Raw genomic sequence first — 69,896 nt, forward strand, 5'->3', positions numbered from 1 at the left:
GTCAAGGCAGTGCAGGGAAAACAGGTTCCTCTGGAATGGACTGACACATCTGGGGGACTCCTGGAATGGTGGCACGACCCTGGAGTTCCTCTCGCCTTTCCTGTGGAGAGCGCCTCCTCTTGAGATGCGACGGGAACGCCGGGAATTCTTTCCCTACGAAACAGGAAAGGATCCCTCATCTCGAGCTAGGAGGCGGAAACGGGGCTCCCCTAGATGTCTGCGGGACCCCACGTGCTTCCTCTCGAGTGGAGACGGGTATGTCGGGGAACTTCTTGAGTTGCAGCAAGGGTGTGAAGGACCCTTTGGAAGTTCCAGTGGTTAGACGTGATTAGCCTCGAGAAGCCTCAGCGGAAATGGGCCTCATCTCGCCTGGAGGGCAAAACCTCCTGGATTTTCTCGAGTTGCGGCAGGTGCTCTCGACTTACGACGGGGACCTCGGGGACCCGTTCTGGTGGCCTCAGGAAAGGCCAGTCCCCATGCGAGTTCCTCGGGGGCCTCTCGGGATTCCTTTCCCGTTGATGCCGGTGCCTAAGACCTTGTGTGGCTCGGGGCCGGAACCTGAGGCTTCCTCTCCAGTGCTGACATGGATCTTGGGGTACTTCTGGAGTCTCCCCAGGGGAGTCAGTCCTCGTCTCGAATGCGGGCATGCACTTGCGCTTTCCTCCAGGGCGGTAGGAGCAGTGTCACGCAGTCCGCCGCGTGGATCAAAGGATCTATGGTTTTCCCTCGAGTCTTTCCCACGAGGCTTTCCCACGAGGCTTTCAAACAGGGCTGTCCCACGTGCACACGTGGTGGGAGTCGATCCTCGGCTTGAACGTCAAGGCAGTGCAGTGAAAACAGGTTCCTCTGGAATGGACTGACACATCTGGGGGACTCTTGGAATGGTGGCACGACCCTGGAGTTCCTCTCCCCTTTCCTATGGAGAGCGCCTCCTCTTGAGATGCGACGGGAACGCCGGGAATTCTTTAACTACCAAACAGGGAAAGGATCCCTCATCTCGAGCTAGGAGGCGGAAACGGGGCTCCCCTGGATGTGTGCGGGAACCCACGTGCTTCCTCTCGAGTGCAGACGGGTATATCGGGGAACTTCTTGAGTTGCAGCAAGGGTGTGAAGGACCCTTTGGAAGTTCCAGTGGTTAGATGTGATTAGCCTCGAGAAGCCTCAGCGGAAATGGGCCTCATCTCGCCTGGAGGGCAAAACCTCCTGGATTTTCTCGAGTTGCGGCAGGTGCTCTCGACTTACGACGAGGACCTCAGGGACCCGCTCTGTTGGCCTCACGAAAGGCCAGTCCCCATGCGAGTTCCTCGGGGGCCTCTCGGCATTCCTCTCCCGTCGATGCCGGGGCCTAAGACCTTGTGTGGACTCGGGGCCGGAACCTGAGGATTCCTCTCCAGTGCTGACATGGATCTTGGGGTACTTCTGGAGTCTCCCCAGGGGAGTCAGTCCTCGTCTCGAATGCGGGCATGCACTTTTGCTTTCCTCCAGATCGGTAGCAGCAGTGTCACGCAGTCCGCCGCCTGGATCAAAGGATCTATGGTTTTCCCTCGAGTCTTTCCCACGAGGCTTTCCCACGAGGCTTTCCCACAGGGCTGTCCCACGTGCACACGTGGTGGGAGTCGATCCTCGGCTTGAACGTCAAGGCAGTGCAGGGAAAACAGGTTCCTCTGGAATGGACTGACACATCTGGGGGACTCTTGGAATGGTGGCACGACCCTGGAGTTCATCTCCCCTTTCCTGTGGAGAGCGCCTCCTCTTGAGATGCGACGGGAACGCCGGGAATTCTTTCCCTACGAAACAGGGAAAGGATACCTCATCTCGAGCTAGGAGGCGGAAACGGGGCTCCCCTGGATGTGTGCGGGACCCTCGTGCTTCCTCTCGAGTGGAGACGGGTATGTCGGGGAACTTCTTGAGTTGCAGCAAGGGTGAGAAGGACCCTTTGGATGTTCCAGTGGTTAGATGTGTTTAGCCTCGAGAAGCCTCAGCGGAAATGGGCCTCATCTCGCCTGGAGGGCAAAACCTCCTGGATTTTCTCGAGTTGCGGCAGGTGCTCTCGACTTACGACGGGGACCTCAGGGACCCGCTCTGGTGCCCTCAGGAAAGGCCAGTCCCCATGCGAGTTCCTCGGGGGCCTCTCGGGATTCCTCTCCCGTCGATGCCGGGGCCTAAGACCTTGTGTGGAGTCGGGGCCGGAATATGAGGATTCCTCTCCAGTGCTGACAAGGATCTTGGGGTACTTCTGGAGTCTCCTCAGGGGAGTCAGTCCTCGTCTCGAATGCCGGCATGCACTTGCGCTTTCCTCCAGAGCGGTAGCAGCAGTGTTAATCAGTCCGCCGCGTGGATCAATGGATCTATGGTTTTCCCTCGAGTCTTTCCCACGAGGCTTTCCCACGAGGCTTTCCCACAGGGCTGTCCCACGTGCACACGTGGTGGGAGTCGATCCTCGGCTTGAACGTCAAGGCAGTGCAGGGAAAACAGCTTCCTCTGAAATGGACTGACATATCTGGGGCCTCTTGGAATGGTGGCACGACCCTGGAGTTCCTCTCGCCTTTCCTGTGGAGAGCGCCTCCTCTTGAGATGCGACGGAAACACCGAGAATTCTTTCCCTAAGAAACAGGGAAAGGATCCCTCATCTCGAGCTAAGAGGCGGAAATGGGGCTCCCCTGGATGTGTGCGGGACCCCACGTGCTTCCTCTCGGTTGGAGATGGGTATGTCGGGGAACTTCTTGAGTTGCACCAAGGGTGTGAAGGACCCTTTGGAAGTTCCAGTGGTTAGATGTGATTAGCCTCGAGAAGCCTCAGCGGAAATGGGCCTCATCTCGCCTGGAGGGCAAAACCTCCTGGATTTATTCGAGTTGCGGCAGGTGCTCTCGACTTACGACGGGGACCTCATGGACCCGCTCTGGTGGCCTCAGGAAAGGCCAGTCCCCATGCGAGTTCCTCGGGGGCCTCTCGGGATTCCTCTCCCGTCGATGCCGGGGCCTAAGACCTTGTGTGGAGTCGGGGCCGGAACCTGAGGATTCCTCTCCAGTGCTGACATGGATCTTGGGGTACTTCTGGAGTATCCCCAGGGGAGTCAGTCCTCGTCTCGAATGCGGGCATGCACTTGCGCATTCCTCCAGAGCGGTAGCAGCAGTGTCACGCAGTCCGCCGCGTGGATCAATGGATCTATGGTTTTCCCTCGAGTCTTTCCCACGAGGCTTTCCCACGAGGCTTTCCCACAGGGCTGTCCCACGTGCACACGTGGTGGGAGTCGATCCTCGGCTTGAACGTCAAGGCAGTGCAGGGAAAACAGCTTCCTCTGTAATGAACTGACACATCTGGGGGTCTCTTGGAATGGTGGCACGACCCTGGAGTTCCTCTCGCCTTTCCTGTGGAGAGCACCTCCTCTTGAGATGCGACGGGAACGCCGGGAATTCTTTCCCTACGAAACAGGGAAAGGATCCCTCATCTCGAGCTAGGAGGCGGAAACGGGGCACCCCTGGATGTGTGCGGGACCCCACGTGCTTCCTCTCGAGTGGAGACGGGTATGTGGGGAACTTCTTGAGTTGAGGCAAGGGTGTGAAGGACACTTTGGAAGTTCCAGTGGTTAGATGTGATTAGCCTCGAGAAGCCTCAGCGGAAATGGGCCTCATCTCGCCTGGAGGGCAAAACCTCCTGGATTTTCTCGAGTTGCGGCAGGTGCTCTCGACTTACGACGGAAACCTCAGGGACCCGACCTGGTGGCCTCAGGAAAGGCCAGTCCCCATGCGAGTTCCTCGGGGGCCTCTCGGGATTCCTCTCCCGTCGATGCCGGGGCCTAAGACCTTGAGTGGAATCGGGGCCGGAACATGAGGATTCCTCTCCAGTGCTGACATGGATCTTGGGGTACTTCTGGAGTCTCCCCAGGGGAGTCAGTCCTCGTCTCGAATGCGGGCATGCACTTGCGCTTTCCTCCAGGGCGGTAGCAGCAGTGTCACGCAGTCCGCCGCGTGGATCAAAGGATCTATGGTTTTCCCTCGAGTCTTTCCCACGAGGCTTTCCCACGAGGCTTTCCCACAGGGCTGTCCCACGTGCACACGTGGTGGGAGTCGATCCTCGGCTTGAACGACAAGGCAGTGCAGGGAAAAGAGGTTCCTCTGGAATGGACTGACACATCTGGGGGACTCTTGGAATGGTGGCACGACCCTGGAGTTCCTCTCGCCTTTCCTGTGGAGAGCGCCTCCTCTTGAGATGCGACGGGAACGCCGGGAATTCTTTCCCTACGAAACAGGGAAAGGATCCCTCATCTCGAGCTAGGAGGCGGAAACGGGGCTCCCCTGGATGTGTGCGGGACCCCACGTGCTTCCTCTCGAGTGGAGACGGGTATGTCGGGGAACTTCTTGAGTTTCAGCAAGGGTGTGAAGGACCCTTTGGAAGTTCCAGTGGTTAGACGTGATTAGCCTCGAGAAGCCTCAGCGGAAATGGGCCTCATCTCGACTGGAGGGCAAAACCTCCTGGATTTTCTCGAGTTGCGGCTGGTGCTCTCGACTTACGACGGGGACCTCATGGACCCGCTCTGGTGGCCTCAGGAAAGGCCAGTCCCCATGCGAGTTCCTCGGGGGCCTCTCGGGATTCCTCTCCCGTCGATGCCGGGGCCTAAGACCTTGTGTGGAGTCGGGGCCGGAACCTGAGGATTCCTCTCCAGTGCTGACATGGATCTTGGGGTACTTCTGGAGTATCCCCAGGGGAGTCAGTCCTCGTCTCGAATGCGGGCATGCACTTGCGCATTCCTCCAGAGCGGTAGCAGCAGTGTCACGCAGTCCGCCGCGTGGATCAACGGATCTATGGTTTTCCCTCGAGTCTTTCCCACGAGGCTTTCCCACGAGGCTTTCCCACAGGGCTGTCCCACGTGCACACGTGGTGGGAGTCGATCCTCGGCTTGAACGTCAAGGCAGTGCAGGGAAAACAGCTTCCTCTGTAATGGACTGACACATCTGGCGGTCTCTTGGAATGGTGGCACGACCCTTGAGTTCCTCTCGCCTTTCCTGTGGAGAGCGCCGCCTCTTGAGATGCGACGGGAACGCCGGGAATTCTTTCCCTACGAAACAGGGAAAGGATCCCTCATCTCGAGCTAGGAGGCGGAAACGGGGCTCCCCTGGATGTGTGCGGGACCCCACGTGCTTCCTCTCGAGTGGAGACGGGTATGTCGGGAACTTCTTGAGTTGCAGCAAGGGTGTGAAGGACCCTTTGGAAATTCCAGTGGTTAGATGTGATTAGCCTCGAGAAGCCTCAGCGGAAATGGGCCTCATCTCGCCTGGAGGGCAAAACCTCCTGGATTTTCTCGAGTTGCGGCAGGTGCTCTCGACTTACGACGGGGACCTCAGGGACCCGCTCTGGTGGCCTCAGGAAAGGTCAGTCCCCATGCGAGTTCCTCGCGGGCGTCTCGGGATTCCTCTCCCGTCGATGCCGGGGCCTAAGACCTTGTGTGGAGTCGGGGCCGGAACCTGAGGATTCCTCTCCAGTGCTGACATGGATCTTGGGGTTCTTCTGGAGTCTCCCCAGGGGAGTCAGTCCTCGTCTCGAATGCGGGCATGCACTTGCGCTTTCCTCCAGAGCGCTAGCAGCAGTGTCACGCAGTCCGCCGCGTGGATCAAAGGATCTATGGTTTTGCCTCGAGTCTTTCCCACGAGGCTTTCCCACGAGGCTTTCCCACAGGGCTGTCCCACGTGCACACGTGGTGGGAGTCGATCCTCGGCTTGAACGTCAAGGCAGTGCAGGGAAAACAGGTTCCTCTGGAATGGACTGACACATCTGGGGGACTCTTGGAATGGTGGCAAGACCCTGGAGTTCATCTCCCCTTTCCTGTGGAGAGCGCCTCCTCTTGAGATGCGACGGGAATGCCGGGAATTCTTTCCCTACGAAACAGGGAAAGGATACCTCATCTCGAGCTAGGAGGCGGAAACGGGGCTCCCCTGGATGTGTGCGGGACCCTCGGGCTTCATCTCGAGTGGAGACGGTATGTCGGGGAACTTCTTGAGTTGCAGCAAGGGTGTGAAGGACCCTTGGGAAGTTCCAGTGGTTAGATGTGATTAGCCTCGAGAAGCCTCAGCGGAAATGGGCCTCATCTCGCCTGCAGGGCAAAACCTCCTGGATTTTCTCGAGTTGCGGCAGGTGCTCTCCACTTATGACGGGGACCTCAGGGACCCGCTCTGGTGGCCTCAGGAATGGCCAGTCCCCATGCGAGTTCCTCGGGGGCCTCCCGGGATTCCTCTCCCGTCGATGCCGGGGCCTAAGACCTTGTGTGGAGTCGGGGCCGGAACCTGAGGATTCCTCTCCAGTGCTGACATGGATCTTGGGGTACTTCTGGAGTCTCCCCAGGGGAGTCAGTCCTCGTCTCGAATGCGGGCATGCACTTGCGCTTTCCTCCAGAGCGGTAGCAGCAGTGTCACGCAGTCCGTCGCGCGGATCAAAGGATCTATGGTTTTCCCTCGAGTTTTTCCAACGAGGCTTTCCCACGAGGCTTTCCCACAGGGCTGTCCCACGTGCACACGTGGTGGGAGTCGATCCTCGGCTTGAACGCCAAGGCAGTGCAGGGAAAACAGGTTCCTCTGGAATGGACTGACACATCTGGGGGTCTCTTGGAATGGTGCCACGACCTTGGAGTTCCTCTCGCCTTTCCTGTGGAGAGCGCCTCCTCTTGAGATGCGACGGGAACGCCGGGAATTCTTTCCCTACGAAACAGGGAAAGGATCCCTCATCTCGAGCTAGGAGGCGGAAACGGGGCTCCCCTGGATGTGTGCGGGACCCCACGTGCTTCCTCTCGAGTGGAGACGGGTATGACGGGAACTTCTTGAGTTGCAGCAAGGGTGTGAAGGACCCTTTGGAAATTCCAGTGGTTAGATGTGATTAGCCTCGAGAAGCCTCAGCGGAAATGGGCCTCATCTCACCTGGAGGGCAAAACCTCCTGGATTTTCTCGAGTTGTGGCAGGTGCTCTCGACTTACGACCGGGACCTCAGGGACCCGCTCTGGTGGCCTCAGGAAAGGCCAGTCCCCATGCGAGTTCCTCGGGGGCCTCTCGGGATTCCTCTCCTGTCGATGCCGGGGCCTAAGACCTTATGTGGACTCGGGGCCGGAACCTGAGGATTCCTCTCCAGTGCTGACATGGATCTTGGGGTTCTTCTGGAGTCTCCCCAGGGGAGTCAGTCCTCGTCTCGAATGCGGGCAGGCACTTACGCTTTCCTCCAGGGCGGTAGGAGCAGTGTCACGCAGTCCGCCGCGTGGATCAAAGGATCTATGGTTTTCCCTCGAGTCTTTCCCACGAGGCTTTCCCACGAGGCTTTCCCACAGGGCTGTCCCACGTGCACACGTGGTGGGAGTCGATCCTCAGCTTGAACGTCAAGGCAGTGCAGGGAAAACAGGTTCCTCTGGAATGGACTGACACATCTGGGGGACTCTTGGAATGGTGGCACGACCCTGGATTTCCTCTCGCCTTTCCTGTGGAGAGCGCCTCCTCTTGAGATGCGACGGGAACGCCGGGAATTCTTTCCCTACGAAACAGGGAAAGGATCCTTCATCTCGAGCAAGGAGGCGGAAACGGGGCTCCCCTGGATGTGTGCCGGACCCCACGTGCTTCCTCTCGAGTGGAGACGGGAATGTCGGGGAACTTCTTGAGTTGCAGCAAGGGTGTGAAGGACCCTTTGGAAGTTCCAGTGGTTAGACGTGATTAGCCTCGAGAAGCCTCAGCGGAAATGGGCCTCATCTCGCCTGGAGGGCAAAACCTCCTGGATTTTCTCGAGTTGCGGCAGGTGCTCTCGACTTACGACGGGGACCTCAGGGACCCGCTCTGGTGGCCTCAGGAAAGGCCAGTCCCCATGCGAGTTCCTCGGGGGCCTCTCGGGATTCCTCTCCCGTCGATGCCGGTGCCTAAGACCTTGTGTGGAGTCGGGGCCGGAACCTGAGGATTCCTCTCCAGTGCTGACATGGATCTTGGGGTACTTCTGGAGTCTCCCCAGGGGAGTCAGTCCTCGTCTCGAATGCGGGCATGCACTTTTGCTTTCCTCCAGAGCGGTAGCAGCAGTGTCACGCAGTCCGCCGCGCGGATCAAAGGATCTATGGTTTTCCCTCGAGTCTTTCCCACGAGGCTTTCCCACGAGGCTTTCCCACAGGGCTGTCCCACGTGCACACGTGGTGGGAGTCGATCCTCGGCTTGAACGTCAAGGCAGTGCAGGGAAAACAGGTTCCTCTGGAATGGACTGACACATCTGGGGGACTCTTGGAATGGTGCCACGACCTTGGAGTTCCTCTCCTCTTTCCTGTGGAGAGCGCCTCCTCTTGAGATGCGACGGGAACGCCGGGAATTCTTTCCCTACGAAACAGGGAAAGGATCCCTCATCTCGAGCTAGGAGGCGGAAACGGGGCTCCCCTGGATGTGTGCGGGACCCCACGTGCTTCCTCTCGAGTGGAGACGGGTATGTGGGGAACTTCTTGAGTTGAGGCAAGGGTGTGAAGGACACTTTGGAAGTTCCAGTGGTTAGATGTGATTAGCCTCGAGAAGCCTCAGCGGAAATGGGCCTCATCTCGCCTGGAGGGCAAAACCTCCTGGATTTTCTCGAGTTGCGGCAGGTGCTCTCGACTTACGACGGAAACCTCAGGGACCCGACCTGGTGGCCTCAGGAAAGGCCAGTCCCCATGCGAGTTCCTCGGGGGCCTCTCGGGATTCCTCTCCCGTCGATGCCGGGGCCTAAGACCTTGAGTGGAATCGGGGCCGGAACATGAGGATTCCTCTCCAGTGCTGACATGGATCTTGGGGTACTTCTGGAGTCTCCCCAGGGGAGTCAGTCCTCGTCTCGAATGCGGGCATGCACTTGGGCTTTCCTCCAGAGCGGTAGCAGCAGTGTCACGCGGTCCGCCGCGTGGATCAAAGGATCTATGGTTTTCCCTCGAGTCTTTCCAACGAGGCTTTCCCACGAGGCTTTCAAACAGGGCTGTCCCACGTGCACACGTGGTGGGAGTCGATCCTCGGCTTGAACGTCAAGGCAGTGCAGTGAAAACAGGTTCCTCTGGAATGGACTGACACATCTGGGGGCTCTTGGAATGGTGGCACGACCCTGGAGTTCCTCTCCCCTTTCCTATGGAGAGCGCCTCCTCTTGAGATGCGACGGGAACGCCGGGAATTCTTTCCCTACGAAACAGGGAAAGGATCCCTCATCTCGAGCTAGGAGGCGGAAACGGGGCTCCCCTGGATGTGTGCGGGAACCCACGTGCTTCCTCTCGAGTGCAGACGGGTATATCAGGGAACTTCTTGAGTTGCAGCAAGGGTGTGAAGGACCCTTTGGAAGTTCCAGTGGTTAGATGTGATTAGCCTCGAGAAGCCTCAGCGGAAATGGGCCTCATCTCGCCTGGAGGGCAAAACCTCCTGGATTTTCTCGAGTTGCGGCAGGTGCTCTCGACTTACGACGGGGACCTCAGGGACCCGCTCTGTTGGCCTCAGGAAAGGCCAGTCCCCATGCGAGTTCCTCGGGGGCCTCTCGGGATTCCTCTCCCGTCGATGCCGGGGCCTAAGACCTTGTGTGGAGTCGGGGCCGGAACCTGAGGATTCCTCTCCAGTGCTGACATGGATCTTGGGGTACTTCTGGAGTCTCCCCAGGGGAGTCAGTCCTCGTCTCGAATGCGGGCATGCACTTTTGCTTTCCTCCAGAGCGGTAGCAGCAGTGTCACGCAGTCCGCCGCGTGGATCAAAGGATCTATGGTTTTCCCTCGAGTCTTTCCCACGAGGCTTTCCCACGAGGCTTTCCCAAAGGGCTGTCCCACGTGCACACGTGGTGGGAGTCGATCCTCGGCTTGAACGTCAAGGCAGTGCAGGGAAAACAGGTTCCTCTGGAATGGACTGACACATCTGGGGGACTCTTGGAATGGTGGCACGACCCTGGAGTTCATCTCCCCTTTCCTGTGGAGAGCGCCTCCTCTTGAGATGCGACGGGAACGCCGGGAATTCTTTCCCTACGAAACAGGGAAAGGATACCTCATCTCGAGCTAGGAGGCGGAAACGGGGCTCCCCTGGATGTGTGCGGGACCCTCGGGCTTCATCTCGAGTGCAGACGGGTATGTCGGGGAACTTCTTGAGTTGCAGCAAGGGTGTGAAGGACCCTTGGGAAGTTCCAGTGGTTAGATGTGATTAGCCTCGAGAAGCCTCAGCGGAAATGGGCCTCATCTCGCCTGCAGGGCAAAACCTCCTGGATTTTCTCGAGTTGCGGCAGGTGCTCTCCACTTATGACGGGGACCTCAGGGACCCGCTCTGGTGGCCTCAGGAATGGCCAGTCCCCATGCGAGTTCCTCGGGGGCCTCTCGGGATTCCTCTCCCGTCGATGCCGGGGCCTAAGACCTTGTGTGGAGTCGGGGCCGGAACCTGAGGATTCCTCTCCAGTGCTGACATGGATCTTGGGGTACTTCTGGAGTCTCCCCAGGGGAGTCAGTCCTCGTCTCGAATGCGGGCATGCACTTGCGCTTTCCTCCAGAGCGGTAGCAGCAGTGTCACGCAGTCCGCCGCGCGTATCAAAGGATCTATGGTTTTCCCTCGAGTTTTTCCAACGAGGCTTTCCCACGAGGCTTTCCCACAGGGCTGTCCCACGTGCACACGTGGTGGGAGTCGATCCTCGGCTTGAACGCCAAGGCAGTGCAGGGAAAACAGGTTCCTCTGGAATGGACTGACACATCTGGGGGTCTCTTGGAATGGTGCCACGACCTTGGAGTTCCTCTCGCCTTTCCTGTGGAGAGCGCCTCCTCTGTGAGATGCGACGGGAACGCCGGGAATTCTTTCCCTACGAAACAGGGAAAGGATCCCTCATCTCGAGCTAGGAGGCGGAAACGGGGCTCCCCTGGATGTGTGCGGGACCCCACGTGCTTCCTCTCGAGTGGAGACGGGTATGACGGGAACTTCTTGAGTTGCAGCAAGGGTGTGAAGGACCCTTTGGAAATTCCAGTGGTTAGATGTGATTAGCCTCGAGAAGCCTCAGCGGAAATGGGCCTCATCTCACCTGGAGGGCAAAACCTCCTGGATTTTCTCGAGTTGCGGCAGGTGCTCTCGACTTACGACCGGGACCTCAGGGACCCGCTCTGGTGGCCTCAGGAAAGGCCAGTCCCCATGCGAGTTCCTCGGGGGCCTCTCGGGATTCCTCTCCTGTCGATGCCGGGGCCTAAGACCTTATGTGGACTCGGGGCCGGAACCTGAGGATTCCTCTCCAGTGCTGACATGGATCTTGGGGTTCTTCTGGAGTCTCCCCAGGGGAGTCAGTCCTCGTCTCGAATGCGGGCAGGCACTTACGCTTTCCTCCAGGGCGGTAGGAGCAGTGTCACGCAGTCCGCCGCGTGGATCAAAGGATCTATGGTTTTCCCTCGAGTCTTTCCCACGAGGCTTTCCCACGAGGCTTTCCCACAGGGCTGTCCCACGTGCACACGTGGTGGGAGTCGATCCTCAGCTTGAACGTCAAGGCAGTGCAGGGAAAACAGGTTCCTCTGGAATGGACTGACACATCTGGGGGACTCTTGGAATGGTGGCACGACCCTGGATTTCCTCTCGCCTTTCCTGTGGAGAGCGCCTCCTCTTGAGATGCGACGGGAACGCCGGGAATTCTTTCCCTACGAAACAGGGAAAGGATCCTTCATCTCGAGCAAGGAGGCGGAAACGGGGCTCCCCTGGATGTGTGCCGGACCCCACGTGCTTCCTCTCGAGTGGAGACGGGAATGTCGGGGAACTTCTTGAGTTGCAGCAAGGGTGTGAAGGACCCTTTGGAAGTTCCAGTGGTTAGACGTGATTAGCCTCGAGAAGCCTCAGAGGAAATGGACCTCATCTCGCCTGGAGGGCAAAACCTCCTGGATTTTCTCGAGTTGCGGCAGGTGCTCTCGACTTACGACGGGGACCTCAGGGACCCGCTCTGGTGGCCTCAGGAAAGGCCAGTCCCCATGCGAGTTCCTCGGGGGCCTCTCGGGATTCCTCTCCCGTCGATGCCGGGGCCTAAGACCTTGCGTGGAGTCCGGGCCGGAACATGAGGATTCCTCTCCAGTGCTGACAAGGATCTTGGGGTACTTCTGGAGTCTCCCCAGGGGAGTCAGTCCTCGTCTCGAATGCGGGCATGCACTTCCGCTTTCCTCCAGAGCGGTAGCAGCAGTGTCAATCAGTCCGCCGCGTGGATCAAAGGATCTATGGTTTTGCCTCGAGTCTTTCCCACGAGGCTTTCCCACGAGGCTTTCCCACAGGGCTGTCCCACGTGCACACGTGGTGGGAGTCGATCCTCGGCTTGAACGTCAAGGCAGTGCAGGGAAAACAGCTTCCTCTGTAATGAACTGACACATCTGGGGGTCTCTTGGAATGGTGGCACGACCCTGGAGTTCCTCTCGCCTTTCCTGTGGAGAGCACCTCCTCTTGAGATGCGACGGGAACGCCGGGAATTCTTTCCCTACGAAACAGGGAAAGGATCCCTCATCTCGAGCTAGGAGGCGGAAACGGGGCACCCCTGGATGTGTGCGGGACCCCACGTGCTTCCTCTCGAGTGGAGACGGGTATGTGGGGAACTTCTTGAGTTGAGGCAAGGGTGTGAAGGACACTTTGGAAGTTCCAGTGGTTAGATGTGATTAGCCTCGAGAAGCCTCAGCGGAAATGGGCCTCATCTCGCCTGGAGGGCAAAACCTCCTGGATTTTCTCGAGTTGCGGCAGGTGCTCTCGACTTACGACGGAAACCTCAGGGACCCGACCTGGTGGCCTCAGGAAAGGCCAGTCCCCATGCGAGTTCCTCGGGGGCCTCTCGGGATTCCTCTCCCGTCGATGCCGGGGCCTAAGACCTTGTGTGGAGTCGGGGCCGGAACCTGAGGATTCCTCTCCAGTGCTGACATGGATCTTGGGGTACTTCTGGAGTCTCCCCAGGGGAGTCAGTCCTCGTCTCGAATGCGGGCATGCACTTGCGTTTTCCTCCAGAGCGGTAGCAGCAGTGTCACGCAGTCCGCCGCGTGGATCAAAGGATCTATGGTTTTCCCTCGACTCTTTCCCACGAGGCTTTCCCACGAGGCTTTCCCACAGGGCTGTCCCACGTGCACACGTGGTGGGAGTCGATCCTCGGCTTGAACGTCAAGGCAGTGCAGGGAAAACAGCTTCCTCTGAAATGGACTGACATATCTGGGGCCTCTTGGAATGGTGGCACGACCCTGGAGTTCCTCTCGCCTTTCCTGTGGAGAGCGCCTCCTCTTGAGATGCGACGGAAACGCCGGGAATTCTTTCCCTACGAAACAGGGAAAGGATCCCTCATCTCGAGCTAGGAGGCGGAAACGGGGCTCCCCTGGATGTGTGCGGGACCCCACGTGCTTCCTCTCGGGTGGAGATGGGTATGTCGGGGAACTTCTTGAGTTGCAGCAAGGGTGTGAAGGACCCTTTGGAAGTTCCAGTGGTTAGATGTGATTAGCCTCGAGAAGCCTCAGCGGAAATGGGCCTCATCTCGCCTGGAGGGCAAAACCTCCTGGATTTTCTCGAGTTGCGGCAGGTGCTCTCGACTTACGACGGGGACCTCATGGACCCGCTCTGGTGGCCTCAGGAAAGGCCAGTCCCCATGCGAGTTCCTCGGGGGCCTCTCGGGATTCCTCTCCCGTCGATGCCGGGGCCTAAGACCTTGTGTGGAGTCGGGGCCGGAACCTGAGGATTCCTCTCCAGTGCTGACATGGATCTTGGGGTACTTCTGGAGTATCCCCAGGGGAGTCAGTCCTCGTCTCGAATGCGGGCATGCACTTGCGCATTCCTCCAGAGCGGTAGCAGCAGTGTCACGCAGTCCGCCGCGTGGATCAACGGATCTATGGTTTTCCCTCGAGTCTTTCCCACGAGGCTTTCCCACGAGGCTTTCCCACAGGGCTGTCCCACGTGCACACGTGGTGGGAGTCGATCCTCGGCTTGAACGTCAAGGCAGTGCAGGGAAAACAGCTTCCTCTGTAATGGACTGACACATCTGGCGGTCTCTTGGAATGGTGGCACGACCCTTGAGTTCCTCTCGCCTTTCCTGTGGAGAGCGCCGCCTCTTGAGATGCGACGGGAACGCCGGGAATTCTTTCCCTACGAAACAGGGAAAGGATCCCTCATCTCGAGCTAGGAGGCGGAAACGGGGCTCCCCTGGATGTGTGCGGGACCCCACGTGCTTCCTCTCGAGTGGAGACGGGTATGTCGGGAACTTCTTGAGTTGCAGCAAGGGTGTGAAGGACCCTTTGGAAATTCCAGTGGTTAGATGTGATTAGCCTCGAGAAGCCTCAGCGGAAATGGGCCTCATCTCGCCTGGAGGGCAAAACCTCCTGGATTTTCTCGAGTTGCGGCAGGTGCTCTCGACTTACGACGGGAACCTCAGGGACCCGCTCTGGTGGCCTCAGGAAAGGTCAGTCCCCATGCGAGTTCCTCGCGGGCGTCTCGGGATTCCTCTCCCGTCGATGCCGGGGCCTAAGACCTTGTGTGGAGTCGGGGCCGGAACCTGAGGATTCCTCTCCAGTGCTGACATGGATCTTGGGGTTCTTCTGGAGTCTCCCCAGGGGAGTCAGTCCTCGTCTCGAATGCGGGCATGCACTTGCGCTTTCCTCCAGAGCGCTAGCAGCAGTGTCACGCAGTCCGCCGCGTGGATCAAAGGATCTATGGTTTTGCCTCGAGTCTTTCCCACGAGGCTTTCCCACGAGGCTTTCCCACAGGGCTGTCCCACGTGCACACGTGGTGGGAGTCGATCCTCGGCTTGAACGTCAAGGCAGTGCAGGGAAAACAGGTTCCTCTGGAATGGACTGACACATCTGGGGGACTCTTGGAATGGTGGCAAGACCCTGGAGTTCCTCTCGCCTTTCCTGTGGAGAGCGCCTCCTCTTGAGATGCGACGGGAACGCCGGGAATTCTTTCCCTAGGAAACAGGGAAAGGATCCCTCATCTCGAGATAGGAGGCGGAAACGGGGCTCCCCTGGATGTGTGCGGGACCATCGTGCTTCCTCTCGAGTGGAGACGGGTATGTCGGGGAACTTCTTGAGTTACAGCAAGGTTGAGAAGGACCCTTTGGATGTTCCAGTGGTTAGATGTGTTTAGCCTTGAGAAGCCTCAGCGGAAATGGGCCTCATCTCGCCTGGAGGGCAAAACCTCCTGGATTTTCTCGAGTTGCGACAGGTGCTCTCGACTTACGACGGGGACCTCAGGGACCCGCTCTGGTGGCCTCAGGAAAGGCCAGTCCCCATGCGAGTTCCTCGGGGGCCTCTCGGGATTCCTCTCCTGTCGATGCCGGGGCCTAAGACCTTGTGTGGAGTCGGGGCCGGAACCTGAGGATTCCTCTCCAGTGCTGACATGGATCTTGGGGTACTTCTGGAGTCTCCCCAGGGGAGTCAGTCCTCGTCTCGAATGCGGGCATGCACTTGCGCTTTCCTCCAGGGCGGTAGGAGCAGTGTCACGCAGTCCGCCGCGTGGATCAAAGGATCTATGGTTTTCCCTCGAGTCTTTCCCACGAGGCTTTCCCACGAGGCTTTCCCACAGGGCTGTCCCACGTGCACACGTGGTGGGAGTCGATCATCGGCTTGAACGTCAAGGCAGTGCAGGGAAAACAGGTTCCTCTGGAATGGACTGACACATTTGGGGGACTCTTGGAATGGTGGCACGACCCTGGAGTTCCTCTCGCCTTTCCTGTGGAGAGCGCCTCCTCTTGAGATGCGTCGGGAACGCCGGGAATTCTTTCCCTACGAAACAGGGAAAGGATCCCTCATCTCGAGCTAGGAGGCGGAAACGGGGCTCCCCTGGATGTCTGCGGGACCCCACGTGCTTCCTCTCGAGTGGAGACGGGTATGTCGGGGAACTTCTTGAGTTGCAGCAAGGGTGTGAAGGACCCTTTGGAAGTTCCAGTGGTTAGACGTGATTAGCCTCGAGAAGCCTCAGCGGAAATGGACCTCATCTCGCCTGGAGGGCAAAACCTCCTGGATTTTCTCGAGTTGCGGCAGGTGCTCTCGACTTACGACGGGGACCTCAGGGACCCGCTCTGGTGGCCTCAGGAAAGGCCAGTCCCCATGCGAGTTCCTCGGGGGCCTCTCGGGATTCCTCTCCCGTCGATGCCGGGGCCTAAGACCTTGTGTGGAGTCGGGGCCGTAACCTGAGGATTCCTCTCCAGTGCTGACATGGATCTTGGGGTACTTCTGGAGTTTCCCCAGGGGAGTCAGTCCTCGTGTCGAATGCGGGCATGCACTTGCGCTTTCCTCCAGAGCGGTAGCAGCAGTGTCACCCAGTCCGCCGCCTGGATCAAAGAATCTATGGTTTTCCCTCGAGTCTTTCCCACGAGGCTTTCCCACGAGGCTTTCCCACAGGGCTGTCCCACGTGCACACGTGGTGGGAGTCGATCCTCGGCTTGAACGTCAAGGCAGTGCAGGGAAAACAGGTTCCTCTGGAATGGACTGACACATCTGGGGGACTCTTGGAATGGTGGCACGACCCTTTAGTTCCTCTCGCCTTTCCTGTGGAGAGCGCCTCCTCTTGAGATGCGACGGGAACGCCGGGAATTCTTTCCCTACGAAACAGGGAAAGGATCCCTCATCTCGAGCTAGGAGGCGGAAACGGGGCTCCCCTGGAGGTGTGCGGGACCCTCGTGCTTCCTCTCGAGTGGAGACGGGTATGTCGGGGAACTTCTTGAGTTGCAGCAAGGGTGAGAAGGACCCTTTGGATGTTCCAGTGGTTAGATGTGTTTAGCCTCGAGAAGCCTCAGCGGAAATGGGCCTCATCTCGCCTGGAGGGCAAAACCTCCTGGATTTTCTCGAGTTGCAGCAGGTGCTCTCGACTTACGACGGGGACCTCAGGGACCCGCTCTGGTGCCCTCAGGAAAGGCCAGCCCCCATGCGAGTTCCTCGGGGGCCTCTCGGGATTCCTCTCCCGTCGATGCCGGGGCCTAAGACCTTGCGTGGAGTCCGGGCCGGAACATGAGGATTCCTCTCCAGTGCTGACAAGGATCTTGGGGTACTTCTGGAGTCTCCCCAGGGGAGTCAGTCCTCGTCTCGAATGCGGGCATGCACTTGCGCTTTCCTCCAGAGCGGTAGCAGCAGTGTCAATCAGTCCGCCGCGTGGATCAAAGGATCTATGGTTTTGCCTCGAGTCTTTCCCACGAGGCTTTCCCACGAGGCTTTCCCACAGGGCTGTCCCACGTGCACACGTGGTGGGAGTCGATCCTCGGCTTGAACGTCAAGGCAGTGCAGGGAAAACAGCTTCCTCTGTAATGGACTGACACATCTGGGGGTCTCTTGGAATGGTGGCACGACCCTGGAGTTCCTCTCGCCTTTCCTGTGGAGAGCACCTCCTCTTGAGATGCGACGGGAACGCCGGGAATTCTTTCCCTACGAAACAGGGAAAGGATCCCTCATCTCGAGCTAGGAGGCGGAAACGGGGCACCCCTGGATGTGTGCGGGACCCCACGTGCTTCCTCTCGAGTGGAGACGGGTATGTGGGGAACTTCTTGAGTTGAGGCAAGGGTGTGAAGGACACTTTGGAAGTTCCAGTGGTTAGATGTGATTAGCCTCGAGAAGCCTCAGCGGAAATGGGCCTCATCTCGCCTGGAGGGCAAAACCTCCTGGATTTTCTCGAGTTGCGGCAGGTGCTCTCGACTTACGACGGAAACCTCAGGGACCCGACCTGGTGGCCTCAGGAAAGGCCAGTCCCCATGCGAGTTCCTCGGGGGCCTCTCGGGATTCCTCTCCCGTCGATGCCGGGGCCTAAGACCTTGAGTGGAATCGGGGCCGGAACATGAGGATTCCTCTCCAGTGCTGACATGGATCTTGGGGTACTTCTGGAGTCTCCCCAGGGGAGTCAGTCCTCGTCTCGAATGCGGGCATGCACTTGCGCTTTCCTCCAGGGCGGTAGCAGCAGTGTCACGCAGTCCGCCGCGTGGATCAAAGGATCTATGGTTTTCCCTCGAGTCTTTCCCACGAGGCTTTCCCACGAGGCTTTCCCACAGGGCTGTCCCACGTGCACACGTGGTGGGAGTCGATCCTCGGCTTGAACGACAAGGCAGTGCAGGGAAAACAGGTTCCTCTGGAATGGACTGACACATCTGGGGGACTCTTGGAATGGTGGCACGACCCTGGAGTTCCTCTCGCCTTTCCTGTGGAGAGCGCCTCCTCTTGAGATGCGACGGGAACGCCGGGAATTCTTTCCCTACGAAACAGGGAAAGGATCCCTCATCTCGAGCTAGGAGGCGGAAACGGGGCTCCCCTGGATGTGTGCGGGACCCCACGTGCTTCCTCTCGAGTGGAGACGGGTATGTCGGGGAACTTCTTGAGTTTCAGCAAGGGTGTGAAGGACCCTTTGGAAGTTCCAGTGGTTAGACGTGATTAGCCTCGAGAAGCCTCAGCGGAAATGGGCCTCATCTCGACTGGAGGGCAAAACCTCCTGGATTTTCTCGAGTTGCGGCAGGTGCTCTCGACTTACGACGGGGACCTCAGGGACCCTCTCTGGTGGCCTCAGGAAAGGCCAGTCCCCATGCGAGTTCCTCGGGGGCCTCTCGGGATTCCTCTCCCGTCGATGCCGGGGCCTAAGACCTTGTGTGGAGTCGGGGCCGGAACCTGAGGATTCCTCTCCAGTGCTGACATGGATCTTGGGGTACTTCTGGAGTCTCCCCAGGGGAGTCAGTCCTCGTCTCGAATGCGGGCATGCACTTGCGTTTTCCTCCAGAGCGGTAGCAGCAGTGTCACGCAGTCCGCCGCGTGGATCAAAGGATCTATGGTTTTCCCTCGAGTCTTTCCCACGAGGCTTTCCCACGAGGCTTTCCCACAGGGCTGTCCCACGTGCACACGTGGTGGGAGTCGATCCTCGGCTTGAACGTCAAGGCAGTGCAGGGAAAACAGCTTCCTCTGAAATGGACTGACATATCTGGGGCCTCTTGGAATGGTGGCACGACCCTGGAGTTCCTCTCGCCTTTCCTGTGGAGAGCGCCTCCTCTTGAGATGCGACGGAAACACCGAGAATTCTTTCCCTAAGAAACAGGGAAAGGATCCCTCATCTCGAGCTAAGAGGCGGAAATGGGGCTCCCCTGGATGTGTGCGGGACCCCACGTGCTTCCTCTCGGTTGGAGATGGGTATGTCGGGGAACTTCTTGAGTTGCACCAAGGGTGTGAAGGACCCTTTGGAAGTTCCAGTGGTTAGATGTGATTAGCCTCGAGAAGCCTCAGCGGAAATGGGCCTCATCTCGCCTGGAGGGCAAAACCTCCTGGATTTATTCGAGTTGCGGCAGGTGCTCTCGACTTACGACGGGGACCTCATGGACCCGCTCTGGTGGCCTCAGGAAAGGCCAGTCCCCATGCGAGTTCCTCGGGGGCCTCTCGGGATTCCTCTCCCGTCGATGCCGGGGCCTAAGACCTTGTGTGGAGTCGGGGCCGGAACCTGAGGATTCCTCTCCAGTGCTGACATGGATCTTGGGGTACTTCTGGAGTATCCCCAGGGGAGTCAGTCCTCGTCTCGAATGCGGGCATGCACTTGCGCATTCCTCCAGAGCGGTAGCAGCAGTGTCACGCAGTCCGCCGCGTGGATCAATGGATCTATGGTTTTCCCTCGAGTCTTTCCCACGAGGCTTTCCCACGAGGCTTTCCCACAGGGCTGTCCCACGTGCACACGTGGTGGGAGTCGATCCTCGGCTTGAACGTCAAGGCAGTGCAGGGAAAACAGCTTCCTCTGTAATGAACTGACACATCTGGGGGTCTCTTGGAATGGTGGCACGACCCTGGAGTTCCTCTCGCCTTTCCTGTGGAGAGCACCTCCTCTTGAGATGCGACGGGAACGCCGGGAATTCTTTCCCTACGAAACAGGGAAAGGATCCCTCATCTCGAGCTAGGAGGCGGAAACGGGGCACCCCTGGATGTGTGCGGGACCCCACGTGCTTCCTCTCGAGTGGAGACGGGTATGTGGGGAACTTCTTGAGTTGAGGCAAGGGTGTGAAGGACACTTTGGAAGTTCCAGTGGTTAGATGTGATTAGCCTCGAGAAGCCTCAGCGGAAATGGGCCTCATCTCGCCTGGAGGGCAAAACCTCCTGAATTTTCTCGAGTTGCGGCAGGTGCTCTCGACTTACGACGGAAACCTCAGGGACCCGACCTGGTGGCCTCAGGAAAGGCCAGTCCCCATGCGAGTTCCTCGGGGGCCTCTCGGGATTCCTCTCCCGTCGATGCCGGGGCCTAAGACCTTGAGTGGAATCGGGGCCGGAACATGAGGATTCCTCTCCAGTGCTGACATGGATCTTGGGGTACTTCTGGAGTCTCCCCAGGGGAGTCAGTCCTCGTCTCGAATGCGGGCATGCACTTGCGCTTTCCTCCAGGGCGGTAGCAGCAGTGTCACGCAGTCCGCCGCGTGGATCAAAGGATCTATGGTTTTCCCTCGAGTCTTTCCCACGAGGCTTTCCCACGAGGCTTTCCCACAGGGCTGTCCCACGTGCACACGTGGTGGGAGTCGATCCTCGGCTTGAACGACAAGGCAGTGCAGGGAAAAGAGGTTCCTCTGGAATGGACTGACACATCTGGGGGACTCTTGGAATGGTGGCACGACCCTGGAGTTCCTCTCGCCTTTCCTGTGGAGAGCGCCTCCTCTTGAGATGCGACGGGAACGCCGGGAATTCTTTCCCTACGAAACAGGGAAAGGATCCCTCATCTCGAGCTAGGAGGCGGAAACGGGGCTCCCCTGGATGTGTGCGGGACCCCACGTGCTTCCTCTCGAGTGGAAACGGGTATGTCGGGGAACTTCTTGAGTTTCAGCAAGGGTGTGAAGGACCCTTTGGAAGTTCCAGTGGTTAGACGTGATTAGCCTCGAGAAGCCTCAGCGGAAATGGGCCTCATCTCGACTGGAGGGCAAAACCTCCTGGATTTTCTCGAGTTGCGGCTGGTGCTCTCGACTTACGACGGGGACCTCATGGACCCGCTCTGGTGGCCTCAGGAAAGGCCAGTCCCCATGCGAGTTCCTCGGGGGCCTCTCGGGATTCCTCTCCCGTCGATGCCGGGGCCTAAGACCTTGTGTGGAGTCGGGGCCGGAACCTGAGGATTCCTCTCCAGTGCTGACATGGATCTTGGGGTACTTCTGGAGTATCCCCAGGGGAGTCAGTCCTCGTCTCGAATGCGGGCATGCACTTGCGCATTCCTCCAGAGCGGTAGCAGCAGTGTCACGCAGTCCGCCGCGTGGATCAACGGATCTATGGTTTTCCCTCGAGTCTTTCCCACGAGGCTTTCCCACGAGGCTTTCCCACAGGGCTGTCCCACGTGCACACGTGGTGGGAGTCGATCCTCGGCTTGAACGTCAAGGCAGTGCAGGGAAAACAGCTTCCTCTGTAATGGACTGACACATCTGGCGGTCTCTTGGAATGGTGGCACGACCCTTGAGTTCCTCTCGCCTTTCCTGTGGAGAGCGCCGCCTCTTGAGATGCGACGGGAACGCCGGGAATTCTTTCCCTACGAAACAGGGAAAGGATCCCTCATCTCGAGCTAGGAGGCGGAAACGGGGCTCCCCTGGATGTGTGCGGGACCCCACGTGCTTCCTCTCGAGTGGAGACGGGTATGTCGGGAACTTCTTGAGTTGCAGCAAGGGTGTGAAGGACCCTTTGGAAATTCCAGTGGTTAGATGTGATTAGCCTCGAGAAGCCTCAGCGGAAATGGGCCTCATCTCGCCTGGAGGGCAAAACCTCCTGGATTTTCTCGAGTTGCGGCAGGTGCTCTCGACTTACGACGGGGACCTCAGGGACCCGCTCTGGTGGCCTCAGGAAAGGTCAGTCCCCATGCGAGTTCCTCGCGGGCGTCTCGGGATTCCTCTCCCGTCGATGCCGGGGCCTAAGACCTTGTGTGGAGTCGGGGCCGGAACCTGAGGATTCCTCTCCAGTGCTGACATGGATCTTGGGGTTCTTCTGGAGTCTCCCCAGGGGAGTCAGTCCTCGTCTCGAATGCGGGCATGCACTTGCGCTTTCCTCCAGAGCGCTAGCAGCAGTGTCACGCAGTCCGCCGCGTGGATCAAAGGATCTATGGTTTTGCCTCGAGTCTTTCCCACGAGGCTTTCCCACGAGGCTTTCCCACAGGGCTGTCCCACGTGCACACGTGGTGGGAGTCGATCCTCGGCTTGAACGTCAAGGCAGTGCAGGGAAAACAGGTTCCTCTGGAATGGACTGACACATCTGGGGGACTCTTGGAATGGTGGCAAGACCCTGGAGTTCCTCTCGCCTTTCCTGTGGAGAGCGCCTCCTCTTGAGATGCGACGGGAACGCCGGGAATTCTTTCCCTAGGAAACAGGGAAAGGATCCCTCATCTCGAGATAGGAGGCGGAAACGGGGCTCCCCTGGATGTGTGCGGGACCATCGTGCTTCCTCTCGAGTGGAGACGGGTATGTCGGGGAACTTCTTGAGTTACAGCAAGGTTGAGAAGGACCCTTTGGATGTTCCAGTGGTTAGATGTGTTTAGCCTTGAGAAGCCTCAGCGGAAATGGGCCTCATCTCGCCTGGAGGGCAAAACCTCCTGGATTTTCTCGAGTTGCGACAGGTGCTCTCGACTTACGACGGGGACCTCAGGGACCCGCTCTGGTGGCCTCAGGAAAGGCCAGTCCCCATGCGAGTTCCTCGGGGGCCTCTGGGGATTCCTCTCCCGTCGATGCCGGGGCCTAAGACCTTGTGTGGAGTCGGGGCCGGAACCTGAGGATTCCTCTCCAGTGCTGACATGGATCTTGGGGTTCTTCTGGAGTCTCCCCAGGGGAGTCAGTCCTCGTCTCGAATGCGGGCATGCACTTGCGCTTTCCTCCAGGGCGGTAGGAGCAGTGTCACGCAGTCCGCCGCGTGGATCAAAGGATCTATGCTTTTCCCTCGAGTCTTTCCCACGAGGCTTTCCCACGAGGCTTTCCCACAGGTCTGTCCCACGTGCACACGTGGTGGGAGTCGATCATCGGCTTGAACGTCAAGGCAGTGCAGGGAAAACAGGTTCCTCTGGAATGGACTGACACATCTGGGGGACTCTTGGAATGGTGGCACGACCCTGGAGTTCCTCTCGCCTTTCCTGTGGAGAGCGCCTCCTCTTGAGATGCGTCGGGAACGCCGGGAATTCTTTCCCTACGAAACAGGGAAAGGATCCCTCATCTCGAGCTAGGAGGCGGAAACGGGGCTCCCCTGGATGTGTGCGGGACCCCACGTGCTTCCTCTCGAGTGGAGACGGGTATGTCGGGGAACTTCTTGAGTTGCAGCAAGGGTGTGAAGGACCCTTTGGAAGTTCCAGTGGTTAGACGTGATTAGCCTCGAGAAGCCTCAGCGGAAATGGACCTCATCTCGCCTGGAGGGCAAAACCTCCTGGATTTTCTCGAGTTGCGGCAGGTGCTCTCGACTTACGACGGGGACCTCAGGGACCCGCTCTGGTGGCCTCAGGAAAGGCCAGTCCCCATGCGAGTTCCTCGGGGGCCTCTCGGGATTCCTCTCCCGTCGATGCCGGGGCCTAAGACCTTGTGTGGAGTCGGGGCCGTAACCTGAGGATTCCTCTCCAGTGCTGACATGGATCTTGGGGTACTTCTGGAGTTTCCCCAGGGGAGTCAGTCCTCGTGTCGAATGCGGGCATGCACTTGCGCTTTCCTCCAGAGCGGTAGCAGCAGTGTCACGCAGTCCGCCGCCTGGATCAAAGAATCTATGGTTTTCCCTCGAGTCTTTCCCACGAGGCTTTCCCACGAGGCTTTCCCACAGGGCTGTCCCACGTGCACACGTGTTGGGAGTCGATCCTCGGCTTGAACGTCAAGGCAGTGCAGGGAAAACAGGTTCCTCTGGAATGGACTGACACATCTGGGGGACTCTTGGAATGGTGGCACGACCCTTTAGTTCCTCTCGCCTTTCCTGTGGAGAGCGCCTCCTCTTGAGATGCGACGGGAACGCCGGGAATTCTTTCCCTACTAAACAGGGAAAGGATCCCTCATCTCGAGCTCGGAGGCGGAAACGGGGCTCCCCTGGAGGTGTGCGGGACCCTCGTGCTTCCTCTAGAGTGGAGACGGGTATGTCGGGGAACTTCTTGAGTTGCAGCAAGGGTGAGAAGGACCCTTTGGATGTTCCAGTGGTTAGATGTGTTTAGCCTCGAGAAGCCTCAGCGGAAATGGGCCTCATCTCGCCTGGAGGGCAAAACCTCCTGGATTTTCTCGAGTTGCAGCAGGTGCTCTCGACTTACGACGGGGACCTTAGGGACCCGCTCTGGTGCCCTCAGGAAAGGCCAGTCCCCATGCGAGTTCCTCGGGGGCCTCTCGGGATTCCTCTCCCGTCGATGCCGGGGCCTAAGACCTTGCGTGGAGTCCGGGCCGGAACATGAGGATTCCTCTCCAGTGCTGACAAGGATCTTGGGGTACTTCTGGAGTCTCCCCAGGGGAGTCAGTCCTCGTCTCGAATGCGGGCATGCACTTGCGCTTTCCTCCAGAGCGGTAGCAGCAGTGTCAATCAGTCCGCCGCGTGGATCAAAGGATCTATGGTTTTGCCTCGAGTCTTTCCCACGAGGCTTTCCCACGAGGCTTTCCCACAGGGCTGTCCCACGTGCACACATGGTGGGAGTCGATCCTCGGCTTGAACGTCAAGGCAGTGCAGGGAAAACAGCTTCCTCTGTAATGGACTGACACATCTGGGGGTCTCTTGGAATGGTGGCACGACCCTGGAGTTCCTCTCGCCTTTCCTGTGGAGAGCACCTCCTCTTGAGATGCGACGGGAACGCCGGGAATTCTTTCCCTACGAAACAGGGAAAGGATCCCTCATCTCGAGCTAGGAGGCGGAAACGGGGCACCCCTGGATGTGTGCGGGACCCCACGTGCTTCCTCTCGAGTGGAGACGGGTATGTGGGGAACTTCTTGAGTTGAGGCAAGGGTGTGAAGGACACTTTGGAAGTTCCAGTGGTTAGATGTGATTAGCCTCGAGAAGCCTCAGCGGAAATGGGCCTCATCTCGCCTGGAGGGCAAAACCTCCTGGATTTTCTCGAGTTGCGGCAGGTGCTCTCGACTTACGACGGAAACCTCAGGGACCCGACCTGGTGGCCTCAGGAAAGGCCAGTCCCCATGCGAGTTCCTCGGGGGCCTCTCGGGATTCCTCTCCCGTCGATGCCGGGGCCTAAGACCTTGAGTGGAATCGGGGCCGGAACATGAGGATTCCTCTCCAGTGCTGACATGGATCTTGGGGTACTTCTGGAGTCTCCCCAGGGGAGTCAGTCCTCGTCTCGAATGCGGGCATGCACTTGCGCTTTCCTCCAGGGCGGTAGCAGCAGTGTCACGCAGTCCGCCGCGTGGATCAAAGGATCTATGGTTTTCCCTCGAGTCTTTCCCACGAGGCTTTCCCACGAGGCTTTCCCACAGGGCTGTCCCACGTGCACACGTGGTGGGAGTCGATCCTCGGCTTGAACGACAAGGCAGTGCAGGGAAAACAGGTTCCTCTGGAATGGACTGACACATCTGGGGGACTCTTGGAATGGTGGCACGACCCTGGAGTTCCTCTCGCCTTTCCTGTGGAGAGCGCCTCCTCTTGAGATGCGACGGGAACGCCGGGAATTCTTTCCCTACGAAACAGGGAAAGGATCCCTCATCTCGAGCTAGGAGGCGGAAACGGGGCTCCCCTGGATGTGTGCGGGACCCCACGTGCTTCCTCTCGAGTGGAGACGGGTATGTCGGGGAACTTCTTGAGTTTCAGCAAGGGTGTGAAGGACCCTTTGGAAGTTCCAGTGGTTAGACGTGATTAGCCTCGAGAAGCCTCAGCGGAAATGGGCATCATCTCGCCTGGAGGGCAAAACCTCCTGGATTTTCTCGAGTTGCGGCAGGTGCTCTCGACTTACGACGGGGACCTCAGGGACCCTCTCTGGTGGCCTCAGGAAAGGCCAGTCCCCATGCGAGTTCCTCGGGGGCCTCTCGGGATTCCTCTCCCGTCGATGCCGGGGCCTAAGACCTTGTGTGGAGTCGGGGCCGGAACCTGAGGATTCCTCTCCAGTGCTGACATGGATCTTGGGGTACTTCTGGAGTCTCCCCAGGGGAGTCAGTCCTCGTCTCGAATGCGGGCATGCACTTGCGTTTTCCTCCAGAGCGGTAGCAGCAGTGTCACGCAGTCCGCCGCGTGGATCAAAGGATCTATGGTTTTCCCTCGAGTCTTTCCCACGAGGCTTTCCCACGAGGCTTTCCCACAGGGCTGTCCCACGTGCACACGTGGTGGGAGTCGATCCTCGGCTTGAACGTCAAGGCAGTGCAGGGAAAACAGCTTCCTCTGAAATGGACTGACATATCTGGGGCCTCTTGGAATGGTGCCACGACCCTGGAGTTCCTCTCGCATTTCCTGTGGAGAGCGCCTCCTCTTGAGATGCGACGGGAACGCCGGGAATTCTTTCCCTATGAAACAGGGAAAGGATCCCTCATCTCGAGCTAGGAGGTGGAAACGGGGCTCACCTGGATGTGTGCGGGACCCCACGTGCTTCCTCTCGAGTGGAGACGGGTATGTCGGGGAAATTCTTGAGTTGCAGCAAGGGTGTGAAGGACACTTTGGAAGTTCCAGTGGTTAGACGTGATTAGCCTCGAGAAGCCTCAGCGGAAATGGGCCTCATCTCGACTGGAGGGCAAAACCTCCTGGATTTTCTCGAGTTGCGGCAGGTGCTCTCGACTTACGACGGGGACCTCATGGACCCGCTCTGGTGGCCTCAGGAAAGGCCAGTCCCCATGCGAGTTCCTCGGGGGCCTCTCGGGATTCCTCTCCCGTCGATTCCGGGGCCTAAGACCTTGTGTGGAGTCGGGGCTGGAACCTGAGGATTCCTCTCCAGTGCTGACATGGATCTTGGGGTACTTCTGGAGTCTCCTCAGGGGAGTCAGTCCCCGTCTCGAATGCGGGCATCCACTTGCGCTTTCCTCCAGAGCGGTAGCAGCAGTGTCACGCAGTCCGCCGCGTGGATCAAAGGATCTATGGTTTTCCCTCGAGTCTTTCCCACGAGGCTTTCCCACGAGGCTTTCCCACAGGGCTGTCCCACGTGCACACGTGGTGGGAGTCGATCCTCGGCTTGAACGTCAAGGCAGTGCAGGGAAAACAGGTTCCTCTGGAATGGACTGACACATCCGGGGGAGTCTTGGAATGGTGGCACGACCCTGGAGTTCCTCTCGCCTTTCCTGTGGAGAGCGCCTCCTCTTGAGATGCGACGGGAACGCCGGGAATTCTTTCCCTACAAAACAGGGAAAGGATCCCTCATCTGGAGCTAGGAGGCGGAAACGGGGCTCCCCTGGATGTGTGCGGGACCCCACGTGCTTCCTCTCGGGTGGAGATGGGTATGTCGGGAACTTCTTGAGTTGCAGCAAGGGTGTGAAGGACCCTTTGGAAATTCCAGTGGTTAGATGTGATTAGCCTCGAGAAGCCTCAGCGGAAATGGGCCTCATCTCGCCTGGAGGGCAAAACCTCCTGGATTTTCTCGAGTTGCGGCAGGTGCTCTCGACTTACGACGGGGACCTCAGGGACCCGCTCTGGTGGCCTCAGGAAAGGCCAGTCCCCATGCGAGTTCCTCGGGGGCCTCTCGGGATTCCTCTCCCGTCGATGCCGGGGCCTAAGACCTTGTGTGGAGTCGGGGCCGGAACCTGAGGATTACTCTCCAGTGCTGACATGGATCTTGGGGTTCTTCTGGAGTCTCCCCAGGGGAGTCAGTCCTCGTCTCGAATTCGGGCATGCACTTGCGCTTACCTCCAGAGCGGTAGCAGCAGTGTCACGCAGTCCACCGCGTGAATCAAAGGATCTATGGTTTTCCCTCGAGTCTTTCCCACGAGGCTTTCCCACGAGGCTTTCCCACAGGGCTGTCCCACGTGCACACGTGGTGGGAGTCGATCCTCGGCTTGAACGTCAAGGCAGTGCAGGGAAAACAGGTTCCTCTGGAATGGACTGACACATCTGGGGGACTCTTGGAATGGTGGCACGACCCTGGAGTTCCTCTCGCCTTTCCTGTGGAGAGCGCCTCCTCTTGAGATGCGACGGGAACGCCGGGAATTCTTTCCCTAGGAAACAGGGAAAGGATCCCTCATCTCGAGATAGGAGGCGGAAACGGGGCTCCCCTGGATGTGTGCGGGACCATCGTGCTTCCTCTCGAGTGGAGACGGGTATGTCGGGGAACTTCTTGAGTTGCAGCAAGGTTGAGAAGGACCCTTTGGATGTTCCAGTGGTTAGATGTGTTTAGCCTCGAGAAGCCTCAGCGGAAATGGGCCTCATCTCGCCTGGAGGGCAAAACCTCCTGGATTTTCTCGAGTTGCGGCAGGTGCTCTCGACTTACGACGGGGACCTCAGGGACCCGCTCTGGTGGCCTCAGGAAAGGCCAGTCCCCATGCGAGTTCCTCGGGGGCCTCTCGGGATTCCTCTCCCGTCGATGCCAGGGCCTAAGACCTTGTGTGGAGTCGGGGCCGGAACCTGAGGATTCCTCTCCAGTGCTCACATGGATCTTGGGGTACTTCTGGAGTCTCCCCAGGGGAATCAGTCCTCGTCTCGAATGCGGGCATGCACTTGCGCTTTCCTCCAGAGCGGTAGCAGCAGTGTCATGCAGTCCGCCGCGTGGATCAAAGGATCTATGGTTTTGCCTCGAGTCTTTCCCACGAGGCTTTCCCACGAGGCTTTCCCACAGGGCTATCCCACGTGCACACGTGGTGGGAGTCGATCCTCGGCTTGAACGTCAAGGCAGTGCCGGGAAAACAGGTTCCTCTGGAATGGACTGACACATCTGGGGGTCTCTTGGAATGGTGCCACGACCCTGGAGTTCCTCTCACATTTCCTGTGGAGAGCGCCTCCTCTTGAGATGCGACGGGAACGCCGGGAATTCTTTCCCTACGAAACATGGAAAGGATCCCTCATCTCGAGCTAGGAGGTGGAAACGGGGCTCCCCTGGATGTGTGCGGGACCCCACGTGCTTTCTCTCGAGTGGAGACCGGTATGTCGGGGAACAACTTGAGTTGCAGCAAGGGTGTGAAGGACCCTTTGGAAGTTCCAGTGGTTAGACGTGATTAGCCTCGAGAAGCCTCAGCGGAAATGGGCCTCATCTCGCCTGGAGGGCAAAACCTCCTGGATTTTCTTGAGTTGCGGCAGGTGCTCTCGACTTACGACGGGGACCTCAGGGACCCGCTCTGGTGGCCTCAGGAAAGGCCAGTCCCCATGCGAGTTCCTCGGGGGCCTCTCGGGATTCCTCTCTCGTCGATGCCGGGGCCTAAGACCTTGTGTGGAGTCGGGGCCGGAACCTGAGGATTCCTCTCCAGTGCTGACATGGATCTTGGGGTACTTCTGGAGTCTCCCCAGGGGAGTCAGTCCTCGTCTCGAATGCGGGCATGCACTTGCGTTTTCCTCCAGAGCGGTAGCAGCAGTGTCACGCAGTCCGCCGCGTGGATCAAAGGATCTATGGTTTTCCCTCGAGTCTTTCCCACGAGGCTTTCCCACGAGGCTTTCCCACAGGGCTGTCCCACGTGCACACGTGGTGGGAGTCGATCCTCGGCTTGAACGTCAAGGCAGTGCAGGGAAAACAGCTTCCTCTGAAATGGACTGACATATCTGGGGCCTCTTGGAATGGTGGCAGGACCCTGGAGTTCCTCTCGCCTTTCCTGTGGAGAGCGCCTCCTCTTGAGATGCGACGGGAACGCCGGGAATTCTTTCCCTACAAAACAGGGAAAGGATCCCTCATCTCGAGCTAGGAGGCGGAAACGGGGCTCCCCTGGATGTGTGCGGGACCCCACGTGCTTCCTCTCGAGTGGAGATGGGTATGTCGGGAACTTCTTGAGTTGCAGCAAGGGTGTGAAGGACCCTTTGGAAATTCCAGTGGTTAGATGTGATTAGCCTCGAGAAGCCTCAGCGGAAATGGGCCTCATCTCGCCTGGAGGGCAAAACCTCCTGGATTTTCTCGAGTTGCGGCAGGTGCTCTCGACTTACGACGGGGACCTCAGGGACCCGCTCTGGTGGCCTCAGGAAAGGCCAGTCCCCATGCGAGTTCCACGCGGGCGTCTCGGGATTCCTCTCCCGTCGATGCCGGGGCCTAAGACCTTGTGTGGAGTCGGGGCCGGAACCTGAGGATTCCTCTCCAGTGCTGACATGGATCTTGGGGTTCTTCTGGAGTCTCCCCAGGGGAGTCAGTCCTCGTCTCGAATGCGGGCATGCACTTGCGCTTTCCTCCATAGCGCTAGCAGCAGTGTCACGCAGTCCGCCGCGTGGATCAAAGGATCTATGGTTTTGCCTCGAGTCTTTCCCACGAGGCTTTCCCACGAGGCTTTCCCACAGGGCTGTCCCACGTGCACACGTGGTGGGAGTCGATCCTCGGCTTGAACGTCAAGGCAGTGCAGGGAAAACAGGTTCCTCTGGAATGGACTGACACATCTGGTGGTCTCTTGGAATGGTGCCACGATCCTGGAGTTCCTCTTGCCTTTCCTGTGGAGAGCGCCTCCTCTTGAGATGCGACGGGAACGCCGGGAATTCTTTCCCTAAGAAACAGGGAAAGGATCCGTCATCTCCAGCTAGGAGGCGGAAACGGGGCTCCCCTGGATGTGTGGGGGACCCCACGTGCTTCCTCTCGAGTGGAGACGGGTATGTCGGGGAACTTCTTGAGTTGCAGCAAGGGTGTGAAGGACCCTTTGGAAGTTCCAGTGGTTAGACATGATTAGCCTCGAGAAGCCTCAGCCGAAATGGGCCTCATCTCGCCTGGAGGGCAAAAACTCCTGGATTTTCTCGAGTTGCGGCAGGTGCTCTCGACTTACGACGGGGACCTCAGGGACCCGCTCTGGTGGCCTCAGGAAAGGCCAGTCCCCATGCGAGTTCCTCGGGGGCCTCTCGGGATTCCTCTCCCGTCGATGCCGGGGCCTAAGACCTTGTGTGGAGTCGGGGCCGGAACCTGAGGATTACTCTCCAGTGCTGACATGGATCTTGGGGTTCTTCTGGAGTCTCCCCAGGGGAGTCAGTCCTCGTCTCGAATTCGGGCATGCACTTGCGCTTACCTCCAGAGCGGTAGCAGCAGTGTCACGCAGTCCACCGCGTGGATCAAAGGATCTATGGTTTTCCCTCGAGTCTTTCCCACGAGGCTTTCCCACGAGGCTTTCCCACAGGGCTGTCCCACGTGCACACGTGGTGGGAGTCGATCCTCGGCTTGAACGTCAAGGCAGTGCAGGGAAAACAGCTTCCTCTGAAATGGACTGACATATCTGGGGCCTCTTGGAATGGTGGCACGACCCTGGAGTTCCTCTCGCCTTTCCTGTGGAGAGCGCCTCCTCTTGAGATGCGACGGGAACGCCGGGAATTCTTTCCCTACAAAACAGGGAAAGGATCCCTCATCTCGAGCTAGGAGGCGGAAACGGGGCTCCCCTGGATGTGTGCGGGACCCCACGTGCTTCCTCTCGGGTGGAGATGGGTATGTCGGGGAACTTCTTGAGTTGCAGCAAGGGTGTGAAGGACCCTTTGGAAGTTCCAGTGGTTAGATGTGATTAGCCTCGAGAAGCCTCAGCGGAAATGGGCCTCATCTCGCCTGGAGGGCAAAACCTCCTGGATTTTCTCGAGTTGCGGCAGGTGCTCTCGACTTACAACGGGGACCTCAGGGACCCGCTCTGGTGGCCTCAGGAAAGGCCAGTCCCCATGCGAGTTCCTCGGGGGCCTCTCGGGATTCCTCTCCCGTCGATGCCGGGCCCTAAGACCTTGTGTGGAGTCGGGGCCGGAACTTGAGGATACCTCTCCAGTGCTGACATGGATCTTGGGGTACTTCTGGAGTTTCCCCAAGGGAGTCAGTCCTCGTCTCGAATGCGGGCATGCACTTGCGCTTTCCTCCAGAGCGGTAGCAGCAGTGTCACGCAGTCCGCTGCGTGGATCAAAGGATCTATGGTTTTCCCTCGAGTCTTTCCCACGAGGCTTTCCCACGAGGCTTTCCCACAGGGCTGTCCCACGTGCACACGTGGTGGGAGTCGATCCTCGGCTTGAACGTCAAGGCAGTGCAGGGAAAACAGGTTCCTCTGGAATGGACTGACACGTCTGGGGGACTCTTGGAATGGTGGCACGACCCTGGAGTTCCTCTCACCTTTCCTGTGGAGAGCGCCTCCTCTTGAGATGCGACGGGAACGCCGGGAATTCTTTCCCTAGGAAACAGGGAAAGGATCCCTCATCTCGAGCTAGGAGGCGGAAACGGGGTTCCCCTGGATGTGTGCGGGACCCTCGTGCTTCCTCTCGAGTGGAGACGGGTATGTCGGGGAACTTCTTGAGTTGCAGCAAGGGTGAGAAGGACCCTTTGGATGTTCCAGTGGTTAGATGTGTTTAGCCTCGAGAAGCCTCAGCGGAAATGGGCCTCATCTCGCCTGGAGGGCAAAACCTCCTGGATTTTCTCGAGTTGCGGCAGGTGCTCTCGACTTACGACGGGGACCTCAGGGACCCGCTCTGGTGGCCTCAGGAAAGGCCAGTCCCAATGCGAGTTCCTCGGGGGCCTCTCGGGATTCCTCTCCCGTCGATGCCGGGGCCTAAGACCTTGTGTGGAGTCGGGGCCGGAACCTGAGGATTCTTCTCCAGTGCTGACATGGGTCTTGGGGTACTTCTGGAGTCTCCCCAGGGGAGTCAGTCCTCGTCTCGAATGCGGGCATGCACTTGCGCTTTCCTCCAGAGCGGTAGCAGCAGTGTCACGCAGTCCGCCGCGTGGATCAAAGGATCTATGGTTTTCCCTCGAGTCTTTCCCACGAGGCTTTCCCACGAGGCTTTCCCACAGGGCTGTCCCACGTGCACACGTGGTGGGAGTCGATCCTCGGCTTGAATGTCAAGGCAGTGCAGGGAAAACAGCTTCCTCTGAAATGGACTGACATATCTGGGGCCTCTTGGAATGGTGGCACGACCCTGGAGTTCCTCTCGCCTTTCCTGTGGAGAGCGCCTCCTCTTGAGATGCGACGGGAACGCCGGGAATTCTTTCCCTACAAAACAGGGAAAGGATCCCTCATCTCGAGCTAGGAGGCGGAAACGGGGCTCCCCTGGATGTGTGCGGGACCCCACGTGCTTCCTCTCGGGTGGAGATGGGTATGTCGGGGAACTTCTTGAGTTGCAGCAAGGGTGTGAAGGACCCTTTGGAAGTTCCAGTGGTTAGATGTGATTAGCCTCGAGAAGCCTCAGCGGAAATGGGCCTCATCTCGCCTGGAGGGCAAAACCTCCTGGATTTTCTCGAGTTGCGGCAGGTGCTCTCGACTTACGACGGGGACCTCAGGGACCCGCTCTGGTGGCCTCAGGAAAGGCCAGTCCCCATGCGAGTTCCTCGGGGGCCTCTCGGGATTCCTCTCCCGTCGATGCCGGGGCCTAAGACCTTGTGTGGAGTCGGGGCCGGAACTTGAGGATACCTCTCCACTGCTGACATGGATCTTGGGGTACTTCTGGAGTTTCCCCAAGGGAGTCAGTCCTCGTCTCGAATGCGGGCATGCACTTGCGCTTTCCTCCAGAGCGGTAGCAGCAGTGTCACGCAGTCCGCCGCGTGGATCAAAGGATCTATGGTTTTCCCTCGAGTCTTTCCCACGAGGCTTTCCCACGAGGCTTTCCCACAGGGCTGTCCCACGTGCACACGTGGTGGGAGTCGATCCTCGGCTTGAACGTCAAGGCAGTGCAGGGAAAACAGGTTCCTCTGGAATGGACTGACACGTCTGGGGGACTCTTGGAATGGTGGCACGACCCTGGAGTTCCTCTCGCCTTTCCTGTGGAGAGCGCCTCCTCTTGAGATGCGACGGGAACGCCGGGAATTCTTTCCCTAGGAAACAGGGAAAGGATCCCTCATCTCGAGCTAGGAGGCGGAAACGGGGTTCCCCTGGATGTGTGCGGGACCCTCGTGCTTCCTCTCGAGTGGAGACGGGTATGTCGGGGAACTTCTTGAGTTGCAGCAAGGGTGAGAAGGACCCTTTGGATGTTCCAGTGGTTAGATGTGTTTAGCCTCGAGAAGCCTCAGCGGAAATGGGCCTCATCTCGCCTGGAGGGCAAAACCTCCTGGATTTTCTCGAGTTGCGGCAGGTGCTCTCGACTTACGACGGGGACCTCAGGGACCCGCTCTGGTGGCCTCAGGAAAGGCCAGTCCCCATGCGAGTTCCTCGGGGGCCTCTCGGGATTCCTCTCCCGTCGATGCCGGGGACTAAGACCTTGTGTGGAGTCGGGGCCGGAACTTGAGGATACCTCTCCAGTGCTGACATGGATCTTGGGGTACTTCTGGAGTTTCCCCAAGGGAGTCAGTCCTCGTCTCGAATGCGGGCATGCACTTGCGCTTTCCTCCAGAGCGGTAGCAGCAGTGTCACGCAGTCCGCCGCGTGGATCAAAGGATCTATGGTTTTCCCTCGAGTCTTTCCCACGAGGCTTTCCCACGAGGCTTTCCCACAGGGCTGTCCCACGTGCACACGTGGTGGGAGTCGATCCTCGGCTTGAACGTCAAGGCAGTGCAGGGAAAACAGGTTCCTCTGGAATGGACTGACACGTCTGGGGGACTCTTGGAATGGTGGCACGACCCTGGAGTTCCTCTCGCCTTTCCTGTGGAGAGCGCCTCCTCTTGAGATGCGACGGGAACGCCGGGAATTCTTTCCCTAGGAAACAGGGAAAGGATCCCTCATCTCGAGCTAGGAGGCGGAAACGGGGTTCCCCTGGATGTGTGCGGGACCCTCGTGCTTCCTCTCGAGTGGAGACGGGTATGTCGGGGAACTTCTTGAGTTGCAGCAAGGGTGAGAAGGACCCTTTGGATGTTCCAGTGGTTAGATGTGTTTAGCCTCGAGAAGCCTCAGCGGAAATGGGCCTCATCTCGCCTGGAGGGCAAAACCTCCTGGATTTTCTCGAGTTGCGGCAGGTGCTCTCGACTTACGACGGGGACCTCAGGGACCCGCTCTGGTGGCCTCAGGAAAGGCCAGTCCCAATGCGAGTTCCTCGGGGGCCTCTCGGGATTCCTCTCCCGTCGATGCCGGGGCCTAAGACCTTGTGTGGAGTCGGGGCCGGAACCTGAGGATTCTTCTCCAGTGCTGACATGGGTCTTGGGGTACTTCTGGAGTTTCCCCAGGGGAGTCAGTCCTCGTCTCGAATGCGGGCATGCACTTGCGCTTTCCTCCAGATCGGTAGCAGCAGTGTCACGCAGTCCGCCGCGTGGATCAATGGATCTATGGTTTTCCCTCGAGTCTTTCCCACAAGGCTTTCCCACGAGGCTTTCCCACAGGGCTGTCCCACGTGCACACGTGGTGGGAGTCGATCCTCGGCTTGAACGTTAAGGCAGTGCAGGGAAAACAGCTTCCTCTGTAATGGACTGACACATCTGGGGGTCTCTTGGAATGGTGGCACGACCCTTGAGTTCCTCTCGCCTTTACTGTGGAGAGCGCCGCCTCTTGCGATGCGACGGGAACGCCGGGAATTCTTTCCCTACGAAACAGGGAAAGGATCCCTCATCTCGAGCTAGGAGGCGGAAACGGGGCTCCCCTGGATGTGTGCGGGACCCCACGTGCTTCCTCTCGAGTGGAGACGGGTATGTCGGGAACTTCTTGAGTAGCAGCAAGGGTGTGAATGACCCTTTGGAAATTCCAGTGGTTAGATGTGATTAGCCTAGAGAAGCCTCAGCGGAAATGGGCCTCATCTCGCCTGGAGGGCAAAACCTCCTGGATTTTCTCGAGTTGCGGCAGGTGCTCTCGACTTACGACGGGGACCTCAGGGACCCGCTCTGGTGGCCTCAGGAAAGGCCAGTCCCCATGCGAGTTCCTCGGGGGCCTCTCGGGATTCCTCTCCCGTCGATGCCGGGGCCTAAGACCTTGTGTGGAGTCGGGGCCGGAACCTGAGGATTCCTCTCCAGTGCTGACATGGATCTTGGGGTTCTTCTGGAGTCTCCCCAGGGGAGTCAGTCCTCGTCTCGAATGCGGGCATGCACTTGCGCTTTCCTCCAGAGCGGTAGCAGCAGTGTCACGCAGTCCGCCGCGTGGATCAAAGGATCTATGGTTTTGCCTCGAGTCTTTCCCACGAGGCTTTCCCATGAGGCTTTCCCACAGGGCTGTCCCACGTGCACACGTGGTTGGAGTCGATCCTCGGCTTGAACGTCAAGGCAGTGCAGGGAAAACAGGTTCCTCTGGAATGGACTGACACATCTGGGGGTCTCTTGGAATGGTGCCACGATCCTGGAGTTCCTCTTGCCTTTCCTGTGGAGAGCGCCTCCTCTTGAGATGCGACGGGAACGCCGGGAATTCTTTCCCTACGAAACAGGGAAAGGATCCCTCATCTCGAGCTAGGAGGCGGAAACGGGGCTCCCCTGGATGTGTGCGGGACCCCACGTGCTTCCTCTCGAGTGGAGACGGGTATGTCGGGGAACTTCTTGAGTTGCAGCAAGGGTGTGAAGGACCCTTTGGAAGTTCCAGTGGTTAGACGTGATTAGCCTCGAGAAGCCTCAGCGGAAATGTGCCTCAACTCGCCTGGAGGGCAAAACCTCGTGGAATTTCTCGAGTTGCGGCAGGTGCTCTCGACTTACGACGGGGACCTCAGGGACCCGCTCTGGTGGCCTCAGGAAAGGCCAGTCCCCATGCGAGTTCCTCGGGGGCCTCTTGGGATTCCTCTCCCGTTGATGCCGGGGCCTAAGACCTTGTGTGGAGTCGGGGCCGGAACCTGAGGATTCCTCTCCAGTGCTGACATGGATCTTGGGGTACTTCTGGAGTCTCCCCAGGGGAGTCAGTCCTCGTCTCGAATGCGGGCATGCACTTGCGCTTTCCTCCAGAGCGGTAGCAGCAGTGTCACGCAGTCCGCCGCATGGATCAAAGGATCTATGGTTTTCCCTCGAGTCTTTCCCACGAGGCTTTCCCACGAGGTTTTCCCACAGGGCTGTCCCACGTGCACACGTGGTGGGAGTCGATCCTCGGCTTTAACTCAAGGCAGTGCAGGGAAAACAGGTTCCTCTGGAATGGACTGACACATCTGGGGGACTCTTGGAATGGTGGCACGACCCTGAAGTTCCTCTCGCCTTTCCTGTGGAGAGCGCCTCCTCTTGAGATGTGACGGGAATGCCGGGAATTCTTTCCCTACGAAACAGGGAAAGGATCCCTCATCTCGACCTAGGAGGCGGAAACGGGGCTCCCCTGGATGTGTGCGGGACCCTCGTGCTTCCTCTCGAGTGGAGACGGGTATGTCGGGGAACTTCTTGAGTTGCAGCAAGGGTGTGAAAGACCCTTTGGAAGTTCCAGTGGTTAGACGTGATTAGCCTCGAGAAGCCTCAGCAGAAATGGGCCTCATCTCGCCTGGAGGGCAAAACCTCCTGGATTTTCTCGAGTTGCGGCAGGTGCTCTCGACTTACGACGGGGACCTCAGGGACCCGCTCTGGTGGCCTCAGGAAAGGCCAGTCCCCATGCGAGTTCCTCGGGGGCCTCTCGGGATTCCTCTCCCGTCGATGCCGGGGCCTAAGACCTTGTGTGGAGTCGGGGCCGGAACCTGAGGATTCCTCTCCAGTGCTGACATGGATCTTGGGGTACTTCTGGAGTCTCCCCAGGGGAGTCAGTCCTCGTCTCGAATGCGGGCATGCCCTTGCGCTTTCCTCCAGAACGGTAGCAGCAGTGTCACGCACTCCGCCGCGTGAATCAAAGGATCTATGGTTTTCCCTCGAGTCTTTCCCACGAGGCTTTCCCACGAGGCTTTCCCACAGGGCTGTCCCACGTGCACACGTGGTGGGAGTCGATCCTCGGCTTGAACGTCAAGGCAGTGCAGGGAAAACAGGTTCCTCTGGAATGGACTGACACAACTGGGGGTGTCTTGAATGGTGCCACGACCCTGGAGTTCCTCTCGCATTTCCTGTGGAGAGCGCCTCCTCTTGAGATGCGACGGGAACGCCGGGAATTGTTTCCCTACGAAACAGGGAAAGGATCCCTCATCTCGAGCTAGGAGGCGGAAACGGGGCACCCCTGGATGTGTGCGGGACCCCACGTGCTTCCTCTCGAGTGGAGACGGGTATGTTGGGGAACAACTTGAGTTGCAGCAAGGGTGTGAAGGACCCTTTGGAAGTTCCAGTGGTTAGACGTGATTAGCCTCGAGAAGCTTCAGCGGAAATGGGCCTCATCTCGCCTGGAGGGCAAAACCTCCTGGATTTTCTTGAGTTGCGGCAGGTGCTCTCGACTTACGACGGGGACCTCAGGGACCCGCTCTGGTGGCCTCAGGAAAGGCCAGTCCCCATGCGAGTTCCTCGGGGGCCTCTCGGGATTCCTCTCCCGTCGATGCCGGGGCCTAAGACCTTGTGTGGAGTCGGGGCCGGAACCTGAGGATTCCTCTCCAGTGCTGACATGGATCTTGGGGTTCTTCTGGAGTCTCCCCAGGGGAGTCAGTCCTCGTCTCGAATGCGGGCATGCACTTGCGCTTTCCTCCATAGCGCTAGCAGCAGTGTCACGCAGTCCGCCGCGTGGATCAAAGGATCTATGGTTTTGCCTCGAGTCTTTCCCACGAGGCTTTCCCACGAGGCTTTCCCACAGGGCTGTCCCACGTGCACACGTGGTGGGAGTCGATCCTCGGCTTGAACGTCAAGGCAGTGCAGGGAAAACAGGTTCCTCTGGAATGGACTGACACATCTGGTGGTCTCTTGGAATGGTGCCACGATCCTGGAGTTCCTCTTGCCTTTCCTGTGGAGAGCGCCTCCTCTTGAGATGCGACGGGAACTCCGGGAATTCTTTCCCTACGAAACAGGGAAAGGATCCGTCATCTCCAGCTAGGAGGCGGAAACGGGGCTCCCCTGGATGTGTGGGGGACCCCACGTGCTTCCTCTCGAGTGGAGACGGGTATGTCGGGGAACTTCTTGAGTTGCAGCAAGGGTGTGAAGGACCCTTTGGAAGTTCCAGTGGTTAGACATGATTAGCCTCGAGAAGCCTCAGCCGAAATGGGCCTCATCTCGCCTGGAGGGCAAAAACTCCTGGATTTTCTCGAGTTGCGGCAGGTGCTCTCGACTTACGACGGGGACCTCAGGGACCCGCTCTGGTGGCCTCAGGAAAGGTCAGTCCCCATGCGAGTTCCTCGGGGGCCTCTCGGGATTCCTCTCCCGTCGATGCCGGGGCCTAAGACCTTGTGTGGAGTCGGGGCCGGAACTTGAGGATACCTCTCCAGTGCTGACATGGATCTTGGGGTACTTCTGGAGTTTCCCCAAGGGAGTCAGTCCTCGTCTCGAATGCGGGCATGCACTTGCGCTTTCCTCCAGAGCGGTAGCAGCAGTGTCACGCAGTCCGCTGCGTGGATCAAAGGATCTATGTTTTTCCCTCGAGTCTTTCCCACGAGGCTTCCCACGAGGCTTTCCCACAGGGCTGTCCCACGTGCACACGTGGTGGGAGTCGATCCTCGGCTTGAACGTCAAGGCAGTGCAGGGAAAACAGGTTCCTCTGGAATGGACTGACACGTCTGGGGGACTCTTGGAATGGTGGCACGACCCTGGAGTTCCTCTCACCTTTCCTGTGGAGAGCGCCTCCTCTTGAGATGCGACGGGAACGCCGGGAATTCTTTCCCTACGAAACAGGGAAAGGATCCCTCATCTCGAGCTAGGAGGCGGAAACGGGGCTCCCCTGGATGTGTGCGGGACCCCACGTGCTTCCTCTCGAGTGGAGACGGGTATGTCGGGAACTTCTTGAGTAGCAGCAAGGGTGTGAATGACCCTTTGGAAATTCCAGTGGTTAGATGTGATTAGCCTAGAGAAGCCTCAGCGGAAATGGGCCTCATCTCGCCTGGAGGGCAAAACCTCCTGGATTTTCTCGAGTTGCGGCAGGTGCTCTCGACTTACGACGGGGACCTCAGGGACCCGCTCTGGTGGCCTCAGGAAAGGCCAGTCCCCATGCGAGTTCCTCGGGGGCCTCTCGGGATTCCTCTCCCGTCGATGCCGGGGCCTAAGACCTTGTGTGGAGTCGGGGCCGGAACCTGAGGATTCCTCTCCAGTGCTGACATGGATCTTGGGGTTCTTCTGGAGTCTCCCCAGGGGAGTCAGTCCTCGTCTCGAATGCGGGCATGCACTTGCGCTTTCCTCCAGAGCGGTAGCAGCAGTGTCACGCAGTCCGCCGCGTGGATCAAAGGATCTATGGTTTTGCCTCGAGTCTTTCCCACGAGGCTTTCCCATGAGGCTTTCCCACAGGGCTGTCCCACGTGCACACGTGGTTGGAGTCGATCCTCGGCTTGAACGTCAAGGCAGTGCAGGGAAAACAGGTTCCTCTGGAATGGACTGACACATCTGGGGGTCTCTTGGAATGGTGCCACGATCCTGGAGTTCCTCTTGCCTTTCCTGTGGAGAGCGCCTCCTCTTGAGATGCGACGGGAACGCCGGGAATTCTTTCCCTACGAAACAGGGAAAGGATCCCTCATCTCGAGCTAGGAGGCGGAAACGGGGCTCCCCTGGATGTGTGCGGGACCCCACGTGCTTCCTCTCGAGTGGAGACGGGTATGTCGGGGAACTTCTTGAGTTGCAGCAAGGGTGTGAAGGACCCTTTGGAAGTTCCAGTGGTTAGACGTGATTAGCCTCGAGAAGCCTCAGCGGAAATGTGCCTCAACTCGCCTGGAGGGCAAAACCTCGTGGAATTTCTCGAGTTGCGGCAGGTGCTCTCGACTTACGACGGGGACCTCATGGACCCGCTCTGGTGGCCTCAGGAAAGGCCAGTCCCCATGCGAGTTCCTCGGGGGCCTCTTGGGATTCCTCTCCCGTCGATGCCGGGGCCTAAGACCTTGTGTGGAGTCGGGGCCGGAACCTGAGGATTCCTCTCCAGTGCTGACATGGATCTTGGGGTACTTCTGGAGTCTCCCCAGGGGAGTCAGTCCTCGTCTCGAATGCGGGCATGCACTTGCGCTTTCCTCCAGAGCGGTAGCAGCAGTGTCACGCAGTCCGCCGCATGGATCAAAGGATCTATGGTTTTCCCTCGAGTCTTTCCCACGAGGCTTTCCCACGAGGTTTTCCCACAGGGCTGTCCCACGTGCACACGTGGTGGGAGTCGATCCTCGGCTTTAACTCAAGGCAGTGCAGGGAAAACAGGTTCCTCTGGAATGGACTGACACATCTGGGGGACTCTTGGAATGGTGGCACGACCCTGAAGTTCCTCTCGCCTTACCTGTGGAGAGCGCCTCCTCTTGAGATGTGACGGGAATGCCGGGAATTCTTTCCCTACGAAACAGGGAAAGGATCCCTCATCTCGACCTAGGAGGCGGAAACGGGGCTCCCCTGGATGTGTGCGGGACCCTCGTGCTTCCTCTCGAGTGGAGACGGGTATGTCGGGGAAAAACTTGAGTTGCAGCAAGGGTGTGAAGGACCCTTTGGAAGTTCCAGTGGTTAGACGTGATTAGCCTCGAGAAGCCTCAGCAGAAATGGGCCTCATCTCGCCTGGAGGGCAAAACCTCCTGGATTTTCTCGAGTTGCGGCAGGTGCTCTCGACTTACGACGGGGACCTCAGGGACCCGCTCTGGTGGCCTCAGGAAAGGCCAGTCCCCATGCGAGTTCCTCGGGGGCCTCTCGGGATTCCTCTCCCGTCGATGCCGGGGCCTAAGACCTTGTGTGGAGTCGGGGCCGGAACCTGAGGATTCCTCTCCAGTGCTGACATGGATCTTGGGGTACTTCTGGAGTCTCCCCAGGGGAGTCAGTCCTCGTCTCGAATGCGGGCATGCCCTTGCGCTTTCCTCCAGAACGGTAGCAGCAGTGTCACGCACTCCACCGCGTGAATCAAAGGATCTATGGTTTTCCCTCGAGTCTTTCCCACGAGGCTTTCCCACGAGGCTTTCCCACAGGGCTGTCCCACGTGCACACGTGGTGGGAGTCGATCCTCGGCTTGAACGTCAAGGCAGTGCAGGGAAAACAGGTTCCTCTGGAATGGACTGACACAACTGGGGGTGTCTTGAATGGTGCCACGACCCTGGAGTTCCTCTCGCATTTCCTGTGGAGAGCGCCTCCTCTTGAGATGCGACGGGAACGCCGGGAATTGTTTCCCTACGAAACAGGGAAAGGATCCCTCATCTCGAGCTAGGAGGCGGAAACGGGGCACCCCTGGATGTGTTCGGGACCCCACGTGCTTCCTCTCGAGTGGAGACGGGTATGTCGGGGAACAACTTGAGTTGCAGCAAGGGTGTGAAGGACCCTTTGGAAGTTCCAGTGGTTAGACGTGATTAGCCTTGAGAAGCTTCAGCGGAAATGGGCCTCATCTCGCCTGGAGGGCAAAACCTCCTGGATTTTCTAGAGTTGCGGCAGGTGCTCTCGACTTACGACGGGGACCTCAGGGACCCGCTCTGGTGGCCTCAGGAAAGGCCAGTCCCCATGCGAGTTCCTCGGGGGCCTCTCGGGATTCCTCTCCCGTCGATGCCGGGGCCTAAGACCTTGTGTGGAGTCGGGGCCGGAACCTGAGGATTCCTCTCCAGTGCTGACATGGATCTTGGGGTACTTCTGGAGTCTCCCCAGGGGAGTCAGTCCTCGTCTCGAATGCGGGCATGCACTTGCGTTTTCCTCCAGAGCGGTAGCAGCATTGTCACGCAGTCCGCCGCGTGGATCAAAGGATCTATGGTTTTACCTCGACTCTTTCCCACGAGGCTTTCCCACGAGGCTTTCCCACAGGGCTGTCCCACGTGCACACGTGGTGGGAGTCAATCCTCGGCTTGAACGTCAAGGCAGTGCAGGGAAAACAGCTTCCTCTGAAATGGACTGACATATCTGGGGCCTCTTGGAATGGTGGCACGACCCTGGAGTTCCTCTCGCCTTTCCTGTGGAGAGCGCCTCCTCTTGAGATGCGACGGAAACGCCGGGAATTCTTTCCCTAAGAAACAGGGAAAGGATCCCTCATCTCGAGCTAGGAGGCGGAAACGGGGCTCCCTTGGATGTGTGCGGGACCCCACGTGCTTCCTCTCGGGTGGAGATGGGTATGTCGGGGAACTTCTTGAGTTGCAGCAAGGGTGTGAAGGACCCTTTGGAAGTTCCAGTGGTTAGATGTGATTAGCCTCGAGAAGCCTCAGCGGAAATGGGCCTCATCTCGCCTGGAGGGAAAAACCTCCTGGATTTTCTCGAGTTGCGGCAGGTGCTCTCGACTTACGACGGGGACCTCATGGACCCGCTCTGGTGGCCTCAGGAAAGGCCAGTCCCCATGCGAGTTCCTCGGGGGCCTCTCGGGATTCCTCTCCCGTCGATGCCGGGGCCTAAGACCTTGTGTGGAGTCGGGGCCGGAACCTGAGGATTCTTCTCCAGTGCTGACATGGATCTTGGGGTACTTCTGGAGTCTCCCCAGGGGAGTCAGTCCTCGTCTCGAATGGGGGCATGCACTTGCGCTTTCCTCCAGAGCGGTAGCAGCAGTGTCACGCAGTCCGCCGCGTGGATCAACGGATCTATGGTTTTCCCTCGAGTCTTTCCCACGAGGCTTTCCCACGAGGCTTTCCCACAGGGCTGTCCCACGTGCACACGTGGTGGGAGTCGATCCTCGGCTTGAACGTCAAGGCAGTGCAGGGAAAACAACTTCCTCTGTAATGGACTGACACATCTGGCGGTCTCTTGGAATGGTGGAACGACCCTTGAGTTCCTCTCGCCTCTCCTGTGGAGAGCGCCGCCTCTTGAGATGCGACGGGAACGCCGGGAATTCTTTCCCTACGAAACAGGGAAAGGATCCCTCATCTCGAGCTAGGAGGCGGAAACGGGGCTCCCCTGGATGTGTGCGGGACCCCACGTGCTTCCTCTCGAGTGGAGACGGGTATGTCGGGGAACTTCTTGAGTTGCAGCAAGGGTGTGAAGGACCCTTTGGAAGTTCCAGTGGTTAGACTGATTAGCCTCGAGAAGCCTCAGCGGAAATGGGCCTCATCTCGCCTGGAGGGCAAAAACTCCTGGAATTTCTCGAGTTGCGGCAGGTGCTCTCGACTTACGACGGGGACCTCAGGGACCCGCTCTGGTGGCCTCAGGAAAGGCCAGTCCCCATGCGAGTTCCTCGGGGGCCTCTCGGGATTCCTCTCCCGTCGATGCCGGGGCCTAAGACCTTGTGTGGAGTCGGGGCCGGAACCTGAGGATTACTCTCCAGTGCTGACATGGATCTTGGGGTTCTTCTGGAGTCTCCCCAGGGGAGTCAGTCCTCGTCTCGAATTCGGGCATGCACTTGCGCTTACCTCCAGAGCGGTAGCAGCAGTGTCACGCAGTCCACCGCGTGGATCAAAGGATCTATGGTTTTCCCTCGAGTCTTTCCCACGAGGCTTTCCCACGAGGCTTTCCCACAGGGCTGTCCCACGTGCACACGTGGTGGGAGTCGATCCTCGGCTTGAACGTCAAGGCAGTGCAGGGAAAACAGGTTCCTCTGGAATGTACTGACACATCTGGGGGACTCTTGGAATGGTGGCACGACCCTGGAGTTCCTCTCGCCTTTCCTGTGGAGAGCGCCTCCTCTTGAGATGCGACGGGAACGCCGGGAATTCTTTCCCTAGGAAACAGGGAAAGGATCCCTCATCTCGAGATAGGAGGCGGAAACGGGGCTCCCCTGGATGTGTGCGGGACCATCGTGCTTCCTCTCGAGTGGAGACGGGTATGTCGGGGAACTTCTTGAGTTGCAGCAAGGTTGAGAAGGACCCTTTGGATGTTCCAGTGGTTAGATGTGTTTAGCCTCGAGAAGCCTCAGCGGAAATGGGCCTCATCTCTCCTGGAGGGCAAAACCTCCTGGATTTTCTCGAGTTGCGACAGGTGCTCTCGACTTACGACGGGGACCTCAGGGACCCGCTCTGGTGGCCTCAGGAAAGGCCAGTCCCCATGCGAGTTCCTCGGGGCCCTCTCGGGATTCCTCTCCCGTCGATGCCAGGGCCAACGACCTTGTGTGGAGTCGGGGCCGGAACCTGACGATTCCTCTCCAGTGCTGACATGGATCTTGGGGTACTTCTGGAGTCTCCCCAGGGGAATCAGTCCTCGTCTCGAATGCGGGCATGCACTTGCGCTTTCCTCCAGAGCGGTAGCAGCAGTGTCATGCAGTCCGCCGCGTGGATCAAAGGATCTATGGTTTTGCCTCGAGTCTTTCCCACGAGGCTTTCCCACGAGGCTTTCCCACATGGCTGTCCCACGTGCACACGTGGTGGGAGTCGATCCTCGGCTTGAACGTCAAGGCAGTGCCGGGAAAACAGGTTCCTCTGGAATGGACTGACACATCTGGGGGTCTCTTGGAATGGTGCCACGACCCTGGAGTTCCTCTCGCCTTTCCTGTGGAGAGCGCCTCCTCTTGAGATGCGACGGGAACGCCGGGAATTCTTTCCCTACGAAACAGGGAAAGGATCCCTCATCTCGAGCTAGGAGGTGGAAACGGGGCTCACCTGGATATGTGCGGGACCCCACGTGCTTCCTCTCGAGTGGAGACGGGTATGTCGGGGAAATTTTTGAGTTGCAGCAAGGGTGTGAAGGACCCTTTGGAAGTTCCAGTGGTTAGACGTGATTAGCCTCGAGAAGCCTCAGCGGAAATGGGCCTCATCTCGACTGGAGGGCAAAACCTCCTGGATTTTCTCGAGTTGCGGCAGGTGCTCTCGACTTACGACGGGGACCTCATGGACCCGCTCTGGTGGCCTCAGGAAAGGCCAGTCCCCATGCGAGTTCCTCGGGGGCCTCTCGGGATTCCTCTCCCGTCGATTCCGGGGCCTAAGACTTTGTGTGGAGTCGGGGCCGGAACCTGAGGATTCCTCTCCAGTGCTGACATGGATCTTGGGGTACTTCTGGAGTCTCCTCAGGGGAGTCAGTCCCCGTCTCGAATGCGGGCATGCACTTGCGCTTTCCTCCAGAGCGGTAGCAGCAGTGTCACGCAGTCCGCCGCGTGGATCAAAGGATCTATGGTTTTCCCTCGAGTCTTTCCCACGAGGCTTTCCCACGAGGCTTTCCCACAGGGCTGTCCCACGTGCACACGTGGTGGGAGTCGATCCTCGGCTTGAACGTCAAGGCAGTGCAGGGAAAACAGCTTCCTCTGTAATGGACTGACACATCTGGGGGTCTCTTGGAATGGTGGCACGACCCTTGACTTCCTCTCGCCTTTCCTGTGGAGAGCGCCGGCTCTTGAGATGCGACGGGAACGCCGGGAATTCTTTCCCTACGAAACAGGGAAAGGATCCGTCATCTCGAGCTAGGAGGCGGAAACGGGGCTCCCCTGGATGTGTGCGGGACCCCACGTGCTTCCTCTCGAGTGGAGACGGGTATTTCGGGAACTTCTTGAGTTGCAGCAAGGGTGTGAAGGACCCTTTGGAAATTCCAGTGGTTAGATGTGATTAGCCTAGAGAAGCCTCAGCGGAAATGGGCCTCATCTCGCCTGGAGGGAAAAACCTCCTGGATTTTCTCGAGTTGCGGCAGGTGCTCTCGACTTACGACGGGGACCTCAGGTACCCGCTCTGGTGGCCTCAGGAAAGGCCAGTCCCCATGCGAGTTCCTCGGGGGCCTCTCGGGATTCCTCTCCCGTCGATGCCGGGGCCTAAGACCTTGTGTGGAGTCGGGGCCGGAACCTGAGGATTCCTCTCCAGTGCTGACATGGATCTTGGGGTTCTTCTGGAGTCTCCCCAGGGGAGTCAGTCCTCGTCTCGAATGCGGGCATGCACTTGCGCTTTCCTCCAGAGCGCTAGCTGCAGTGTCACGCAGTCCGCCGCGTGGATCAAAGGATCTATGGTTTTGCCTCGAGTCTTTCCCACGAGGCTTTCCCATGAGGCTTTCCCACAGGTCTGTCCCACGTGCACACGTGGTGGGAGTCGATCCTCGGCTTGAACGTCAAGGCAGTGCAGGGAAAACAGGTTCCTCTGGAATGGACTGACACATCTGGTGGTCTCTTGGAATGGTGCCACGATCCTGGAGTTCCTCTTGCCTTTCCTGTGGAGAGCGCCTCCTCTTGAGATGCGACGGGAACGCCGGGAATTCTTTCCCTACGAAACAGGGAAAGGATCCCTCATCTCGAGCTAGGAGGCGGAAAAGGGGCTCCCCTGGATGTGTGGGGGACCCCACGTGTTTCCTCTCGAGTGGAGACGGGTATGTCGGGGAACTTCTTGAGTTGCAGCAAGGGTGTGAAGGACCCTTTGGAAGTTCCAGTGGTTACACGTGATTAGCCTCGAGAAGCCTCAGCGGAAATGGGCCTCATCTCGCCTGGAGGGCAAAAACTCCTGGATTTTCTCGAGTTGCGGCAGGTGCTCTCGACTTACGACGGGGACCTCAAGGACCCGCTCTGGTGGCCTCAGGAAAGGCCAGTCCCCATGCGAGTTCCTCGGGGGCCTCTCGGGATTCCTCTCCCGTCGATGCCGGGGCCTAAGACCTTGTGTGGAGTCGGGGCCGGAACCTGAGGATTACTCTCCAGTGCTGACATGGATCTTGGGGTTCTTCTGGAGTCTCCCCAGGGGAGTCAGTCCTCGTCTCGAATTCGGGCATGCACTTGCGCTTACCTCCAGAGCGGTAGCAGCAGTGTCACGCAGTCCACCGCGTGGATCAAAGGATCTATGGTTTTCCCTCGAGTCTTTCCCACGAGGCTTTCCCACGAGGCTTTCCCACAGGGCTGTCCCACGTGCACACGTGGTGGGAGTCGATCCTCGGCTTGAACGTCAAGGCAGTGCAGGGAAATCAGGTTCCTCTGGAATGGACTGACACATCTGGGGGACTCTTGGAATGGTGGCACGACCCTGGAGTTCCTCTCGCCTTTCCTGTGGAGAGCGCCTCCTCTTGAGATGCGACGGGAACGCCGGGAATTCTTTCCCTAGGAAACAGGGAAAGGATCCCTCATCTCGAGATAGGAGGCGGAAACGGGGCTCCCCTGGATGTGTGCGGGACCATCGTGCTTCCTCTCGAGTGGAGACGGGTATGTCGGGGAACTTCTTGAGTTGCAGCAAAGTTGAGAAGGACCCTTTGGATGTTCCAGTGGTTAGATGTGTTTAGCCTCGAGAAGCCTCAGCGGAAATGGGCCTCATCTCGCCTGGAGGGCAAAACCTCCTGGATTTTCTCGAGTTGCGACAGGTGCTCTCGACTTACGACGGGGACCTCAGGGACCCGCTCTGGTGGCCTCAGGAAAGGCCAGTCCCCATGCGAGTTCCTCGGGGGCCTCTCGGGATTCCTCTCCCGTCGATGCCAGGGCCTACGACCTTGTGTGGAGTCGGGGCCGGAACCTGAGCATTCCTCTCCAGTGCTGACATGGATCTTGGGGTACTTCTGGAGTCTCCCCAGGGGAATCAGTCCTCGTCTCGAATGCGGGCATGCACTTGCGCTTTCCTCCAGAGCGGTAGCAGCAGTGTCATGCAGTCCGCCGCGTGGATCAAAGGATCTATGGTTTTGCCTCGAGTCTTTCCCACGAGGCTTTCCCACGAGGCTTTCCCACAGGGCTGTCCCACGTGCACACGTGGTGGGAGTCGATCCTCGGCTTGAACGTCAAGGCAGTGCCGGGAAAACAGGTTCCTCTGGAATGGACTGACACATCTGGGGGTCTCTTGGAATGGTGCCACGACCCTGGAGTTCCTCTCGCCTTTCCTGTGGAGAGCGCCTCCTCTTGAGATGCGACGGGAACGCCGGGAATTCTTTCCCTACGAAACAGGGAAAGGATCCCTCATCTCGAGCTTGGAGGTGGAAACGGGGCTCACCTGGATGTGTGCGGGACCCCACGTGCTTCCTCTCGAGTGGAGACGGGTATGTCGGGGAACTTCTTGAGTTGCAGCAAGGGTGAGAAGGACCCTTTGGATGTTCCAGTGGTTAGATGTGTTTAGCCTCGAGAAGCCTCAGCGGAAATGGGCCTCATCTCGCCTGGAGGGCAAAACCTCCTGGATTTTCTCGAGTTGCGGCAGGTGCTCTCGACTTACGACGGGGACCTCAGGGACCCGCTCTGGTGGCCTCAGGAAAGGCCAGTCCCAATGCGAGTTCCTCGGGGGCCTCTCGGGATTCCTCTCCCGTCGATGCCGGGGCCTAAGACCTTGTGTGGAGTCGGGGCCGGAACCTGAGGATTCTTCTCCAGTGCTGACATGGGTCTTGGGGTACTTCTGGAGTCTCCCCAGGGGAGTCAGTCCTCGTCTCGAATGCGGGCATGCACTTGCGCTTTCCTCCAGAGTGGTAGCAGCAGTGTCACGCAGTCCGCCGCGTGGATCAATGGATCTATGGTTTTCCCTCGAGTCTTTCCCACGAGGCTTTCCCACGAGGCTTTCCCACAGGGCTGTCCCACGTGCACACGTGGTGGGAGTCGATCCTCGGCTTGAACGTCAAGGCAGTGCAGGGAAAACAGGTTCCTCTGGAATGGACTGACACATCTGGGGGTCTCTTGGAATGGTGCCACGATCCTGGAGTTCCTCTTGCCTTTCCTGTGGAGAGCGCCTCCTCTTGAGATGCGACGGGAACGCCGGGAATTCTTTCCCTACGAAACAGGGAAAGGATCCCTCATCTCGAGCTAGGAGGCGGAAACGGGGCTCCCCTGGATGTGTGCGGGACCCCACGTGCTTCCTCTCGAGTGGAGACGGGTATGTCGGGAACTTCTTGAGTTGCAGCAAGGGTGTGAAGGACCCTTTGGAAGTTCCAGTGGTTAGACGTGATTAACCTCGAGAAGCCTCAGCGGAAATGGGCCTCATCTCGCCTGGAGGGCAAAACCTCCTGGATTTTCTCGAGTTGCGGCAGGTGCTCTCGACTTACGACGGGGACCTCAGGGACCCGCTCTGGTGGCCTCAGGAAAGGCCAGTCCCCATGCGAGTTCCTCGGGGGCCTCTCGGGATTCCTCTCCCGTCGATGCCGGGGCCTAAGACCTTGTGTGGAGTCGGGGCCGGAACCTGAGGATTCCTCTCCAGTGCTGACATGGATCTTGGGGTTCTTCTGGAGTCTCCCCAGGGGAGTCAGTCCTCGTCTCGAATGCGGGCATGCACTTGCGCTTTCCTCCAGAGCGGTAGCAGCAGTGTCACGCAGTCCGCCGCGTGGATCAAAGGATCTATGGTTTTCCCTCGAGTCTTTCCCACGAGGCTTTCCCACGAGGCTTTCCCACAGGGCTGTCCCACGTGCACACGTGGTGGGAGTCGATCCTCGGCTTGAACGTCAAGGCAGTGCAGGGAAAACACGTTCCTCTCGAATGGACTGACACATCTGGGGGACTCTTGGAATGGTGGCACGACCCTGGAGTTCCTCTCGCCTTTCCTGTGGAGAGCGCCTCCTCTTGAGATGCGACGGGAACGCCGGGAATTCTTTCCCTAGGAAACAGGGAAAGGATCCCTTATCTCGAGATAGGAGGCGGAAACGAGGCTCCCCTGGATGTGTGCGTGACCCTCGTGCTTCCTCTCGAGTGGAGACGGGTATGTCGGGGAACTTCTTGAGTTGCAGCAAGGGTGAGAAGGACCCTTTGGATGTTCCAGTGGTTAGATGTGTTTAGCCTCGAGAAGCCTCAGCGGAAATGGGCCTCATCTCGCCTGGAGGGCAAAACCTCCTGGATTTTCTCGAGTTACGGCAGGTGCTCTCGACTTACGACGGGGACCTCAGGGACCCGCTCTGGTGGCCTCAGGAAAGGCCAGTCCCCATGCGAGTTCCTCGGGGGCCTCTCGGGATTCCTCTCCCGTCGATGCCGGGGCCTAAGACCTTGTGTGGAGTCGGGGCCGGAACCTGAGGATTCCTCTCCAGTGCTGACATGGATCTTGGGGTTCTTCTGGAGTCTCCCCAGGGGAGTCAGTCCTCGTCTCGAATGCGGGCATGCACTTGCGCTTTCCTCCAGAGCGGTAGCAGCAGTGTCACGCAGTCCGCCGCGTGGATCAAAGGATCTATGGTTTTCCCTCGAGTCTTTCCCACGAGGCTTTCCCACGAGGCTTTCCCACAGGGCTGTCCCACGTGCACACGTGGTGGGAGTCGATCCTCGGCTTGAACGTCAAGGCAGTGCAGGGAAAACACGTTCCTCTCGAATGGACTGACACATCTGGGGGACTCTTGGAATGGTGGCACGACCCTGGAGTTCCTCTCGCCTTTCCTGTGGAGAGCGCCTCCTCTTGAGATGCGACGGGAACGCCGGGAATTCTTTCCCTAGGAAACAGGGAAAGGATCCCTTATCTCGAGATAGGAGGCGGAAACGAGGCTCCCCTGGATGTGTGCGTGACCCTCGTGCTTCCTCTCGAGTGGAGACGGGTATGTCGGGGAACTTCTTGAGTTGCAGCAAGGGTGAGAAGGACCCTTTGGATGTTCCAGTGGTTAGATGTGTTTAGCCTCGAGAAGCCTCAGCGGAAATGGGCCTCATCTCGCCTGGAGGGCAAAACCTCCTGGATTTTCTCGAGTTACGGCAGGTGCTCTCGACTTACGACGGGGACCTCAGGGACCCGCTCTGGTGGCCTCAGGAAAGGCCAGTCCCCATGCGAGTTCCTCGGGGGCCTCTCGGGATTCCTCTCCCGTCGATGCCGGGGCCTAAGACCTTGTGTGGAGTCGGGGCCGGAACCTGAGGATTCCTCTCCAGTGCTGACATGGATCTTGGGGTACTTCTGGAGTCTCCCCAGGGGAGTCAGTCCTCGTCTCGAATGCGGGCATGCACTTGCGCTTTCCTCCAGAGCGGTAGCAGCAGTGTCACGCAATCTGCCGCGTGGATCAAAGGATCTATGGTTTTCCCTCGAGTCTTTCCCACGAGGCTTTCCCACGAGGCTTTCCCACAGGGCTGTCCCACGTGCACACGTGGTGGGAGTCGATCCTCAGCTTGAACGTCAAGGCAGTGCAGGGAAAACAGGTTCCTCTGGAATGGACTGACACATCTGGGGGACTCTTGGAATTGTGGCACGACCCTGGAGTTCCTCTCGCCTTTCCTGTGGAGAGCGCCTCCTCTTGAGATGCGACGGGAACGCCGGGAATTCTTTCCCTACGAAACAGGGAAAGGATCCCTCATCTCGAGCTAGGAGGCGGAAACGGGGCTCCCCTGGATGTGTGCCGGACCCTCGTGATTCCTCTCGAGTGGAGACGGGTATGTCGGGGAACTTCTTGAGTTGCAGCAAGGGTGAGAAGGACCCTTTGGATGTTCCAGTGGTTAGATGTGATTAGCCTCTAGAAGCCTCAGCAGAAATGGGCCTCATCTCGCCTGGAGGGCAAAACCTCCTGGATTTTATCAAGTTGCGGCAGGTGCTCTCGACTTACGACGGGGACATTAGGGACCCGCTCTGGTGGCCTCAGGAAAGGCCAGTCCCCATGCGAGTTCCTCGGGGGCCTCTCGGGATTCCTCTCCCGTCGATGCCGGGGCCTAAGACCTTGTGTGGAATCGGGGCCGGAACCTGAGGATTCCTCTCCAGTGCTGACATGGATCTTGGGGTACTTCTGGAGTCTCCCCAGGGGAGTCAGTCCTCGTCTCGAATGCGGGCATGCACTTGCGCTTTCCTCCAGTGCGGTAGCAGCAGTGTCACGCAGTCCGCCGCGTGGATCAAAGGATCTATGGTTTTCCCTCGAGTCTTTCCCACGAGGCTTTCCCACGAGGCCTTCCCACAGGGCTGTCCCACGTGCACACGTGGTGGAGTAGATCCTCGGCTTGAACGTCAAGGCAGTGCAGGGAAAACAGGTTCCTCTGGAATGGACTGACACATCTGGGGGACTCTTGGAATGGTGGCACGACCCTGGAGTTCCTCTCGCCTTTCCTGTGGAGAGCGCCTCCTCTTGAGATGCGACGGGAACGCCGGGAATTCTTTCCCTACGAAACAGGGAAAGGATCCCTCATCTCGAGCTAGGAGACGGAAACGGGGCTTCCCTGGATGTGTGCGGGACCCCACGTGCTTCCTCTCGAGTGGAGACGGGTATGTCGGGGAACATCTTGAGTTGCAGCAAGGGTGTGAAGGACCCTTTGGAAGTTCCAGTGGTTAGACGTGATTAGCCTCGAGAAGCCTCAGCGGAAATGGGCCTCATCTCGCCTGGAGGGCAAAACCTCCTGGATTTTCTCGAGTTGCGGCAGGTGCTCTCGACTTACGACGGGGACCTCAGGGACCCGCTCTGGTGGCCTCAGGAAAGGCCAGTCCCCATGCGAGTTCCTCGGGGGCCTCTCGGGATTCCTCTCCCGTCGATGCCGGGGCCTAAGACCTTGTGTGGAGTCGGGGCCGGAACCTGAGGATTCCTCTCCAGTGCTGACATGGATCTTGGGGTACTTCTGGAGTCTCCCCAGGGGAGTCAGTCCTCGTCTCGAATGCGGGCATGCACTTGCGCTTTCCTCCAGGGCGGTAGCAGCAGTGTCACGCAGTCCGCCGCGTGGATCAAAGGATCTACGGCTTTCCCTCGAGTCTTTCCCACGAGGCTTTCCCACGAGGCTTTCCCACAGGGCTGTCCCACGTGCACACGTGGGGGGAGTCGATCCTCGGCTTGAACGTCAAGGCAGTGCAGGGAAAACAGGTTCCTCTGGAATGGACTGACACATCTGGGGGACTCTTGGAATGGTGGCACGACCCTGGAGTTCCTCTCGCCTTTCCTGTGGAGAGCGCCTCCTCTTGAGATGCGACGGGAACGCCGGGAATTCTTTCCCTACGAAACAGGGAAAGGATCCCTCATCTCGAGCTAGGAGGCGGAAACGGGGCTCCCCTGGATGTGTGCGGGACCCTCGTGCTTCCTCTCGAGTGGAGACGGGTATGTCGGGGAACTTCTTGAGTTGCAGCAAGGGTGAGAAGGACCCTTTGGATGTTCCAGTGGTTAGATGTGTTTAGCCTCGAGAAGCCTCAGCGGAAATGGGCCTCATCTCGCCTGGAGGGCAAAACCTCCTGGATTTTCTCGAGTTGCGGCAGGTGCTCTCGACTTACGACGGGGACCTCAGGGACCCGCTCTGGTGGCCTCAGGAAAGGCCAGTCCCCATGCGAGTTCCTCGGGGGCCTCTCGGGATTCCTCTCCCGTCGATTCCGGGGCCTAAGACCTTGTGTGGAGTCGGGGCCGGAACCTGAGGATTCCTCTCCAGTGCTGACATGGATCTTGGGGTACTTCTGGAGTCTCCCCAGGGGAGTCAGTCCTCGTCTCGAATGCGGACATGCACTTGCGCTTTCCTCCAGGGCGGTAGCAGCAGTGTCACGCAGTCCTCCACGTGGATCAAAGGATCTATGTTTTTCCCTCGAGTCTTTCCCACGAGGCTTTCCCACAGGGCTGTCCCACGTGCACACGTGGTGGGAGTCGATCCTCGGCTTGAACGTCAAGGCAGTGCAGGGAAAACAGGTTCCTCTGGAATGGACTGACACATCTGGGGGACTCTTGGAATGGTGGCACGACCCTGGAGTTCCTCTCGCCTTTCCTGTGGAGAGCGCCTCCTCTTGAGATGCGACGGGAACGCCGGGAATTCTTTCCCTACGAAACAGGGAAAGGATCCTTCATCTCGAGGTAGGAGGCGGAAACGGGGCTCCCCTGGATGTGTGCGGGACCCCACGTGCTTCCTCTCGAGTGGAGACGGGTATGTCGGGGAACTTCTTGAGTTGCAGCAAGGGTGAGAAGGACCCTTTGGATGTTCCAGTGGTTAGATTTGATTAGCCTCGAGAAGCCTCAGCAGAAATGGGCCTCATCTCGCCTGGTGGGCAAAACCTCCTGGATTTTCTCGAGTTGCGGCAGGTGCTCTCGACTTACGACGGGGACCTCAGGGACCCGCTCTGGTGGCCTCAGGAAAGGCCAGTCCCCATGCGAGTTCCTCGGGGGCCTCTCGGGATTCCTCTCCCGTCGATGCCGGGGCCTAAGACCTTGTGTGGAATCGGGGCCGGAACCTGAGGATTCCTCTTCAGTGCTGACATGGATCTTGGGGTACTTCTGGAGTCTCCCCAGGGGAGTCAGTCCTCGTCTCGAATGCGGGCATGCACTTGCGCTTTCCTCCAGGGCGGTAGCAGCAGTGTCACGCAGTCCGCCGCGTGGATCAAAGGATCTATGGTTTTCCCTCGAGTCTTTCCCACGAGGCTTTCCCACGAGGCTTTCCCACAGGGCTGTCCCACGTGCACACGTGGTGGGAGTCGATCCTCGGCTTGAACGTCAAGGCAGTGCAGGGAAAACAGGTTCCTCTGGAATGGACTGACACATCTGGGGGACTCTTGGAATGGTGGCACGACCCAGGAGTTCCTCTCGCCTTTCCTGTGGATAGCGCCTCCTCTTGAGATGCGACGGGAATGCCGGGAATTCTTTACCTACGAAACAGGGAAAGGATCCCTCATCTCGAGCTAGGAGGCGGAAACGGGGCTCCCCTGGATGTGTGCGGGACCCCACGTGCTTCCTCTCGAGTGGAAACGGGTATGTCGGGGAACTTCTTGAGTTGCAGCAAGGGTGTGAAGGACCCTTTGGAAGTTCCAGTGGTTAGACGTGATTAGCCTCGAGAAGCCTCAGCGGAAATGTGCCTCAACTCGCATGGAGGGCAAAACCTCGTGGAATTTCTCGAGTTGCGGCAGGTGCTCTCGACTTACAACTGGGACCTCAGGGACCCGCTCTGGTGGCCTCAGGAAAGGCCAGTCCCCATGGGAGTTCCTCGGGGGCCTCTCGGGATTCCTCTCCCGTCGATGCCGGGGCCTAAGACCTTGTGTGGAGTCGGGGCCGGAACCTGAGGATTCCTCTCCAGTGCTGACATGGATCTTGGGGTACTTCTGGAGTCTCCCCAGGGGAGTCAGTCCTCGTCTCGAATGCGGGCATGCACTTGGGCTTTCCTCCAGAGCGGTAGCAGCAGTGTCACGCAGTCCGCCGCGTGGATCAAAGGATCTATGGTTTTCCCTCGAGTCTTTCCCACGAGGCTTTCCCACGAGGCTTTCCCACAGGGCTGTCCCACGTGCACACGTTGTGGGAGTCGATCCTCGGCTTGAACTCAAGGCAGTGCAGGGAAAACAGATTCCTCTGGAATGGACAGACAAATCTGGGGGACTCTTGGAATGGTGGCACGACCCTGGAGTTCCTCTCGCCTTTCCTGTGGAGAGTGCCTCCTCTTGAGATGCGACGGGAACGCCGGGAATTCTTTCCCTACGAAACAGGGAAAGGATCCCTCATCTCGAGCTAGGAGGCGAAAACCGGGCTCCCCTGGATGTGTGCGGGACACCACGTGCTTCCTCTCGAGTGGAGACGGGTATGTCCTGGAACTGCTTGAGTTGCAGCAAGGGTGTGAAGGACCCTTTGGAAGTTCCAGTGGTTAGACGTGATTAACCTCGAGAAGCCTCAGCGGAAATGGGCCTCATCTCGCCTGGAGGGCAAAACCTCCTGGATTTTCTCGAGTTGCGGCAGGTGCTCTCGACTTAGGACGGGGACCTCAGGGACCCGCTCTGGTGGCCTCAGGAAAGGCCAGTCCCCATGCGAGTTCCTCGGGGGCCTCTCGGGATTCCTCTCCCGTCGATGCCGGGGCCTAAGACCTTGTGTGGAGTCGGGGCCGGAACTTGAGGATTCCTCTCCAGTGCTGACATGGATCTTGGGGTACTTCTGGAGTCTCCCCAGGGGAGTCAGTCCTCGTCTCGAATGCGGGCATGCACTTGCGCTTTCCTCCAGAGCGGTAGCAGCAGTGTAACGCAGTCCGCCGCGTGGATCAAAGGATCTATGGTTTTCCCTCGAGTCTTTCCCACGAGGCTTTCCCACGAGGCTTTCCCACAGGGCTGTCCCACGTGCACACGTGGTGGGAGTCGATCCTCGGCTTGAACGTCAAGGCAGTGCAGGGAAAACAGGTTCCTCTGGAATGGACTGACACATCTGGGGGATCTTGGAATGGTGGCAGGACCCTGGAGTTCCTCTCGCCATTCCTGTGGAGAGCGCCTCCTCTTGAGATGCAACGGGAACGCCGGGAATTCTTTCCCTCCGAAACAGGGAAAGGATCCCTCATCTCGAACTAGGAGGCGGAAACGGGGCTCCCCTGGATGTGTGCGGGAACCCACGTGCTTCCTCTCGAGTGGAGACGGGTATGTCGGGGAAATTCTTGAGTTGCAGCAAGGGTGTGAAAGACCCTTTGGAAGTTCCAGTGGTTAGACGTGATTAGCCTCGAGAAGCCTCAGCGGAAATGGGCCTCATCTCGCCTGGAGGGCAAAACCTCCTGGATTTTCTCGAGTTGCGGCAGGTGCTCTCGACTTACGACGGGGACCTCAGGGACCCGCTCTGGTGGCCTCAGGAAAGGCCAGTCCCCATGCGAGTTCCTCGGGGTCCTCTCGGGATTCCTCTCCCGTCGATGCCGGGGCCTAAGACCTTGTGTGGAGTCGGGGCCGGAACCTGAGGATTCCTCTCCAGTGCTGACATGGATCTTGGGGTACTTCTGGAGTCTCCCTAGGGGAGTCAGTCCTCGTCTCGAATGCGGGCATGCACTTGCGCTTTCCCCCAGGGCGGTAGCAGCAGTGTCACGCAGTCCGCCGCGTGGATCAAAGGATCTATGGTTTTCCCTCGAGTCTTTCCCACGAGGCTTTCCCACGAGGCTTTCCCACAGGGCTGTCCAACGTGCACACGTGGTGGGAGTCGATCCTCGGCTTGAACGTCAAGGCAGTGCAGGGAAAACAGGTTCCTCTGGAATGGACTGACACATCTGGGGGACTCTTGGAATGGTGGCACGACCCTGGAGTTCCTCTCGCCTTTCCTGTGGAGAGCGCCTCCTCTTGAGATGCGACGGGAACGCCGGGAATTCTTTCCCTATGAAACAGGGAAAGGATCCCTCATCTCGAGCTAGGAGACGGAAACGGGGCTCCCCTGGATGTGTGCGGGACCCCACGTGCTTCCTCTCGAGTGGAGACGGGTATGTCGGGGAACATCTTGAGTTGCAGCAAGGTTGTGTAGGACCCTTTGGAAGTTCCAGTGGTTAGTCGTGATTAGCCTCGAGAAGCCTCAGCGGAAATGGGCCTCATCTCGCCTGGAGGGCAAAACCTCCTGGATTTTCTCGAGTTGCGGCAGGTGCTCTCGACTTACGACGGGGACCTCAGGGACCCGCTCTGGTGGCCTCAGGAAAGGCCAGTCCCCATGCGAGTTCCTCGGGGGCCTCTCGGGATTCCTCTCCCGTCTATGCCGGGGCCTAAGACCTTGTGTGGAGTCGGGGCCGGAACCTGAGGATTCCTCTCCAGTGCTGACATGGATCTTGGGGTACTTCTGGAGTCTTCCCAGGGGAGTCAGTCCTCGTCTCGAATGCGGGCATGCACTTGCGCTTTCCTCCAGGGCGGTAGCAGCAGTGTCACCCAGTCCGCCGCGTGGATCAAAGGATCTATGGCTTTCCCTCGAGTCTTTCCCACGAGGCTTTCCCACGAGGCTTTCCCACAGGGCTGTCCCACGTGCACACGTGGTGGGAGTCGATCCTCGGCTTGAACGTCAAGGCAGTGCAGGGAAAACAGGTTCCTCTGGAATGGACTGACACATCTGGGGGACTCTTGGAATGGTGGCACGACCCTGGAGTTCCTCTCGCCTTTCCTGTGGAGAGCGCCTCCTCTTGAGATGCGACGGGAACGCCGGGAATTCTTTCCCTACGAAACAGGGAAAGGATCCCTCATCTCGAGCTAGGAGGCGGAAACGGGGCTCCCCTGGATGTGTGCGGGACCCTCGTGCTTCCTCTCGAGTGGAGACGGGTATGTTGGGGAACTTCTTTAGTTGCAGCAAGGGTGAGAAGGACCCTTTGGATGTTCTAGTGGTTAGATGTGATTAGCCTCGAGAAGCCTCAGCGGAAATGGGCCTCATCTCGCCTGGAGGGCAAAACCTCCTGGATTTTCTCGAGTTGCGGCAGGTGCTCTCGACTTACGACGGGGACCTCAGGGACCCGCTCTGGTGGCCTCAGGAAAGGCCAGACCCCATGCGAGTTCCTCGGGGGCCTCTCGGGATTCCTCTCCCGTCGATGCCGGGGCCTAAGACCTTGTGTGGAGTCGGGGCCGGAACCTGAGGATTCCTCTCCAGTGCTGACATGGATCTTGGGGTACTTCTGGAGTCTCCCCAGGGGAGTCAGTCCTCGTCTCGAATGCGGGCATTCACTTGCGCTTTCCTCCAGAGCGGTAGCAGCAGTGTCACGCAGTCCGCCGCGTGGATCAAAGGATCTATGGTTTTCCCTCGAGTCTTTCCCACGAGGCTTTCCCACGAGGCTTTCCCACAGGGCTGTCCCACGTGCACACGTGGTGGGAGTCGATCCTCAGCTTGAACGTCAAGGCACTGCAGGGAAAACAGGTTCCTCTGGAATGGACTGACACATCTGGGGGACTCTTGGAATGGTGGCACGACCCTGGAGTTCCTCTCGCTTTTCCTGTGGAGAGCGCCTCCTCTTGAAATGCGACGGGAACGCCGGGAATTCTTTCCCTACGAAACAGGGAAAGGATCCCTCATCTCGAGCTAGGAGGCGGAAACGGGGCTCCCCTGGATGTGTGCGGCACCCTCGTGCTTCCTCTCGAGTGGAGACGGGTATGTCGGGGAACTTCTTGAGTTGCAGCAAGGGTGAGAAGGACCCTTTGGATGTTCCAGTGGTTAGATGTGATTAGCCTCGAGAAGCCTCAGCGGAAATGGGCCTCATCTCGCCTGGAGGGCAAAACCTCCTGGATTTTCTCCAGTTGCGGCAGGTGCTCTCGACTTACGACGGGGACCTCAGGGACCCGCTCTGGTGGCCTCAGGAAAGGCCAGTCCCCATGCGAGTTCCTCGGGGGCCTCTCGGGATTCCTCTCCCGTCGATGCCGGGGCCTAAGACCTTGTGTGGAGTCGGGGCCGGAACCTGAGGATTCCTCTCCAGTGCTGACATGGATCTTGGGGTACTTCTGGAGTCTCCCCAGGGGAGTCAGTCCTCGTCTCGAATGCAGGCATGCACTTGCGCTTTCCTCCAGGGCGGTAGCAGCAGTGTCACGCAATCCGCCGCGTGGATCAAAGGATCTATGGTTTTCCCTCGAGTCTTTCCCACGAGGCTTTCCCACGAGGCTTTCCCACAGGGCTGTCCCACGTGCACACGTGGTGGGAGTCGATCCTCGGCTTGAACGTCAAGGCAGTGCAGGGAAAACAGGTTCCTCTGGAATGGCCTGACACATCTGGGGGACTCTTGGAATGGTGGCACGACCCTGGAGTTCCTCTCGCCTTTCCTGTGGAGAGCGCCTCCTCTTGAGATGCGACGGGAACGCCGGGAATTCTTTCCCTACGAAACAGGGAAAGGATCCCTCATCTCGAGCTAGGAGGCGGAAACCGGGCTCCCCTGGATGTGTGCGGGACCCTCGTGGTTCCTCTCGAGTGGAGACGGGTATGGCGGGGAACTTCTTGAGTTGCAGCAAGGGTGAGAAGGACCCTTTGGATGTTCCAGTGGTTAGATGTGATTAGCCTCGAGAAGCCTCAGCGGAAATGGGCCTCATTTCGCCTGGAGGGCAAAACCTCCTGGATTTTCTCGAGTTGCGGCAGGTGCTCTCGACTTACGACGGGGACCTCAGGGACCCGCTCTGGTGGCCTCAGGAAAGGCCAGTCCCCATGCGAGTTCCTCGGGGGCCTCTCGGGATTCCTCTCCCGTCGATGCCGGGGCCTAAGACCTTGTGTGGAGTCGGGGCCGGAACCTGAGGATTCCTCTCCAGTGCTGACATGGATCTTGGGGTACTTCTGGAGTCTCCCCAGGGGAGTCAGTCCTCGACTCGAATGCGGGCATGCACTTGCGCTTTCGTCCAGAGCGGTAGCAGCAGTGTCCCGCAGTCCGCCGCGTGGATCAAAGGATCTATGGTTTTCCCTCGAGTCTTTCCCACGAGGCTTTCCCACGAGGCTTTCCCACAGGGCTGTCCCACGTGCACACGTGGTGGGAGTCGATCCTCGGCTTGAACGTCAAGGCAGTGCAGGGAAAACAGGTTCCTCTGGAATGGACTGACACATCCGGGGGAGTCTTGGAATGGTGGCACGACCCTGGAGTTCCTCTCGCCTTTCCTGTGGAGAGCGCCTCCTCTTGAGATGCGACGGAAACGCCGGGAATTCTTTCCCTACGAAACAGGGAAAGGATCCCTCATATCGAGCTAGGAGGCGGAAACGGGGCTCCCCTGGATGTGTGCGGGACCCTCGTGCTTCCTCTCGAGTGGAGACGGGTATGTTGGGGAACTTCTTTAGTTGCAGCAAGGGTGAGAAGGACCCTTTGGATGTTCTAGTGGTTAGATGTGATTAGCCTCGAGAAGCCTCAGCGGAAATGGGCCTCATCTCGCCTGGAGGGCAAAACCTCCTGGATTTTCTCGAGTTGCGGCAGGTGCTCTCGACTTACGACGGGGACCTCAGGGACCCGCTCTGGTGGCCTCAGGAAAGGCCAGACCCCATGCGAGTTCCTCGGGGGCCTCTCGGGATTCCTCTCCCGTCGATGCCGGGGCCTAAGACCTTGTGTGGAGTCGGGGCCGGAACCTGAGGATTCCTCTCCAGTGCTGACATGGATCTTGGGGTACTTCTGGAGTCTCCCCAGGGGAGTCAGTCCTCGTCTCGAATGCGGGCATTCACTTGCGCTTTCCTCCAGAGCGGTAGCAGCAGTGTCACGCAGTCCGCCGCGTGGATCAAAGGATCTATGGTTTTCCCTCGAGTCTTTCCCACGAGGCTTTCCCATGAGGCTTTCCCACAGGGCTGTCCCACGTGCACATGTGGTGGGAGTCGATCCTCAGCTTGAACGTCAAGGCAGTGCAGGGAAAACAGGTTCCTCTGGAATGGACTGACACATCTGGGGGACTCTTGGAATGGTGGCACGACCCTGGAGTTCCTCTCGCCTTTCCTGTGGAGAGCGCCTCCTCTTGAGATGCGACGGGAACGCCGGGAAATCTTTCCCTACGAAACAGGGAAAGGATCCCTCATCTCGAGCTAGCAGGCGGAAACGGGGCTCCCCTGGATGTGTGCGGGACCCTCGTGCTTCCTCTAGAGTGGAGACGGGTATGTCGGGGAACTTCTTGAGTTGCAGCTAGTGTGTGAAGGACCCTTTGGAAGTTCCAGTGGTTAGATGTGATTAGCCTCGCGAAGCCTCAGCGGAAATGGGCCTCATCTCGCCTGGAGGGCAAAACCTCCTGGATTTTCTCGAGTTGCGGCAGGTGCTCTCGACTTATGACGGGGACCTCAGGGACCCGCTCTGGAGGCCCCAGGAAAGGCCAGTCCCCATGCGAGTTCCTCGGGGGCCTCTCGGGATTCCTCTCCCGTCGATGCCGGGGCCTAGGACCTTGTGTGGAGTCGGGGCCGGAACCTGAGGATTCCTCTCCAGTGCTGACATGGATCTTGGGGTACTTCTGGAGTCCCCACAGGGGAGTCAGTCCTCGTCTCGAATGCGGGCATGCACTTGCGCTTTCCTCCAGAGCGGTAGCAGCAGTGTCCCGCAGTCCGCCGCGTGGATCAAAGGATCTATGGTTTTCCACGAGTCTTTCCCACGAGGCTTTCCCACGAGGCTTTCCCACAGGGCTGTCCCACGTGCACACGTGGTGGGAGTCGATCATCGGCTTGAACGTCAAGGCAGTGCAGTGAAAACAGCTTCCTCTGGAATGGACTGACACATCTGGGGGTCTCTTGGAATGGTGGCACGACCCTGGAGTTCCTCTCGCCTTTCCTGTGGAGAGCGCCTCCTCTTGAGATGCGACGGGAACGCCGGGAATTCTTTCCCTACGAAACAGGGAAAGGATCCCTCATCTCGGGCTAGGAGGCGGAAATGGGGCTCCCCTGGATGTGTGCGGGACCACACGTGCTTCCTCTCTAGTGCAGACGGCTATGTCGGGGAACTTCTTGAGTTGCAGCAAGGGTGTGAAGGACCCTTTGGAAGTTCCAGTGGTTAGATGTGATTAGCCTCGAGAAGCCTCAGCGGAAATGGGCCTCATCTCGCCTTGAGGGCAAAACCTCCTGGATTTTCTCGAGTTGCGGCAGGTGCTCTCGACTTACGACGGGGACCTCAGGGACCCGCTCTGGTGGCCTCAGGAAAGGCCAGTCCCCATGCGAGTTCCTCGGGGGCCTCTCGGGATTCCTCTCCCGTAGATGCCAGGGCCTAAGACCTTGTGTGGAGTCGGGGCCGGAACCTGAGGATTCCTCTCCAGTGCTGACATGGATCTTGGGGTACTTCTGGAGTCTCCCCAGGGGAGTCAGTCCTCGTCTCGAATGCGGGCATGCACTTGCGCTTTCCTCCAGAGCGGTAGCAGCAGTGTCACGCAGTCCGCCGCGTGGATCAAAGGATCTATGGTTTTCCCTCGAGTATTTCCCACGAGGCATTCCCACGAGGCTTTCCCACAGGGCTGTCCCACGTGCACACGTGGTGGGAGTCGATCCTCGGCTTGAACGTCAAGGCAGTGCAGGGAAACCAGGTTCCTCTGGAATGGACTGACACATCTGGGGGACTCTTGGAATGGTGGCACGACCCTGGAGTTCCTCTCGCTTTTCCTGTGGAGAGCGCCTCCTCTTGAGATGCGACGGGAACGCCGGGAATTCTTTCCCTACGAAACAGGGAAAGGATCCCTCATCTCGGGCTAGGAGGCGGAAATGCGGCTCCCCTGGATGTGTGCGGGTCCCCACATGCTTCCTCTCGAGTGCAGACGGCTATGTCGGGGAACTTCTTGAGTTGCAGCAATGGTGTGAAGGACCGTTTGGAAGTTCCAGTGGTTAGTTGTGATGAGCCTCGAGAAGCCTCAGCGGAAATGGGCCTCATCTCGCCTGGAGGGCAAAACCTCCTGGATTTTCTCGAGTTGCGGCAGGTGCTCTCGACTTACGACGGGGACCTCAGGGACCCGCTCTGGTGGCCTCAGGAAAGGCCAGTCCCCATGCGAGTTCCTCGGGGGATTCCTCTCTCGTCGATGCCGGGGCCTAAGACCTTGTGTGGAGTCGGGGCCGGAACCTGAGGATTCCTCTCCAGTGCTGACATGGATCTTGGGGTACTTCTGGAGTCTCCCCAGGGGAGTCAGTCCTCGTCTCGAATGCGGGGATGCACTTGCGCTTTCCTCCAGAGCGCTAGCAGCAGTGTCACGCAGTCCGCCGCGTGGATCAAAGGATCTATGGTTTTCCCTCGAGTCTTTCCACGAGGCTTTCCCACAGGGCTGTCCCACGTGCACACGTGGTGGGAGTCGATCCTCAGCTTGAACGTCAAGGCAGTGCAGGGAAAATAGGTTCCTCTGGAATGGACTGACACATCTGGGGGACTCTTGGAATGGTGGCACGACCCTGGAGTTCCTCTCGCCTTTCCTGTGGAGAGCGCCTCCTCTTGAGATGCGACGGGAACGCCGGGAATTCTTTCCCTACGAAACAGGGAAAGGATCCCTCATCTCGAGCTAGGAGGCGGAAACGGGGCTCCCCTGGATGTGTGCGGGACCCCACGTGCTTCCTCTCGAGTGGAGACGGGTATGTCGGGGAACTTCTTGAGTTGCAGCAATGGTGTGAAGGACCCTTTGGAAGTTCCAGTGGTTAGATGTGATTGGCCTCGAGAAGCCTCAGCGGAAATGGGCCTCATCTCACCTGGAGGGCAAAACCTCCTGGATTTTCTAGAGTTGCGGCAGGTGCTCTCGACTTACGACGGGGACCTCAGGGACCCGCTCTGGTGGCCTAAGGAAAGGCCAGTCCCCATGCGAGTTCCTCAGGGGCGTCTCGGGATTCCTCTCCCGTCGATGCCGGGACCTAAGACCTTGTGTGGAGTCGGGGCCGGAACCTGAGGATTCCTCTCCAGTGCTGACATGGATCTTGGGGTACTTCTGGAGTCTCCCCAGGGGAGTCAGTCGTCGTCTCGAATGCGGGCATGCATTGCGCTTTCCTCCAGAGCGGTAGCAGCAGAGTCACGCAGTCCGCCGCGTGGATCAAAGGATCTATGGTTTTCCCTCGAGTCTTTCCCACGAGGCTTTCCCTCGAGGCTTTCCCACAGGGCTGTCCCACGTGCACACGTGGTGGGAGTCGATCCTCGGCTTGAACGTCAAGGCAGTGCAGGGAAAACAGGTTCCTCTGGAATGGACTGACACATCTGGGGGACTCTTGGAATGGTGGCACGACCCTGGAGTTCCTCTCGCCTTTCCTGTGGAGAGCGCCTCCTCTTGAGATGCGACGGGAACGCCGGGAATTATTTCCCTACGAAACAGGGAAAGGATCCCTCATCTCGAGCAAGGAGGCGGAAACGGGGCTCCCTTGGATGAGTGCGGGACACAACGTGCTTCCTCTCGAGTGGAGACGGGTATGTCGGGGAACTTCTTGAGTTGCAGCAAGGGTGTGAAGGACCCTTTGGAAGTTCCAGTGGTTAGATGTGATTGGCCTCGAGAAGCCTCAGCGGAAATGGGCCTCATCTCGCCTGGAGGGCAATACCTCCTGGATTTTCTCGAGTTGCGGCAGATGCTCTCGACTTACGACGGGGACCTCAGGGAACCGCTCTGGTGGCCTCAGGAAAGGCCAGTCCCCATGCGAGTTCCTCGGGGGCCTCTCGGGATTCCTCTCCCGGCGATGCCGGGGCCTAAGACCTTGTGTGGAGTCGGGGACGGAACCTGAGGATTCCTCTCCAGTGCTGACATGGATCTTGGGGTACGTCTGGAGTCTCCCCAGGGGAGTCAGTCCTCGTCTCGAATGCGGGCATGCATTGCGCTTTCCTCCAGAGCGGTAGCAGCAGTGTCACGCAGTCCGCCGCGTGGATCAAAGGATCTATGGTTTTCCCTCGAGTCTTTCCCACGAGGCTTTCCCACGAGGCTTTCCCCCAGGGCTGTCCCACGTGCACACGTGGTGGGAGTCGATCCTCGGCTTGAACGTCAAGGCATTGCAGGGAAAAAAGGTTCCTCTGGAATGGACTGACACATCTGGGGGACTCTTGGAATGGTGTCACGACCCTGGAGTTCCTCTCGCCTTTCCTGTGGAGAGCGCCTCCTCTTGAGATGCGACGGGAACGCCGGGAATTCTTTCCCTACGAAACAGGGAAAGGATCCCTCATCTCGAGCTAGGAGGCGGAAACGGGGCTCCCCTGGATGTGTGCGGGACCCCACGTGCTTCCTCTCGAGTGGAGACGGGTATGTCGGGGAACTTCTTGAGTTGCAGCAATGGTGTGAAGGACCCTTTGGAAGTTCCAGTGGTTAGACGTGATTAGCCTCCAGAAGCCTCAGCGGAAATGGGCCTCATCGCGCCTGGAGGGCAAAACCTCCTGGATTTTCTCGAGTTGCGGCAGGTGCTCTCGACTTACGACGGGGACCTCAGGGACCCGCTCTGGTGGCCTCAGGAAAGGCCAGTCCCCATGCGAGTTCCTCGGGGGCGTCTCGAGATTCCTCTCCCGTCGATGCCGGGGCCTAAGACCTTGTGTGGACTCGGGGCCGGAACCTGAGGATTCCTCTCCAGTGCTGACATGGATCTTGGGGTACTTCTGGAGTCTCCCCAGGGGAGTCAGTCCTCGTCTCGAATGCGGGCATGCACTTGCGCTTTCCTCCAGAGCGGTAGCAGCAGTGTCACGCAGTCCGCCGCGTGGATCAAAGGATCTATGGTTTTCCCTCGAGTCTTTCCCACGAGGCTTACCCACGACGCTTTCCCATAGGGCTGTCCCACGTGCACACGTGGTGGGAGTCGATCCTCGGCTTGAACGTCAAGGCAGTGCAGGGAAAACAGGTTCCTCTGGAATGGACTGACACATCTGGGGGACTCTTGGAATGGTGGCACGACCCTTCAGTTCCTCTCGCCTTTCCTGTGGAGAGCGCCTCCTCTTGATATGCGCCGGGAACGCCGGGAATTCTTTCCCTACGAAACAGGGAAAGGATCCCGCATCTCGAGCTAGGAGGCGGAAACGGGGCTCCCCTGGATGTGTGTGGGACACCACGTGCTTCCTCTCGAGTGGAGACGGGTATGTCGGGGAACTTCTTGAGTTGCAGCAAGGGTGTGAAGGACCCTTTGGAAGTTCCAGTGGTTAGACGTGATTAGCCTCGAGAAGCCTCAGCGGAAATGGGCCTCATCTCGCCTGGAGGGCAAAACCTCCTGGATTTTCTCGAGTTGCGGCAGGTGCTCTCGACCTACGACGGGGACCTCAGGGACCCGCTCTGGTGGCCTCAGGAAAGGCCAGTCCCCATGCGAGTTCCTCGGGGGCCTCTGGGGATTCATCTCCCGTCGATGCCGGGGCCTAAGTCCTTGTGTGGAGTCGGGGTCGGAACCTGAGGATTCCTCTCCAGTGCTGACATGGACCTTGGGGTACTTCTGGAGTCTCCCCAGGGGAGTCAGTCCTCGTCTCGAATGCGGGCATGCATTTGCGCTTTCCTCCAGAGCGGTAGCAGCAGTGTCACGCAGTCCGCCGCGTGGATCAAAGGATCTATGGTTTTCCCTCGATTCTTTCCCACGAGGCTTTCCCACGAGGTTTTCCCACAGGGCTGTCCCACGTGCACACGTGGTGGGAGTCGATCCTTGGCTTGAACGTCAAGGCAGTGCAGGGAAAACAGGTTCCTCTGGAATGGACTGACACATCTGGGGGACTCTTGGAATGGTGGCACGACCCTGGAGTTCTTCTCGCCTTTCCTGTGGAGAGCGCCTCCTCTTGAGATGCGACGGGAATGCCGGGAATTCATTCCCTACGAAACAGGGAAAGGATCCCTCATCTCGAGCTAGGAGGCGGAAACGGAGCTCCCCTGGATGTGGGCGGGACACCACGTGGTTCCATTCGAGTGGAGACGGGTATGTCGGGGAACTTCTTGAGTTGCAGCAATGGTGTGAAGGACCCTTTGGAAGTTCCAGTGGTTAGATGTGATTGGCCTCAAGAAGCCTCAGCGGAAATGGGCCTCATCTCGCCTGGAGGGCAAAACCTCCTGGATTTTCTCGAGTTGCGGCAGGTGCTCTCGACTTACGACGGGGACCTCAGGGACCCGCTCTGGTGGCCTCAGGAAAGGCCAGTCCCCATGCGAGTTCCTCGGGGGCCTCTCGGGATTCCTCTCCCATCGATGCCGGGGCCTAAGACCTTGTGTGGAGTCGGGGCCGGAACCTGAGGATTCCTCTCCAGTGCTGACATGGATCTTGGGGTACTTCTGGAGTCTCCCCAGGGGAGTCAGTCCTCGTCTCGAATGCGGGCATGCACTTGCGCTTTCCTCCAGAGCGGTAGCAGCAGTGTCACGCAGTCCTCCGGGTGGATCAAAGGATCTATGGTTTTCCCTCGAGTCTTTCCCACGAGGCTTACCCACGAGGCTTTCCCACAGGGCTGTCCCACGTGCACACGTGGTGGGAGTCGATCCTCGGCTTGAACGTCAAGGCAGTGCAGGGAAAACAGGTTCCTCTGGAATGGACTGACACATCTGGGGGACTCTTGGAATGGTGGCACGACCCTTCAGTTCCTCTCCCCTTTCCTGTGGAGAGCGCCTCCTCTTGAGATGCGCCGGGAACGCCGGGAATTCTTTTCCTACGAAACAGGGAAAGGATCCCTCATCTCGAGCTAGGAGGTGGAAACGGAGCTCCCCTGGATGTGGGCTGGACACCACGTGCTTCCTCTCGAGTGGAGACTGGTATGTCGGGGAACTTCTTGAGTTGCAGCAATGGTGTGAAGGACCCTTTGGAAGTTCCAGTGGTTAGATGTGATTGGCCTCGAGAAGCCTCAGCGGAAATGGGCCTCATCTCGCCTGGAGGGCAAAACCTCCTGGATTTTCTCGAGTTGCGGCAGGTGCTCTCGACCTACGACGGGGACGTCAGGGACCCGCTATGGTGGCCTCAGGAAAGGCCAGTCCCCATGCGAGTTCCTCGCGGCCTCTGGGGATTCATCTCCCGTCGATGCCGGGGCCTAAGTCCTTGTGTGGAGTCGGGGCCGGAACCTGAGGATTCCTCTCCAGTGCTGACATGGATCTTGGGGTACTTCTGGAGTCTCCCCAGGGGAGTCAGTCCTCGTCTCGAATGCGGGCATGCACTTGCGCTTTCCTCCAGAGCGGTAGCAGCAGTGTCACACAGTCCGCCGCGTGGATCAAAGGATCTATGGTTTTCCCTCGAGTCTTTCCCACGAGGCTTTCCCACGAGGCTTTCCCACAGGGCTGTCCCACGTGCACACGTGGTGGGAGTCGATCCTCGGCTTGAACGTCAAGGCAGTGCAGGGAAAACAGGTTCCTCTGGAATGGACTGACACATCTGGGGGACTCTTGGAATGGTGGCACGACCCTGGAGTTCCTCTCGCCTTTCCTGTGGAGAGCGCCTCCTCTTGAGATGCGACGGGAACGCCGGGAATTCTTTCCCTACGAAACAGGGAAAGGATCCCTCATCTCGAACTAGGAGGCGGAAACGGGGCTCCCCTGGATGTGTGCGGGACCCCACGTGCTTCCTCTCGAGTGGAGACGGGTATGTCGGGGAACTTCTTGAGTTGCAGCAAGGGTGTGAAGGACCCTTTGGAAGTTCCAGTGGTTAGATGTGATTGGCCTCGAGAAGCCTCAGCAGAAATGGGCCTCATCTCGCCTGGAGGGCAAAACCTCCTGGATTTTCTCGAGTTGCGGCAGGTGCTCTCGACTTACGACGGGGACCTCAGGGACCCGCTCTGGTGGCCTCAGGAAAGGCCAGTCCCCATGCGAGTTCCTCGGGGGCCTCTCGGGATTCCTCTCCCGTCGATGCCGGGGCCTAAGACCTTGTGTGGAGTCGGGGCCGGAACCTGAGGATTCCTCTCCAGTGTTGACATGGATCTTGGGGTACTTCTGGAGTCTCCCCAGGGGAGTCAGTCCTCGTCTCGAATGCGGGCATGCACTTGCGCTTTCCTCCAAAGCGGTAGCAGCAGTGTCAAGCAGTCCGCCGCGTGGATCAAAGGATCTATGGTTTTCCCTCGAGTCTTTCCCACGAGGCTTTCCCACGAGGCTTTCCCACAGGGCTGTCCCACGTGCACACGTGGTGGGAGTCGATCCTCGGCTTGAACGTCAAGGCAGTGCAGGGAAAACAGGTTCCTCTGGAATGGACTGACACATCTGGGGGACTCTTGGAATGGTGGCACGACCCTGGAGTTCCTCTCGCCTTTCCTGTGGAGAGCGCCTCCTCTTGAGATGCGACGGGAACGCCGGGAATTCTTTCCCTACGAAACAGGGAAAGGATCCCTCATCTCGAGCTAGGAGGCGGAAACGGGGCTCCCCTGGATGTGTGCGGGACCTCACGTGCTTCCTCTCGAGTGGAGACGGGTATGTCGGGGAACTTCTTGAGTTGCAGCAATGGTGTGAAGGACCCTTTGGAAGTTCCAGTGGTTAGATGTGATTGGCCTCCAGAAGCCTCAGCGGAAATGGGCCTCATCTCGCCTGGAGGGCAAAACCTCCTGGATTTTCTCGAGTTGCGGCAGGTGCTCTCGACTTACGACGGGGACCTCAGGGACCCGCTCTGGTGGCCTCAGGAAAG

The sequence above is a fragment of the Ovis canadensis genome, chromosome 23 (assembly GCF_042477335.2).
Source record: "Ovis canadensis isolate MfBH-ARS-UI-01 breed Bighorn chromosome 23, ARS-UI_OviCan_v2, whole genome shotgun sequence".
Classification (NCBI taxonomy): domain Eukaryota; kingdom Metazoa; phylum Chordata; class Mammalia; order Artiodactyla; family Bovidae; genus Ovis; species Ovis canadensis.